Below are 70,964 nucleotides of genomic sequence, written 5' to 3'. Positions count from 1 at the left end.
ATTTACACCCAGTAGTTACAGTGTGTCACCTACACTCTCTGAAAGTAATTTTCTCCAGGTAAGATGAGCATTCTTTGAACAGTAAATGTAACTATGAAGCCCTCAAAAAAGTAAACAGAGAAAGATCAAATTCAATGTAAGAAATCTATAAGTTTATAAGTAATGAACTAGGCTGCGTACATGTGACTTTAAATTCTTCTAGCAGATTGATTTTACTAGCAAGGAAATGTTACAATGATAAAAATTATTTAGGTAATTAATGAGCTTCCTGCATGCAGTGTAGGTAGTGCTGAGCTGCTTGGATTTGTGGAGATCTAGGATGAGGAGAAAGCTTGGAGAGACTTTTTTCTGTATTATCACTGTGATGATGTTTTGATAGAGCAGGACACTGTTGGGGACTGAGACATCTCAATGAAGTCTGCAGACTTGGGGAGTATTTGTTTAAGCATCACCTTTTGAAAATAGTTTTGAATGCTTCCTTATTTTATCCAATTTCTTCAATAATTTTATTTTATCAGTGCTATGTGTCATTGACAGTGAATAAACTTCTGGAATTATATATAATTGATAGCTACAGTTTGTTTTTTTCTTTTGTGTTTCATTTTGTTACTGAATTTGCTACTGAACACTTTCTATGCTTTCTAAATGACTAAGAAAAATAACTGATATGTTCTTAACTCCAATTCTCCAGCATTTGCCTATTTCTTATAGAATGAATGTGGCTGATGAGAAATATCCTGATGTGGTTCAAGACAACTGGGAAAAATTAAGAAGTGTTTTAGACAGGAATTCAGCTATTTTTAACACTGACGTGTTTCCCTGTTCAAGAGTTTTAAGAAAAAATTGTGAGGAATTACCAGCTTTCCTTTAAAACCACAGTCCTACAGAGAACGCATTTGTTGATATGTATTTTCTGAGAAAGGTCAACACTGCAAACGTTGCCATCCTTGGCTTGCATTCTTGAGAAATCTGGAGTGTGGCTTTTAAAGTCAGCAGGAATCCTGGAAATCTGGTGCTCAAATTCCAGGGTCTGGAGCCTTGAATCTGCAGTGGTTGCTCCTCTGGCCTTACTGTGCCTTGGACTGCAGAAACAGGCAGTTCAGAAGGATATTTGTGGAATCAACTTGATGGAGAAGCCAAGATGTTGTCTCAATTATGCCAAACCCCAAAACTCACCCTTCCAATTTTCTGCAACAATATTATTTAAAATATTTCTGGTTTTGGATATACTAAGAGAAGAAAGTTCTTGTTTAAAGGGTTATGCTGAAGTGTCTCTAGTCTCTAGACTTTCACTCTAAGCTGTCTGCTTATGATCAGAATTAGCTGCCCAGCAAGATTCACTATTGGGACTGGGTATCTAGGAGTATCTGCTTGTGGTTATTCTCAAGTTTTCTTTCCTTTTGAAAGAAGGGAGGGAGTTGTTTACATTGAGTTACTCATGTAAGTGGTACTTAGCAAGCAAGGCAGCATTCCTGTTGCAGAGTGTTTAAAACCTATGATTTAACTCATGCTGTTACAGAGTGGGGATGGTGTGGAACTGTAACAGCTTGCAGGATTGTCTCACAGGAAAAGTACAACCCCTCTCCCCTGGGAACTAGGCTGGTGTATGCCTCGTCCTTGCAGGTGAGGAGTGGGCTGCCTGGGGCAGAGGAAAGAAAGTACTGTGACTTATTCTCCCTGTCTCCTTTCTCCACTGAAAATCCCTTCGGGATGTACCTGTGGATTGGCACAGGGGAGGAAGACACAGCCCTCAGCCGGAGTGGCACTGTCCAACCAGTGACAATTGATTGGGAACAGTGCTAAGGAAAGTACAGATATGTAGCATTTAGTTAGTGGTCTAACCAAGCTCTGATTGATCTAATTTGGGGTGCTGGTGCAGCTGTTTTTCACCCCTTAGTCCAAAGGGGTCCCACAATGGGGAGACACGGCAGCACTGCCCCAGGAGTATGGTGCTATGAGTGCAGGAAGAGCAGGGTTAAACTCTTCGTTCCAAATGCAGCCTCTTAAACCTGCCACATTTCTCTTACACTAGCAGGATAGAAGGAGGGATGATCCATGATCGTGGAAACAATGAGCTAATAATGCACAGAGAAGGGAGCAAGACCTACAGCATTACAAAGTTCACCTGAGCCACTCTGTGGAGTAAACCCTTATTAGTATTAAAAGCAACTCAGATGTGCTCTGGATCATTTTGATCTTCAGTATCTGGTTATCTAATATTTGAGGAACAGTTTCATCTTACAATCATAAGTGTCATTCACCTGCTATCTAGATCCGAGCGTCATAGATGAAACAACTGAATGATTAGACAAGACATTAAAAACAAAGCTGAAATAAAGCATGGAACAGATGGCCCTTTATTGCTGAAACAATGAGATAAAAATTGTATTACATGTAGTTCCAGTAAACCCCAAGAGTTTTGCTGAACTTTAGCAAATTCTGTCTTACCTGTTAGGATCTTTGCACCTATAAGCAACACTCACCAATACTGGATAAAGAAGAATCAGCTAACACATAGTCTTTCAAAAGTCTCTGGAAAAGTAGTAGCAGAAAAAGTGCTGCTGTTTGTTATGGTTTGCCCTAAGACAAAAAGCAGCCAACCAACCAACCAACCAACCAAACCCCCAGTGTTAAATATACCTGTCAAAGAGCTGAAAGAAAATATGACAAAGCTTACAGGAACACAGTAGTTTTGGGTCTTCAAGGATGAAGTAATACTGGTATCCTTCAAAGCCTTGAGCAAGCCTGAGACGATGTAAAGAAAGAGAAAACAGTTTTCTTCTAAAAATGGGTGTTATGATGCCAACAGACTCTTCAACACTGATACCAGGCCAGACTCAGCCATCCCTAGTACACCCTTGTTTCAGAAGCTGATGATAGCAGCATCATGCCAGAATCAGATAACAGAGGAGCGATAAACCTGAAATAGTAACGTACTTGAAGTTCTTATGGAATGTGAAGATTCGGGAGGTGTGCGTGTGAGAAGAATGTTGTATATGCCTGAGCAGCACTCTGTTCAGGCAGAAGGATTTGTTAGCTGATGTCCTTTCCTAGAGGATAGGCACTCCTCCAAGGACTGTGGAGGTGCCTTGACCCACAACAGCTGTTTGTCTTTCTTAAAAGAGATATGAAAATAATAAAAATCCACACAACATGGGTTTCCCCTGCCATCATATTCCATTCTCTGACATTTCTGCTTCAGGATGAAAAAACCCAAGGAATTACATCACTGAGTGGATGAAAAGTAAAGGGCACCGACAGCATTGCTTTCAGACATCTTGCACTCATGTTGTTTAAAGTATTGATGTTCTCCAGCTGGTCTGATTACGGTTTTTTCCAGAATTCTGCCACAAGGACAATGGTTTCACTCTGCCCTGGCACAGCACTGAAACCAAGGAGCTGAAACCTCAGTTCCAACTTCTGCTTTCTCACTTTGATATTGACTATAACCTTAAGAATCTCAATAACTCACTGATGAGATTGGACCTCTTTTCCCTGGTAACTGAAATGTACTTCTCAATGGTAAAAAAATAGTAAAAAAAAAATCTTGAAAAGCATGGAAGAAAGTTCCATCTACTATGAGTCAGTGTTTTGCATCACAGAAAATACGATTGTGTTATTTTTGCTCTTGACAGAAAGCAGCAGGAAGGCTCAGCTCACGCCCACTAAGCTCTAATATCTGCTCACGTTCATATTTTCAGTATCTTGGTTCCGAGGCCGTGCCTTTGTTCTCTCACCTCTCACTAGCGTTTTCTGTGCATTTTCTCGAGTTTTCCTGCCTTTGTTTGGTGTCTCCCTGAGCTGTGGTCCTTCCACTAGAGGTCAGCTGCAGCACACCATCGCCCAGGAACTCGCCAGCCTCCAGAGTTTTCGGGATACCAGCAGGAAAACTCTCAGTTTTGTTTTTATTGTCATCCAAAAGGCAAAACCAACCGAAAATCTCTACCACATGCCCAGGGTCCAAAAGAGATGTGTAGCTGTTAAACAGAAATAACAGACTGCTTTTTAATGCATGACTTGCCTTATAAACTGTACCTTGTATGAGCTCAGGTGATCAGCTGAAAAGGACAAAGGTTCGGTTGCATAAACTGATCTGTAAGCCTTTCCTCAAATTAACATTTGACTAGTGCAGCTGATCTCACTGAGTTATCAGAGATAAGCACAGGCAGACATGTTTACCCAGCTAGGCAATGATGTACACTGCCTTCACTGTAGGCTGGCTTAGTTTATGGCTTCTTAGTTTTTGAACAGGACTTTCAAACTACATCTTCTGGGCTAATGCTAGTCTTACCAAAGCCAGTGATAAGAAATTTGCCATTAACTTTGGTTGAAAAACAGTGGTTTTAAAAATCCTGGTCTTCTATTTGGAGGCGCCAGAATTAACAGCAGGGAGTTTCACTGTGTCTGCTGGGAAAAAAAAAAAAGGAAACACAGGACCAGAATGTCTCCTTTGTCCCTTTACCACTCCACCTATTTTCTTATTTTTTTTTCCTGATATCTATATATGCAGTATTGCTTTACTCTAGGATTTCTTATCCATCTTAGGAAATTTATATCAGTACCATCTCCTTTTGTGCTTTAGGTTCTGCAAAACTTTAGAAGCATCTTCTGCAAACAGCAGACAATGAGAACATTTCTAGTTTATGATGCAGAGGTTTCTCAGTCAGAGAGCTGGGGCATGCTAGATGCAGCCAGGACTTTGGAAAAGAGAGACTACAGGATTCCTTATTTAAAGGTAATTATGAGGAACTTTCCTTTTTTAGTTGTGTTAGTCCTAACCAGTCTTCAGGATGTACCAAGATACATTTCAGTGATTAAAGTCTAAAATGTTTCTTTTGACAAATGGAGGGATGATTTTTTTAATAATTCAGGCCTTATCAAACTACAATATTTCCATAGTCAAGAGCCCCTATTCATATCTGCTTAAAATACAAACTGAATGTGTTGCTCTTGCTTTACTATATATTGCATCCTATATAAAAACAGGTAGCAATATTCATAAGTTTTGTGGTTACTTTTATGTCAACCAGATTAATCCTCAAGTAGATCCCTGGCAGCAAAAGCTTTTGATGAAACTGCAACAATAGAAAAAAGGAGATAAGCTGATGGACCTTCATTCAAAATCTGTAGAGGTAATAGAACTCACAGTAATTTAATTTAAAGTTATTTTAGTTTATTTATTGGACACTTCCAGGGAAATTGAAATCTCTAGAGAAAGGTTGCCTCAGGTTTATGTATCATGTACTTATGCTTGAATTCATGAAAGATCCATTACTAAGGCACTACAGAGATATTTTTCCCCTCTTTCTCAGTTCAGCAATTTCAAAAGGCAGCTCAAACACCTGCATAAATATTCAAAAGTTCTGAAGTTCACCTAAGTCAAGTCAAAATCAGCCCTGGAATTCATGTCAAAGGGATTGCTCAGAACAGCTCTTTTTGTAATGTGACCAAGGTTCAGACCTGTGCTCAAAAGACAAGGAGAGATGCTCTAATAATAAGGTAGAAGTCGGTGGGGCACAATGTGCCCCAGGGAGCAGCTACTGAGTGTCTTTATTTTGGTTCTAGCTTCACAGGGTCTCTTGATTCTGGTGATATAATGCCATTTTGGGACATTTGGAGGATGTGCTACCTGCCACCCAGCCTCCTTGGAAAAATGGCAATGTGTCTTCACAGATCAGGCCAGTTTTGCATCCAGAGGGAGCCTGAGGCATCTCTAACACCTCCCATTCATTTGTCCTAATTGCATCTTATTGACTATGTGTATCCTTCAGGGCTGACCTGCACCTGTCCAGCAAGTTCTGTTCATTTAACCCTGCTGCTGATGCTTGAAGGAGCTGTGGGGTGTGACAGGCTGCTCAAGTGTGCTGGGGTCTTGCCACATTTTCCCAGTGAAATTGGAGCAGGTCTGAGATATCCTCATCTGTAAAACTGGAATAACAGGAGTGCTCTGCCTCTGAAACATGAGGAAAACTAATGCAGTTAAGATGGTGAACTGCTACATAGAGATGGATCAATATAAATATCTCATCCAGTAACACTGATCTGGCGTCAGAGGATGAGGTTACTGCCTCTCATCCCCTGGATGAGCCTGAAGCACTATGAAAACAAGAGGACATTGTAACTCATCTCCCAGTTTTACAGAAAATAAATACCTTCTCTGAAGCTGTGGAGGAGTTGTGCCCCTATGTGCCCTCTTCTATCAATAATCACATTCCTGAAAAATGGAAAGTCCTTGGTGCACTGTCTCTTCTTTTATTATTCCAGCTCATGTGAGGCTGTTTCAGCCCGGAAATGTCACTGAGCTCCTGAGGTTTCTGTTGCCAAAGAACCACTGCTGCAGTTCATCCAAATACCTCTGTGCTCAGGCTTGAAGATCCCTGCTGTCTAGAAAGGGGGTAGTGGGCTTGTCAAAGAGCCATAGATGATGCTGTGGATGTGTTTGAGTTGTGGGCAAGCATTCATTTGGGACCCTTGTTGGCTGGTAGCTGTTTAGTAGAGAAGCAGTAATGGGTCAGAAATTGTTGACTCCCAACCAGTAAGAAAGTGAATAAAGTAAATACTTGGGAAATAAATGGAAATGTAATTTCCATAGACTCTGATATTTAATTTATATTTTTATTAACAGCTTCTTTGTCTTCTGCCCCACCTTTCTAATTTTTTTTTTCTCCTGTTTTAAGTATGGTTCCGTTTGTTCAAAACAAATGACAGAGTCCTATGAAACTCCTGTTCTGAATATCATTGAAATTCCTATCAATGCTTTGCTAGAAGTTGTGTCAAGAAAATTTTATGGGTAGTAATAACTGCTAAAACATGACTATGTTCTTCAAATTATACTTCTGATAGAAGTGGCAATTAAAAAATCTCCTGCAAGGTGAGATGTGGTTTTTTTAAAACTCCTTTTGTACTACTATTAATTTTATTTAACCTCGGGTTTGGCAGTACTGTGTGTATTATTATTCTCCCTGGTTCCTATTTAACATTCATTATTACTTTTGTGGGTCTCACAAAGCATTTGAGAGAGGACTTAAATTACAGAATTCAGAAACTGGATATATAGGCTTTACAGCTGAATTTGGCTTTGCGATATTTTAACTAATGTAATGGATTTGATTTTGATGATACTCTTAGAAAGATTCGATGTTTATGGTTTTTTTAAAAAAAATTTGGTACTGAAATAAGTTTTTTTTTCATGATCCCTGTTTTCAGACCTTTTCCCCATGCCAGATACTTCACAAAGAAACCATTCTTTCAAATCTTCCCACAGCAGGTAATTTTTCTGGAAAGCTTGGATGCAAGCCATCATCACCACTAACAGAAGTAAAACTGGCTTTGCTGCTCATTGAGACAATGAAATAAAAACATAATTCTCGTTTTTTCTATAGCGATTTGCTCACCAAATACGATATGTTTGATTTTGATCATCACTCCTTAAGGATGAGAGGTAACAGGAAACAAGGGAGGCAGTCACTCCCCTCCATAAATCTTAGGAAAAAAACCACTTTCGTATTCTTTCCAATCTTGTATATTTCCTCCATATGCTGTAACAGGCAAATCCATTCTACATTTTCACCTTGGAGAGGGGGCAGCAGAGAACTTTCTCAAATACAGAAGAAGCAGTCAGGAGCAGTGCTGCAGAGGCCAGATGCTCTAAACTGATCTTGACTCACTGTGGGATGGGGTCTGGCATGCTGACTCATTGGCCTTGTGAATCTTTTGTCTGTATTTGGTGTGAGAGTGATGGAGGATCTCCAGCACACGTCAGCAGTGTCAGAAACACATCCTGTGTGGTCAAATTCTACCACTTCTTTTCATGCCGCTGGACAGCAGAGCTATGATCATGTCTGGGAGGAGTTCCACCAGATACCTAGAATGGTAGAAATTATGGATAATGGTCAATTAACACATCTAGCAGGCATTTGTCAGCTTTGATAGAGGGCTTCTCCAACAGATTCCTGTTTGGACACCAGCCTTCCCTTTTTTCAAAATTCAGTCTCCTGCTACTGCTGCTAAGCAGGAGCTGCCCAGCTGCAGTGTATGGTGCTGTGCCAAAGTGTCCTCCATTCCTTGTGCTCACGAGCTCCAGTACAGCACAAGCAGCGTGAGACTGCACCTCTGTAAAAATAACATGGGGATGTGCCTGTAGCAGGGCTGGGGCGTGGATTTAGCTACAAGAAGTGTGACCTAGTACTTACTGAAGGGTAGTGGTCTCAAGGAATGGGTTAGCATGTGTGTATGGGGGAGAGGGGAGGAAGGACAAGGGCATGCCCTGCGTGCTGGAAGCCATCCAGCAGCTCAGCACCTGGGGACCTGAGAGCAAATGCCTGCTTTGTGCAGGGGCAGGTGTGATAGCAAGTTCCTCCTCTAAAGGAGGAAGTGGCATCTGTGGACATTGCCTCACAGAGGCTCTGAAAATGCAAGAGATCTCCACATTTTGGAGAGGAGGGGAAAAAGCCCAAATGGCCTCACTGTGATGGTAGTGAATGAAAAGTAGGACCTACTTCTCTAGCATCTGGGGAAGTTACAGTATCTGTGTGGCAAGCTCTATGACTAATCCTCTGAACGTGCAGCTACCCCTTTGATGCAGATGGACTTTGATTCCCTATTTCTTTATTGTCCTTCGGACTCAGAAGCCCTACAGCTGCTGCATTAGGCACAGAAGGGTTACACCCCAGAAGTTTTTGTATCTACAGCCCAATGTTTGATTTGGCTCACTCTACCCATGCCTGCACCAGTGGGCCCTGGTGGCAAGGTAAGAAAAAAGTGAAAAATCTCCTTGCTTTGCTGCTGTTTTTTAAAGAGGAAGGTCTCAGCTATTGGAGCTGGATGCAGCCTTAATGTTAATGAGAAGGTCTTGTGCCCATGCACTTGGCCAGGATCAAGCATGGCAGTAATATAGGAGCTGGTAAAAGGGAACAGAGAGAAACAGAGAGAGAGCATTTAGCCTCACCCGTTCCCTCTTTCCTGCTGATTAATCTGTCCCAAGCTTGGTACCGACTCTGTGTTAAAAAATATAGCCACTTTTTTTTTGACAGGAAAATTTCCCACATGTGAAAAAATACTGAAGGTCTTCCTACCTCAGGCTGACCCAGACCAGGAAATATTTGATTACTAAATGAAAACTTCAGGGAAAAAAGGCTAAACATTGGGTTGACTCATGCAAGCAACATGACATTTAATTAAAAAAAAAAAAAAGAAAGAAACAAAACAGGTTTGCACTGTACATCTTTTGTCAAATGCACTAAATTCACAACTGGGTTGAAAGAGTACCTGTTTGAGGGCAATGCAAGGAATGTGACTCACTTCAATTTTAAAAGAGTGTAGTCATCAAGGTTATTGAAAAACTAGAATTAGATCCTCCACAAAGACAGAAAGAAAAAGGTGCTGTCCAGGTCTCTATGCTTTTAAAATAAAACTTTAGCTGCTATCCAAAAATATGCCATCACTTTTTTCTTCATGTCACTCACATTTTTTTCAGACAGCATTGTTGGTTGTTTTGGAGTGGAAATTTTAAATGAAAATGCTTTATCCCATTCTTAGTCCATATACTTACTGTGATATTTAAAAGAGATGTACAATTAATGCTATTGATTCAGGAAAACATATTTTAATACTATTTGACCTCACGCTATTTTAAGTAATAGAGAAGGAAGGACCAAGAGTTTCCCAAATTTAAGAAATCAGACCTTTAGAGTCAATGAGAACACGAGTGAGGATGATCATACTGAGTAAGACAGAGAAATTGGTTCACAGATAATCTATCATTGCAAGGATTGTGTAAAGAATTCATTGCTTGACAGTTTGTCATCATGATTTTCTTGGCTTGAAGGAATTCTTGGAGAGAATACAGTCATGTCAACTTGCAAATTTACAGAACTGCCAACGTAGTCCTATCTGTGCTACTTCTATTAAAAGCTTTGTTAGAATGTCTCATGTTGAGCAGGATAAATTTGTTAAGCACCAATTTGTAAAGATACATTAAAACAATTTTCTGTAATCAGAAAAACCAAGGCCAAGATCAATGCTATAAAACCTTTAGCACACTGAACAGAATTCCAATTTATGCCATCCAAATAAATTTGATTAGAGAAGACATAAGAATTTTTCTTACCTACTTGATTGTCTGAAGCAATTAAATGGATAATGCCAAGTAAATCACTGTCCATAATGATCCACAGTTAATAATTACTGTGTAACTCCCAGTGATCTTCTCATTTACACTGATACTAATGCCAGTTTAATTCCACTGATACTGGTGGAGCAACTCCTGATATTTGCAAGAAGGCCTTGGAATTGATACCAAGGCAGGTGTAGCTGTTTTCCTGCTTGCTGTTCTTCTGCTATTCTTTTACTACAGTGTTGAATGTGCTAGAAAGAAATGAGAAAAAACCCAAACCAAGTATTTAGTTTAATTTTATAGAATGTTGGATAGAGCATTTAATATATGCTTGTTTTGGGGGTATTGTGTATATGTCACAGTAAAACCTTCCTACAGCGTCTTCTGATGTTACTTCTTTGTTCCACACTATGATTTTACCCCATGCTCATCCTGTGACCTTCTGGAGCCCAGAAATCAGTTTTTCTTTTATGTCTAGAAGAAAGAGGATGAACTAGGAGGTCAGACATGTCACTAGCTGTAGCTGTGCTGAGGTTTTAGTGGAACAGATGTTCTGAATGTCTTTGGAAAATTTCCTTGTTCTGACCCTTGCTGCAATTTTGTCTTTGAAACAGGGACAGCTCCTTCATACAACCCAAGGACAAACCACTAGGGACTGGAAAGGAATCAAATATTGTAGAGTTTATATGCTGTGATAATTTCACTGCTGGCTGGATTATGAATTTCATCCAGTATGGAACTTCCTTCCCTTTTCTTTTTACTATGATAAAGCCACTGCATAAAACTACAAATGTATGTATATATTTAATAAAGCCCAAAAGAAAGAACAATTATACCAACATATTGACAGAAGCAATAGTGCCATCCTTTTCCATTATTCCATACTGCAGGTTTCCATGACTTTCAGTTCTGTAGGCAGCACCAGTCTTCTTTTAGACAACAGACATAGTGAAACTCTCTGCTTTGGAGAGGTTCAGAAATCTCCTTGAATAGTAAAAAAAAAAAATAATTACATTTCTCCTGTCTGGAAAAAGGGATAGTTACACAGGCAGCTTGCAGCTGCTTGGGCTAGAAGAGGGCACAGCCACTGCCCACAGGGAGCACGTAGTGAGGAGAAGAGCCTGCTTGTCCCTTCTTTTCTTATGTCCCCTGAGGAGTCTGTGAGCTAACGGTAAAAGAAATGGACATAAAATCTGCAGAGATCAGAGTTAATTTTTTTAAGAGGGGAGCTCTTATCCAACTGAAAATGCAACTGTCTGCTTGCTCCAGTGAATGTGTCTCAGGATCCTTAAGTATTTCAGGTCCATGGAGAGATGCCTGACCATCAGTGCTGCTGGCCACTCCTTCAAGGCCAGTTGCCTAAATCCCAGCACAGAAGATGCTGCCAAAGGAGGCACTGGGGTTTCTGGTAGCCTGAGTGCTCAGCCACGTGTTCAGTACACACCAGATGACTGCAAGGGGAGGTACCACCTGAGTCTTCCAAAACATGCTCTTCACCAGGAGTACCCTATCCAGTGCTCTGGATCTCTCCATGCCAACTGTGTTGTGATCTATTGCTGAATGATCTGAGGGATTCAAGGTAACCTATTCCTCAGAATCACGTCTTGCCCAACCAACTAAAACTTGTATTTACCAGTGGTCTGTAGCAAACCTGAGAAACTTCGGGCATGTAGAAGTACAATGTGAATAATGACTGCCAGATAAACATTCACTTAGACAGATGCTGCTAGCTATGCTTAAACTACCACCTTTGTAAGTGTGGGACTATCATACAGCATAGATGTTCCTGAAAAATCTGAGGCATCCTGCAATTTATGAAAAAGCTTAAGTAACTCCTAATGAATTCTAAAATGTATTATTGAATTTAGGTAGACCTTAGGACTTACTGGTTTTTAATCCTGGATGAGGGCATGTGGCCAAAGTGAGATAATTTGTACATTTACTTCACAGATTTGAAAAAATAACTACAAATGTAATTCCTAAGGCTTATAAAACTTTGACTTTCCAAATTTTTTTGTGAAATATCCTGAACAGAATCAGTATCTCATGCTGATATTAGTGGTTCGATGTGAGATATATAGTATTTTGTCTTTTGAGCTGTAGAATTTCTGCTACTTAACACTCATCCCGAAGTTCTCATGTAGAAAACCTGAAGAAGCATGATAGTATTCTACAAGGATTCTTTTCAGCATTTTGAACTCACATTTATTTCTTATTTACTGGAAACTTGTTTGTGTGTTTTTCTCCATAGAAACACATAGAAGTAAACACACATACAGAAGAACTGTGGCTATAACCAAAAAGGAAGTAGGCTTCCAGCCCCCATTTTTTGCTTTTGTCAAGACTTCAAACACTCTACCCACTCCCCAGAAAATAAAACAACAATGAAAAAAGCCCCAAAACCAAAAAAATCAAACCAAACAAACAAAAAAAACCCCCATACCACCTTCATCCCGAAACATGAAAAATCCTAAACTTCTTTGAAAATAAAATGCAGGGGACAGACATGGAGTTGATGATATTTTTAAGGTATCTTTACTTTTACTTCTAATATGATCACATTTATCCTTTAAAAATATAATCACTAAAAATTCCAAAATGAAAGATACTTGGAACTAGAAAATTGTATTTTTCCACTAAGGAAATGTTGAACTGAGTGCTCCAGCATCTTCAAATTTTCAAGTCATAAAAAAATAATTGAAAATTTTTTGCTCTTGGGAGGTGTCAGCTTTCCAGGGAGCAGGCATTGGGACAAAATCTGAATTCTAGATTATATACCTTTGTTTTCATTCCTCTTTTTTCAGTGGCAGAAGAAATGATGCAAAGATCAGTTCTGACCTTCCATGTATGCAATTTCTGATCTGGAGATTACCTGTGAAATACTTCAGAGAGCCCTTGCAATGAGAGCAACATTATTGCACAGGGGCCTGTCTTTCCCCTGGACTAATACATGGATATGGAAATATACCCTTGAACTTCAACTAAAGCCTAAATAAATATTTACTAATCTGATTACAGTTTATTTGGCAGTGAATTTAGAAGCAAAGGCAACAGTATTTCCTTAACAACAGTCTCTAATGCCTTTCATTTGTTTTGGGTTTTTTTTAATATACTGCACAGACTGCCTTTCAAGAACTGAAAAAACAGGAAAGCCAATTTACTGGCAAACTACTTGAGACCTACCTGACATGTAGCTAGCATGTGCCATAAACACAAAACATATGGCACTGTTTCTTAAATATGTTATCATTTAATCAATGCTCAGAATTGGAAGGATACCTGTGTTATGAATCCTTCCACACTGTAAGCTGTGAGCCAGTGTGACAGCTCAGCACACAATCTATCTGAAACTGAGACTGAGTTGGCGTTGCACCCTCCCTAGCAGACTGCTTGGGATGATCAGAGGTGTGAGTTACAATGACAGAAGGCCCTACGAACGAATTAATTACATTTCATTAAAACTACTTTCTGTTGCACTTTGAAATTCAGCTTGGAAGAAAGTAGATAAGATACATGTAGGTGCATAAGTGTTGCTTTATAACCCAAAAGAGATTTATTAAGCCCCAGTAAACCTGAGTAGAATGAGAGGAGAAAACCCAAAACCTGGAGGCAAAAAGCATCACACAAACATCCAGTTACTTGATTTGCTGCTAAAATACATAACTGGGTACTAATGTTTTTTATAGGCATAAGTAGTATTTAGAAGGCTTGGGTAGTCTCTTTAAAATATGACTCCCAAAACAAGCACAACAGGGAGAAAGTCTTCATTTCTTTTTTTTTTTTTTACAAGAGCTCTCTAGTTTTGTAGTCACACACCCCTTTTGCAAAGTGCAGTAGTCTTGATTGAGATGTTTAGGACTAAGAGCAAGAACAGCCAAAAAAATAAGTTGAGATCTTGAAAGTAGAAATATTTCAATAAATGTTCTCCATAAAGTTGTTTAAAAATGCAATCAAAAACCTCTTCTATCTGCTATGGTGAAGTCAGCCCAGCATTTGCTCAGTTATTTACCTCAATCAAGTTGAATTTAGTTCTTCTATAAAGGGCTTTGATTTAACCTTTAGCAAATTCTGCACCCCATTATTAAGAGAAGTGAAACAGTCTGTTCAGAAGAATAAGGAAAGAACAGAGTGCAGAGAACTGTATCAAAAAAAGGAGAAGAATCTGACCAGGCTGATCCAACATGATGTTCAAATTAGCTGAACGTTTTTCAGGGGTGTCTCATAAACTTTATGGTAAATAAGGAATTCTGATTCCGCATAGATCTGTGAAGCTGGCAAGCTGTTCTTCCCAGCACATTTAAATTTTACTAAGATTTCAGTGACTTAAGCAAATAGCTTTTCCTTTTCTCCATCCTTTGTTTGAACAGAATTTGAGACACCTGGGTAGCACTGGAGATTCTGTCAAGGCAGATGTTAGGACAGCCAGTGAAAAAAGGAAGTCCCAGTACATCGTGCATCATTATTCGGAACTGAAGGGAGAACAAAGGTGCATTCATTACACACCAGGAAACAGCAAAACCAGCAGAAAACCAGGACCTTGCATTTGCTTGCTAGATTCTTACATGAACCATTAAAAAAATTTCCATGGCTATACCCCTATACCAAGTGTTTATTTATACTGGAATATTAGCTTCAGTAATTATACACCCAGAGATGTATGTATGTAATTCTCTTTGTGGCGCTCCTTGTCAAGAAACAGAATCTCTTGAAAATGAACACCACTTCTGCTGACTTCAGTACTGATTCTTGCCTGGGGTGTTACCAACCTAACCAATGACTCACTGCTAAGGTAGACGATTCTCTCTTAAACATGCTGATGGGTTTTTTTAGAAAAATAAGGTCCTTGTTAAACTATTTTACTGAACAAGTTCTGATGTCACAGCAATTTGGGACACCAGTCAAGGAGTGTTCCTTTTAATTAGTGCTAAAGTCCTTGTGTTGCATGAGCTTATCTCCAAATCTTGCAAGTGGAACTTAGCCAAGAAGGCTTTAAAAATATGTTGACCTTGAATATCAGAATTTAAGACATTTTTTGTGAAACTTGAGCTAAATTAGAAAAAAGAAGAAAAGTTCTACCCTAGTTCAAGAGCTAATCTTTTGTGGTTTAATTCTTTCTTGGTACTTTTTGTGAATTTATATGACTGAAGGAAAAACTAGGCACAATAAAAATTCATACAGTGTGTCTTACTCTGTGGTAGTATAAATGAAGCCACAGTGTAGGTCTTACCTGTAAAAAAGTAGTATTTGATATTTTGATATATTTTATTTAGTTGTTCTCTGCTAGTGACAAAATACCGTGTTCCGGGGCCAGATCCACTCTTAGGTTGATTATACAGAACTGAAATCTTTGCAGAGCCGGCTGCTGTTTCCTGGGTGTCTCTTTCTCATGGCACAGGTCCACAGTACTCAGTTCATAGAGTCTGCAGAGGTGGAAAACCATGGCAACCCTCACACTAGTGAGGATGAATAAATTCACACACAGGACCAGTGAGGGCTATACATAATATATGACGTGAATTTAGAGGACCCAAAGGAGATTGGGAACAGCTGCTGCTTGTGACCAGCCAGTATATTAAGAAAGAAAAACTTAAGATATCCACATGTCCAAAACACCTGCAATAGTTGGGTTTGCTCTTTTCAAGGTAGGCCGAGCCCATGACTTGAATCGTTGCTGTGCTTGTGCAAGACCAACTGCTGACTGCATTTCTGGGAACTTTTTTATCCTTCTAGGTAGTTAGGTGATGAATGTTCTACAAAGACCTAACTGAATATGTGGAATTGGTTGTCATGTATTGTTAATGTCACAGTTTTGCACTTTTTCAGGGTCATAGACATCAAAGTCACCCTGGAGGGAATAATAACAGAGAAGAGACATTTACTGATGGAGTTAAGTAATATAATGAGCAAGCACATCTTCTAGGCACAGGGAGAAATGAAAAATGTTAATTTTTTCTGAATGCCTTTTTATTAATGTATTGGATTGCTTTTTCCACAGAACTTATTTAACTTCCTACAATTTTAAACTTTTCTCAGTTGTAAATAAAAATCCACAAATTATTTGGTGTTCCAGACTTCTTTTTTCTTAAACAGTAAGATCTGAGTTAAGGGAGACTATTACGGATTTCTAAAAAAGACCAGCTGTACTTCTAGAAGAGTGAGGAGGAAGAAACCCCATGGAAACCCCATGGCTGATTTTTAACTCTGCAGCTCTAAACTTTTCAGATTCACTCTACTTGATTTATCATTTATTGTCAAAAATAGCTCTAATTTAGATAGCTACACAACCAGGAAAACGAAAGAATCACTTCTTTAAGGATTTCTCATGGACTGATAGCACTGAAATAGCAAAACCAGCAGAAAACCAGGACCTTGCATTTGCTTGCTGGATTCTTACAAGAACCATTAAAAAAATTTCCATGGCTATCCCCTATACCAAGTGTTTATTTATACTGGAAGATTAACTTCAGTAATTACACACCCAGAGATGTACATCTGTAGCTCTCTTTGTGGCACTCCTAGTCAAGAAACAGAATCTTTTGAAAATGAACACCACTTCTGGTGTATCAATAGCATTGATAGTGGTTTTTTCTCCTTTCAGAGTAATTGTCAAATTATGAAGACTGACTTTTCTGATACTAAGCTATCTGAAAAGAAAGTCTTCCTCCTTGATCCACTCTCTGTCCTGCTTTATCTCTTAGTAAAATTTATCTTTCAGTAGCGTGTGCTGCTTTTCATTGATCTGAGAGTGAAGGTGAAGGGATGAAGATGACTGTCGCTAGCTGGGCGCTGTGGCTTTGCAGTGCCAGAGCATGATGCCACCACCTTCCAAAAGCGTCTCCTAAGCGAAGCCGCTCGGCAGGACCAGCGCACACTCACACACACGTGCACACACACACGCATGCACGGATAGCTCCAGTAATATGAGTCGATGGCAAAGAGACAGGAAAGGTCTCTGTGCAGAGTTCCACAGCCGAAGGTTTATTGCAGTTGCGCCGTGAAGGAGTCCAGGGACAAAGAGAACAATGGAGAGTCCAGGTTTAAGTATGGGAGCGGGCGAGCATCAGAGACCAATGATCCGAAGGGCACGGGGCCGGTACAAAGGCGGGACTGGGGAATGGGAGCCAATAGGAAAACTCTGGGGGAGTGGCGAGGGGCAAGAGCCAATGGGGGGAACAGGGAGTAGAGAACTTTCTAGGGCATGGGACATATTAGGTAACAAGGGGTGGGGAGGCCAACAGCCAACCGGGGAAGCAGAACTGGGGTACATTACCATAACAGAACAAAGCATCCTGAGAGAAGCTTCTTTTCTCACCCTAACCTGAGGTTCTGTGATACTAGGGACTGTCTTACCAGTGGACTTTCTTTGAGGCTTGTACTGCAGGCTAACTGGCCACAACAGATGATACCAACAGGATTTGGTGTTGTGAACAATTAAGCTTCTCTTCACTTTCCTCCCTTAGTTTTCTTGTGTTTTCTCTGGCTTTATGTTTCCTGATGTGGGTTTTTTGAACTTGAACCTCACAAAGAACATTTGTTAAAAGATGATGAAAGAGATATGTTTACACCAAATGGCTGGTGCGCTTGTTCTTTTCCTTGCAGAATACTCTGGGGTGCGCCAAAGCTTATGGAACTTCAAATCTTTTCCTGGTCTGGGGTTCCCTGCAAGCAAAAACCACAACCCCGTGCTAGAAATAAACAGAATTACCACAAGCCCTGGGACTGTAGGCATGTGGAAATCCCTGTGATACTAATGTCTGCTTGTTTTCTCCTTTTTTGGTTCGTCTTAGGCAATGTAACTTGTGAGCAATTCAGTGGCAGCAAGCCCATCCTTGGCTGGGCACACGCCTCTGTGGATCAATGTGCTATGCTGCTTGACCTCTGGACCTCTGAAACTGCTCTCCTGGAAAAAAAAGTCAGGTACGGAATTTTTTTTGTCTGAAAACAGTGATTTGCAATCAGTTCAGTTTGGGTTGCATAAGATTCCCTTTCAACAACATTTCCTGTTGCGTATGCATATGAATGCTAGAACCAGCAACTATATTTATTCTATAAATATCACTCTATATTTACTATATTTTTTTTCATTGTTATTTAACCTGAGAAAAAAGTGCCATGCTTTATTATGTAGTTAAAAAAAAACAACAAGAAAACCAACACTAAAATGTGTATTAAGCAATGTATAGCACTGTTATCCACAAGGGCTGCTGCATATCCTGAGGGCTCTCCCCTTCATCCCTCTCAATCCAGAAATGTGACTGTATTTTTCCATGCCCCATGGAAGCATATAGGGTTTCTGCCCAAAGATTTCAGTGTTGAAAGATGAAGATTAGACAAGTTGAGAGGAATGGACCCAGAGAAGCTTGGAAGTGTATTTCTGTCTAGGGGACTCAGCAGTCCCAAGGACAGTGCTGTGAGTGTCAGGAAGTGGAAAGGAGCAGATAAACCACTTCAGAAGCACGGAGAAATGGCACTAATTGAGGTCGTCTTCACACACTTGAAATGTTTTGTTCTCAGTCCTGGAACACAGGGCACTTCTCAAAATAGGAATAGTAGAGGGTGTTATGGAATCTCCTGTGTACCCTTGAAGAGGCTTTAAATAGAAAACCTTTTAAAACTAAAAGTATGTAGTTTAGGAAATCTCCTAAGGCCACTCTCCCATTTTCGGGGGGGTGGGGGCAGGGGGAGGGTACAGAGCTATGTAAATTCTGTCTAATTGCCTAGTTCACTAAGCTTCTGCCCTCATCCCAACAGACTTCACCTTCCATTGCTATATAACCCTGGTACCTCTGTGCACCTACCTTTCATTTTTATCATGGGTCTTCTGTACAAGGGAATTTGCTTTATTTTATAAAGAAAAAGCTCCAGCTAGAGAATAATGAAGCCTCTACAGCAAAAATACAGTAATTCTCTTCCAAAAGCATCACAGAGTATATTCTGGAATTGTTCTCACAACCCAGCTATCTAAGCAGGATTAAATGTACAGATGTGTTGTTGCTGGAGGTCTCACTTTTAGCTAAAATTTTAGCTAGCTTTCTTTCCATCTGGGACAGAGTTCATGCATATGAATGAGGAAACAAAAGCACTTTGTACGGCAGATTAGCTTAACATAAAGCTTGCTATTAGTCTATTGCTCAAGCACTCTCTTAGCTTCCTCAGAACAGTTCAGGTCAGGAAGGTCAAAATCAGAGAACTTGAGTGTTGAAATCTGTATTCTCAGGAACCAAGTTACCTCCTAAGACTTTCTGCATCTTCCTCTTCCAGAATCTTTTGGTTCAGTATGGAAAGTAACACAGATGCTTTTCTACTTAAGTGTTAATGCAAGAGAGTCAGATCTAGGTCATTGCATAGTGACATTACTGGTATGTCCAGAAGGAAGAGCACTAGATGTTCATATTTTCAATCTCCTAACTACCATTTGACCAAAAAGAACTACAATGCTATCTCAAGAGTTCACACGTGCTGTTGTTCTTGGAACATTCCTTTTTCTGACCTAAGCTGTGGGCATTGGTAATTAAAATTTTTATTTAAAAAGAACTTAAGAGCTAGTCTTGATAAAGGACCCTTAAGAGGGCTTGAGTCTTTGCGCAACTTTAATTACACCTTCAATTAATTTAGAGTTTCTCCAAAAAATATTAAGTAACAGTGACAGTCATTGCCAAATGTGTTAACAGAAGTCTTGGAAGAGTCAACAGGTTTCAGGTTGAGGGAAATGGAGCTTTTCAAATATATGAGAAGAGATTAGTTGTCAAAAGAAGCAGGTGTTTTTAAAGCAGTAAGTACACTGCCTGTTACTTTTTAAAAGAAATAATGTGTATCATAAAGATCTTCATGTTTCAGTAGAAAAAAACCCCAAATGTTAACTTTGCAAAATTTGGATGAAATTTCTCCTGTGAGTAGTTTATTCTGCGTTCTGTTCTTGAGCCTTCTGATGAAGCATACAGTAATATCCTGTACCACAAATGTGATGCTGCAGCAGGTTACTGGTGGTTTGGTACAGGCAGCAACCTTTATGCTCAGAAATCTCTCCCCAAAAAAGAATGAGTATTTGGGCAAACAAACATTTCTAAACATGCCTTGGAGTATCTCTTCAGCTTTTTTGTTTACTTTGAAGCTTATCAGAATGCTTTGGATCCAAAGGAAAGATTCACTTTGGCCCAAGCGATTACTGACATCATGCATAAACATCCAGGGTTTGATTTTGAGCTTCAATGTATGTTAGCACCTACAAAGATGAATGTATGTGTTTGCAACTTCACCCCACTGCTGAGGGACATAGTAAACCAACAAGTAGGTTGAATTTACAGTATAGCCATTTTGGGCAAGTAGGTGAAATCCATCATGGGAAACTTTGATTAAAGCCTGCACGGGTTTACAGTGTTAAGGTGGGTCTGTACTAATTTAAAAATGAAGTCCACGGATGTTTTGTAAATAGAAGACCTGAAGATCAAGAGCAGAAAGCTATCATTTGTTGCTGCCTGCCCCTGAGGTGCAGCCAGGCCGAAGGCTGTGCAGGCATGCCCTGACTTGCTTGAACCACATGCTCTGAATCCCCTTCATTCTAAGCGCGGGTAAAACTGAAAGTAACTGGGATCCCACCGAAACAGAGTCCGATTGGCTGGTTACCCTGGGTGCGCCCCGAGTTCTCCCCTTCCCCTTCCCCCGAATAAAAGACGAGCGGAGCAAGCCTCCCCCCGCTCTTGCTCTGGCTACCCCTCTGCTAACGGCTTGTGTGTGTCTCTGTCTCGGACTGAGCGTGATCTACTAGCAGAATTAAAGCATAGAGCGAGGGCTATATTTCTACCTCTTTGCTCCTGCTTTTGCAGCTACCACTTGCTGCTTTTGGAGCTACTAAAGTGCTAGATCGCCTGTGCAGTCTCTCTAGGCAGCTCGAGGCTTTCTGAGGCACTGAACTGAGAGCCTAGCTGGCTAAGTGTGCTGTGAGTATTTCCACAATCATTTCCTCAACATAAGAAATGAAACATTGGAAAGATTGCAGAGCTTCATACGTCATGTTAAAGCCCCATCTGCTACTGTTTGAGACACCTAGAAATAGTATTTGAGAGGCATGGAAGGTAAATAAAATGATAATCTAATTTTTTTCTGTAATGAAGTACATAAGGAACTAGTCATGTTTAGAGTAAGAGAGAAGAGACTTTAAAGAGAATACAAACAAAACTTGTGCTTCGTAGTGCACTTTGAAAAATTTCAGATAGCTGGGAATTCCTGTGCTAATAATTAAAGTACAGCATTTCAAATCCTCACACTTTTCTTCAGGTCTAAAAATCTGCCTCAGCTTTCCTCTACACCTTGTCACAAGGTGTTTCCTTTCTCTGAGCTTTGATTTCAGAGGCTGCAGGTTGGGAAGCTTAATTAGCTAACTTTTGTAATGTGGCTTTTAGTCCACAGACAGAAGTTGGGGGTTTGGTACAAGAGGCTCAATGTTGTGCTGCTGTTGCCACCAGTGCTTCCACATTGCTAGCAACAAAAATGGAATATTGCCAGCATCACTGGATCTCAAATTTTGTTCTGAAACAATATGAAAGGCTCAAAATAATTTTAGCATAAATGATTCATGTAGAGTGGGTACATAGATAATTGACAAGAAAACTTTTATATATATATATAAATAGAATTTTTTTAAACTTCTGTTTAAATAAAGAATAGTTGATTTTTGCCTTGATTTCTAGCTATATGTGAATTTTGTTGGCTAACGTCACTGCGTTTATTGGTAAGTTTTAGGTAGAGGCCCAAAGGGAATGTATCTACAAGACTGTTTTTAGAACCTTACCCCATGTCTGACAGAGCCAATGCCATGCAGCTCCAAGATGGACCCACTACTGGTCAGTGCTGAGTCCCTCAGTGACAGTGGTAGTGCCTCTGGGATAACAGATTTAGGAAGGGAGAAAAAAAACCTGTGCAACAGCAATTGCAGCTAGAGAGAGGAGTGAGAAAAAACAGCCCTGCAGACACCAAAGTCAGCGGAGAAAGAGATGGAGAAGGTGCTCCAGGTGCCAGAGCAGAGACTCCCCTGCAGCCCCTGGTGCAGACCATGGTGAGGCAGCTGTGCCCCTGCGGCCCATGGAGGTCCATGGTGGTGCACAGATCCACCTGCAGCCCCTGGAGGACCCCACACCAGAGCAGGTGGATGATGCCTGAAAGAGGCTGGGAGCCTGTGGCCTATGGAGAGAGAAGCCCACACTGGAGCAGATTTTCTGGCAGGACTTGTGACCCTGTGGGGGACCCGTGCTGGAGCTGTTTGAGAAGAACTGCAGCCTGTGGAAAGGACTTGGGTTGGAGAAGTTTGTGGAGGACTGTCTCCTGTGGGAGGGACTCCATGTAGGGGAAGAGCATGAGGACTTCTGCCACTGAAGGAGTGGCAAAGATAACATGTCATGAATTCATTGCAACTCCCAGTCCCTGTCCCCTTGCCCCACCGGTAGGGGGAGGTAGAGAAAATCAGGAGTGGAGTAGAGCCTAGGAAGAAGGAAGGGCTGGGAGGAAGCTGTTTTAAGATCTGGTTTTCTTTTTCATTATCCTACTCTGATTTTGAATGTCAATAGATTAATTTTCCCCAAGTCAGGTTTGTTTTGCCTATGACAGTAACTGGTGAGATCTCTCCTGGTCCCTATCTCTCCCTATGATAAGTTTGTTATATCCTCTCTCTCCTACCCTGCTAAGGAGTGGAGTGATAGAGCAGCTTCATGGGCACCTGGCATCCAGTCACCACATCGACTGTAAAAAATTTAGTATCCAACACCTGAAAGTAAGACTGTTGGAAAGAATTGCAGTCTTATGGTGAATCAAGCAATAGATAAAAAGTCTCACGCTATTTAGATACCCAGAAAAAAAAAAAAGGAGAAAAAGTGATTCCTCCCCCACCAGCTTTACACAGCCCTTTCATTACAATGGATTTGGTACTTGTATCTTGCAATGCACTGGGGCATTAGTTTTCCTATGGGTACAGAATATTAAACAGTAATGATGGAAGTAATTACTGAGGTTAGCCTGGCCTCAGGATTGCTGCATCAGTATCCTGACCTGGTGGTACAACTTTCCCTGCCCTTTGGCCACAGTCTATTACTCTTTTGAGTACAGGTGCCCAGCTGGATGTGTGTGCACTGTGACTTCACATACAGAATCCACACATTACCTGCAGGTACAAAACTGCCCCTCGTTCCCAATCCCTCGGCTGTGCAACATTGTGGGTTATGCAGAGCAGCCACAGAGCAGCTGATATACACCCAGAAGCCAAGAGCTCCTTGCCTCAGGTCCCTTCTGGATTCCTGCCTCTGTCTTGAGCCCCTTGCTCATATTCCTCTTCCCACAGACCTTGTGATTTTTTGTTGGTTATCTGAGGGTTTATTTTTAAGTGCAGGCAGTTTTAATGGGCAGGCATAACCATAGTAGATGTGACAATGTGGTTAATAAACCATGTCAGCTAATGAAAGAGAATTTTAAACATTTTCTGTTTTCATGAGCAAATGAGACTACTTAGATGTGTTCCAATATAATTACATTTATTACGACTACAGTTCTATTTTCATATTGGATGTTTGATATCTGATGTGCAATAAAGCATTGCTGTTTATTCTTGCAAATGAAGCTATTGTAAGGTTTTTTATGTAGACAATTAATAAAAGCCTTATTTGAGACCTATTTGTTCTTTCTTTGTTTTTGTTGGTTTTAAGTTCTACTTTGAGGAACATTTATTTAGCTAGAGTTTCACCCTTCTCTTGGTTTGGTGTGATTCATCCCCAAAGCTCTTGAGTGTGTCTACCAGGAACTCCACAGCATATACAGACCAAAAACAGACACTAAAGGAGGTAATCTAGAAAAATAAGTACTGCAGCTAATAGTTGGTAAGTGGCTAACTATGAAAACCCCAGAAACTTTCTAGAATTCTTTGATTCAAAAGGACATAAGTTCCATTTTGCTTATGTTAGTAGTAACTCTTTCAAGTAGAATGTCCCAGTGTGATCTTGCTAGTTCAATTATACTTCCTGGTTAAATTCTAGCTATGTGATTCTTAATTTATTTACTTATTGCTTAAGATTGGTGAAGATACATTCTATCCACCTTTAAAACAAGATTTTTTTTCCTGCAAATGACCACAGAAACATAGAACTCTTGACCTCATGATGGCAGCAAGTAGAAACAACCAGCTTAATTAGAAGGAAAATATACATGGTTAATACTGATGTGAGGTCATGATAAGTCTCCAGATTTTGTGTTTGTGTGTGTGTACAGTCTACAAAGAAAAGAAAGAGCTGACATTAAAGCAAATATTGTTATAGCTGAAGTAAATTATTACTATAATGTCTACTATTTCCTGGTGTAGGACTCCAAATTTGGTTGGGTATAATTTTGATAAATGCTAATTATTGTGAATGAAATTACCGATGTTGGATGTCTCAGCAGGTTGAGGTTTTTTTAATTAGTCAGCTTAGTTGTTGCTTGCTACTTCTCCTGTCCTCATTGGAAACAGAAAATATGCTGTTCTCCTTGTAGCAGCTCTGTGAAGAAGCTCAAAAAGATGACTTGTCCTGTCCCACCCATCCAGAGCCAGAGAATTACAAGTGCACAAAGTACAGGATAAGAAGGACAGAATAAAGTTACACAGCTTCTGACACTGAACTTTGGGGTGCTGTCTTTCCAAACTCTGTTTTTTCAGTGTAGCTGTGAATATGTGGGGAATGGCTGGTGTTGAAATCTAAGCATTTATTACTAATAACTGCATGGCTGTGTTCACATGTTCTTATGATCTGTGATTCATTGGTCATAAGCAGCAAAGTGTGAAGCCACTCGGCTATAGCAGTGGCCACACCTGCCATCTGCTATGAGCAGGGTGGCCCAGTTGTACAGGCTGGGACAGACATAGAGAAGGAGCATCTCCATGCACAGAGCCAGGAGCTGTTCCTGCCACCACTTCCACAATACAACAGATGATGGAGTGTTGTCTTGCCAGCTTCCACATGACCAATCTGCAGCTTTTGATCATTTTTATTTCCTGGGGTTTCTCTTCTTTTGGAGGCTTCCATCTTCAGTAGAAAAGGGGTCCAGCTCTGCAGACCATAGGTGTTTGCTCTTCCCATTTCGGGACCATCATAGGTACACTGGTGCATGTGCTGGGATCTGCACAGTCTTTGGAGGAGGAATGGCCCCAGCTAGTAATAAGAGAACCAGGTTACAGGGGTATATATACTTTCGAGAGGTATATACAGCTGAAAGCCTGCTGAATAGTGAATCAAAAGATAAATATCTTGCATTAGATATAAAAAATAGATAAAATAACATTTTTTATGGATAAAATAAGCTTTGAGTAAAGCCAGGTTTATAGGTTCAGTGTCTTTTGCCTTCAAAGCAAAAGACAAAATGCCAGCATATTTTTAGGGGCCAGGATAGGTCAGGGTGGGCACAATTCTGGCCTTGCATGGGTAGTTAATCAGGAACAAGTCCAGTCATGATTTGAATGGTCCCCTAAAGTATTTAAAGGCCTTTGTTATCTGTATGTAAGTGATTTCTCTCTTTCCTTTTCATTTTATCCCTTTGTTAGAAGTTATTTGCTGAGGTGCTGATAGAAGACCCTGTGTTGGTGCAAGAGATTGCTTTGTCATTATTAGAGATGGAAGCAGATGAAGAGAAAAGGCAGGCAGAGGTAAACAGCTCTTTATCCTGGATTCCTTCTCTGTTCTCCTGGACCTTGTCACACTCTGCCATTGGCTGATGGAATTGGCAACAGAGAAGACATGGTTAGCTAGGTTAGTGCTGTTTTAGCTGTGGGGATTTCAGGGAGGTGTGGTCTGCAGGGAAAAAAGTGAGTTCTTTTAAATAGACTACCTACTATAGTTGGAAAAAAAATACAGAGAGAAGTGTGCCTGCATTTCTGTTGTAGGAGCTGTTTGCCTGCATGTCGAGATGGGGAAATGGGTTTAGTTTCAAAAGTTAAGGCCATGCTGCTTATCAAAGCTTGACAGGAAAAACCTTTTCCCAGTGAAAATATCAAAATTTTGTCCAAAGGAGCAGGCAGAATTCACTGATCAAATGAACACAGTTAAATATCTTAACAGCCTTCTTATGAAAAGCAGTGCAATATAAGAACAGGCACACAAGAAGTACAAGTTTTGTTCACCACCAGAGGTAGGAAAATATCAAAATTGCTCCAGCTCTGCTGATCTTTACAATGATAATGAAATAAGAGAGGCAAGAGAAGTCAGTGTCATTTATGGAGTTATCAGCTGGAGGAGATGACAATTTGTACAGGAAGACAAAGAAGATAAGGACTGAGGTAATGGGGAGACTACAAAGGGTAGTCTTGGAAGCAGGTTATTGGTGAAATTCTTCTTGTTCAGCTCCATATGACTTGACAGTTTTATTAATGATCTCAGTAGAAAACATAAGGAGGTGTTATTAAATTCAGGACATTGCAGTGCTGGCAGATAAAACTGATATGGAAAATAAATTGAATACCTTGCAGGAAGAACTTAGAGTTCTAAGGATTAGAGCAGTAGAGAGGAGATAAGCATCAATAACACAAATCTTAAGGTTATGCATAATAATAGAAAATTCTCCTGTGGGCTTTGAGCTTATTACTTGGAGGCAACAGAGGAGGAGAAAGAACTGGGTGTAGAGCTGGCCATGGGATGATTGTAAACTGCCAACAAATCACAACCGTGATGGGCAGGAAAGCCATTATTTCTAACTGTGAGTCAGACAATGAGTATTTAGATAGAGGGGAAATTGATGCCTGTATGTGGTTCTGGTAAGGCCTTACCTGGATGATTAAGTATAATTTGGAGACTTGTGTTCAGGTAAGACAAATTCAGCCTGGAATGGGGGCAAAGATGATAAACTGGCATGCTGGGGCAAAATAGAGGACACATTTTACAAAAGCAAAGGAAATAGATTGGCTTGTTTATCCTAGCAAAAATGAAGGCTGAGAGAAGATAACATTATTCTCCACAAATACACCAGAAAGATAAGCACTGAGAATGGAGGGAAGCTATTAAACTAAAGGCCAAATTTGGCAGCAGAACAAATGGATCTAATCACTGTGAATAAATTTAGTCTTGAAATTAATAGGGGATTTCTAAGAATCCGACAACAAAGTTCTAGAAGGGAAAGAGAAAAGGGTAGAAAACTAACAGTTTTAAAGTGGGGCTTGATTCATTTATGGAAAGGATTTGCGGGATGTGATTGCTTGCAACAGCAAAGTTGGGTGTGTAGGATAGACGACATTTCAGTCATGGTTTGTCTTTGTCTTAACCCTTTTTCTAACTTTCCTCTTGAAAATTCAGAGTCTGTATTAAAAAGCCAGCAGCATTTATTTTCAGCAGCTGAAACCTAGACATCTTTAAGATACGTGAGCCATGACCACTCAACTTAGTTTGGTGGAAAATCTAATTTTCTGTCACAACTCTTTTTCATTGAAACAAGAACTTCTTGAACTATAATCTGACATGTGGAACTTTCTTGACCAAACTAACAAACAGGTTAATCTACATTAACCCGAAAGATTCCATAAAGCAAGGAGGTCTCTTTTCTTGGCAATTTGTGTTTCTTGTTTAGATACTCAGCTTTCTAACAAAATAGAAATTCTAGTTAAGCTACTGCTGGTTGGACTTTTCCTTCAATTATATACATGCATACATACAAACACAAATATTTTCTAGTAATTAATAAGGGGTAAGGTTACACTGAATTTTTCATTTACTGTTTTTTCATGAAACCTGTAGGAACTTAGTATCTTGAAAGTTCTGTCTCTGTGTCAGATTTCATTAACATTCATCAACTGCTTTAAAAGTCGTGTAGAGCAGACAGATGAGTAGTCTGGATCATTGCCTGGCTGCATTTCTTTTGGGAACGGGACTAAGAGGACATATTCATCTGAGGTGGCATACTTAGAAATCCCTGGAAAATAGCAGTAAATTGTCATTTTCTGCTATGAGAACTGAGTGGAAAGTTATGACAGAAAGTAAGACCTCAGACACATATGTAAGGCCAGTAAGCATAACATTATCTTCATTTTAGAGAAGATGGTTAAGTCAGTCTAAATATCAATATAAACCTATATAGTTTATTTAATGCAGTACTCTGAGGTGATGTTTTTACATCTTCTTTTGATGTGATGAAGTTCACAGTTCATTAGAGTATGAACTGGTAGAGGCTCAGATTCAGATTGAAACATCAGAAAAGATCTCTTTTTCTGTTATGCAGTGCTAATGTAGTGAGTGCACCTGCATTTGTGGATTCCTCTACCTCATAAAATAGCTTTTGTCAGATGTGTCGGAATTACTCCCATTACTTGACTGTCTCTCTATTCCTGGAGTGGAAGGTCATTTACATTTAAAAATACACATTTATGTTGTGTGTACTGTTCCTTACAGCCCCCTTGCTTCTTTATGTTCCTCAGTGTTTCCCCAGTTCTCAGTTTCTCAGTATTCCTCTTCTACCATTCGATGACAAGGGACGTCCTTTGGTAGAAAACTAGAGGTAGACAGTGCAGCTTTAGTTTGAATTTTGCTTCTTTTTGGTTTTGTTTGACACAGTCACCTTTTTAATATCTTTTATTGTTCTCTATATTTCCCCTTTGCATGATAACAAGCTGATGTGTGTGCTGATGGCTGTTCTGTACAGGCTCTTTACATGTCTATACTGGTTAACTGAGACTGCCATTTATAATAATAACACAGCGCTCTTTATTTTAAGACTCTAGAGTTGATTTTGGCTGTGCCCCATATGATTCTTTATTGATGCACGTGGTGTCTTTCATGTATTATTTTGTCTCCTCACCTTTTCTTTCCTTTACTTTGCAGGCAGGGAATGACACCTGATTTTAAAAGATTAAGAGCTATGTCTTCTAGGTTCTCTTTGCGTTTTTATCACATTCTCACATTCTCTGTGACCTGATTGCTTGACTGATAAAACACCCAATTTGATGTTAGGAGAAAGAAAGGGAGTATCTTACTCCTTTGCACTCTGTACCGAAAAGTCAAAGCCTTTCTTTCTGACATCTTCTTACACTATATGAGATGGAGCATCACAGACCAGATCAGTATTTCTGTGGTCTTGCATCTGAAGGAGTGCAGTGATGGATCTGTAGGGAGGGAATGCTAAAAGCAGAACAGTGCCCAGCTTCTGATGCTTGGTGCTTTAGAAGTTTCCTGAGTTAGTGGTTGCATCTAGACCATGTGTTTACTGTGGCTGATGGACTGCACTCATAATTCATTAGATGGGGGAAGTTGTGTTAGGGTTGCTTCATACTGGGGCCATCTAGAGTAAATGTTTCTTAAGTTATGAAATCACTGTTTTAATAGTAATAATGTGTATGTGCTCTACTTGTCTGTTTAAACTTCCTCTCTGGCAGTCAGTCCTCTGCCCAATTTCTAGTCTGAAATAGGGTTATTCATCTCTCTGCAAAAGGCTGTCCTTTCTAAATAGGAACAGTTAGCCTATTTCCCTTTGTTTTTCCTTATGACATTACAGGCTTGCAACTGACTGCCCTTTGTGAGTGCTGTCCGTGTCAATTGAATGGGCAATCCTGAGCAACCATCAGGTATCTCAGAAAACACTCGTTTGCTTTGTATCCATCACACCATTTCAGATGCCAAGAAATGTTTTAAGTTGAATGCAGGTGTCTCACTGAAATGAACATGATGGATGTAGGTTTCTAGATGTGGATTGTTTACAACAGAAGGAAAGTTAAGTTTTTGAATGTATCCATGTGGTTTTGGTTTTAGGTTATATAAGGCTTTTGCAGTGGAAGCAGGTTTTAGGAAGTTCCATTTGTACCTGAGACCTGTGCTCTTCGAATCTACATCTCAGATGGAAAATATTCCATCCCACCGATATTCGTTACATCTCTCTTGGAAAATGACAGCTCTCTGAAAGGTAGACTGATAATTTTTTAGGTTTCATGGGATGTAATCTCTTTAGATCAGATAGGATCAAGCCTTTAGTCTGCTTAGGCTCACACATAAGCCACTAAAACTTCAGTGTATAAAATACATAAAATTATTCAGGCAGAAATGTAAAATGCTGCATGAGTTGTTTCTTATTTGCATAGTTGGGGATTGAATAATACTAATTTGAAGCTGTTGAGGAGTGAAAGTGAAGAAAACACTGCATCTGTGTAGAACACTGGCAATTTTGCAACGAAAGTGTATTTTCATTCAAAGTGAGGAGTTCCTAAGGGACCTGACCTGAAAGCGATGGCCCCAAACCCCATAGGTAGCGAAACAGGACCTCGGAAACTGTTGTGACAGTTTTCTAATTCTGAGCACAAAGCAAGCTTATTCTCCTAGAGTTAAGCTGCACTTCATGAAGTGACCTCTTTGGTCTTTGTTTTTCAACTCAGTGACTACTGGACCCAATCTCCGCACAAGGAAAAGGCTATTTATTATCTTCCCTTTTCCTCTGGGGAAAGTGACTGGAACAAGTAGATTTTACAGTTGCTTTGATTTACTCTTTAAAGAGTCGATCAGTATGTGTGTATACGCACACAAAATACACCAGTTTGTGTGTGCGTGTGTGTATTTTATATCAGGGTTTAGGAGGAAGGAAAGAAACAGCTTGTGAATCCTCTTCCTGATTTCAGGGAGAGCATTCTGTCAGTTGCTCACTGTGGCTAAGCCTGGGCAGCAGGACTCCCTTCTGACTACCTGCAGACCTATGCTGTTGTTTGAATCCAATCCCCTTGCATATAGTCCAGCCTGCTGTGAAAACTGGGCTGTTCCTAACAAGTTTAGCACTTGCAAGCGACTTGGGGAGAAACTTTAGCTGCTAATTGCATTAGAGCAGTAGTGTATATCAGAGCCCAGAAGACAGTACAGCAGCACAAACCCCCACATTAGTAACCAATACTTGAAACAAGGCATGATTAAACTAAACAAGCAGATTTTTCACTGGCATAGACCAAGCTCATCTTGGAGGAGTTAATGAATCATTGTAAAGTCAACCACAAAACATAATGAGAACATATTCTTTTTCTTACAAAACTCCTTTGAAAACTAAAGCATCATCCTAATATCACTAAATTAAGGATTAGAGTCACCAATTCCACTATTGTTCTAAATTTAAAAGGGGAAAGAAGTAAAAAGTATTTCTGAATTTATCATAATCTTCCTTTTATCTTCAGTTTGGCTTCTTTCTGTCATGCTCCATGTTGATAGATAATTTTGCTTTTATTTCAGATATATTCCATGTAGCTTACCATTAAGCATTCAAGAAATTGACAATCATATTGGAAAGTTTAGTATGTGTACAAGAGATCGTATAGTGCAGGTGAATGGTTTAATCTGCGGAATAAGCAAAAAGATGTGTATTAAATTATGGAAGAAAATTAGTTTAGTCTTCAATGGTTTTTTGCATACTTAATCCTTTCCTCTTTGTACAGGTGTATAAAAACAGTATCACAGACTGCCAGGCCATGGACATTTCTTCTTTAAAGCTCTCCACAAGGTCTTTTTTGCCATCAACTCAGTCACGACCTGAACTTTGCAGCATGGTGGCATGTATTTAAAAATTTACCAAGGAAAACCAAATATGTCTTATTTGGTATCTATTCTCTTCCCAGCCTGTTTGCACATGGCTGCACTCTCTAGCACTCTGTTCTACTGAGTAGAATTGAGCATACAACTCACTAAACATAAATGAATGAAATATTTCCTCGGTCCCTACATTGAGTCATGTTTCAATGATAACAATGCATACAAATATAATGCCCTGCCTTACTCCTCCTTTCTTTAATTAAGCTGCTGAAGTACTACAAAACAGAGAGCAGTTTATGTAAAGTGAACAGCAGAGGAAATGCCTAACACGTTTTTTTCCCTTTCCTTAGCTCTTGTATCTATCAGGAATAAGGAAGATGGAACTTATCCTGGCCTGTCAGGTCATTCAGAAAAATGCTCTTTTGGCAGACATTCAGCAAGCCTCCTTTTGTTATTGGATCCAGCCTCCCCATACCCTGGACAGAAAGGTTAGAAGCATCTTCCTCACACTGCTCTAGCAGTAATGGAGTTAGTCAGCCCCAAGAGGGTATCTGTTAGTTCTGCTTATAATCAATTGGGTGGCAGTCCTGAACAATACTTGGAACAGCATCACGGATGACTGCAGGAACTGCAGTGGGTGTGTATTAGCATACAACATAAAAATAAATGGTGTCACATCAGTGATTTATTCAAAGTCTAAGACTTGGGTAAGCGATGAAGCATAGCCAAAAATACACAAGAGAGGACTGATGGAGGTTGGAGATTAATTGAATTCAAAAGGCACAGGTGAAGTCTTAAAGCCTGTGGTATGCAGAAAGGCTAGCAATCACAATCTGACCTTGAAATATGCATTTTTCTGGGGTGGTGAAACCATGAATTCCCACTACCAAAAACAGTATGGTCAACACTATTTGCAATGGGAAACATCCATGCCATCCCGATGCCATAATGTTGGTTCAAAAGCTACCTTCCAGGGTTACCAAAATTATTCTTCCTTGCCTAATATTTGGCTTTCCCTTTTTTTTTAACATCCTGTATTTAATATATGGTGTTCAGGAGTTGACCTTGCTTTATATATGCTAAGTTTTTGTAGGGCTCTGTGCAGCATTTCTTATGCAGCTGTCGTCTCTCTTCCAGAGAAAGCTGCCTTACAGTGGTGAGATAAGTGATCTCGTGTGCAATATTGAATATGTAAACAAAGAGAGATTCTTTGGGGCTTGTTGTGCCTTCTCTGTGTTTATATTGACATCTCTTTCCATGTTCCTTAGTACACTTCTTCCATCTCCCCTCAGCCTCCTCTTGCATCCCTGATGCACCCCGTGCTCAATCCCTCACTACCAGGGAGTATCCTCAGGTCATTCCTGAGTATGGGAAGTGCCTGTGATTTGCTGTCTAGCCAGGCAAGAAATACTGTGTTTTGCAGCAGGTTTGTAGCTGTGCATGTGCTGACTGCCTGGCTGTGATGCTGGGAACCCAGCTGGCTGCTGCCTCCTGGGAGCTGAGCAAGCCAAACAAAACAGCCAGGGATCAAACCCTCCTTTCCTTTTCCCTGAGCAGGGAGTTCTCCTCACTAGCTGAATGCTGATTTTGCAAAACTGGAAGGAACTTTTTACCCTTGAGACCTCTGTTCTTATGTCAAATGTATTTAAAATTAGTCAGAGGGTTCAGAAGTTGTTGGAGATGAACCAGCTGAGGGAATGAGAGTAAAACATTTCCTGTGTGACACACCACTAGTTTTTTTCTGAGTTCAGATATGAAAAATAGATGTTATCATGACAGTCAGTTGTCTCATTTTGGGTCACTCATAGCTGTAGCATAAGGAGGGGAGGGAAAGACACATGCAGCTGCAGCTGTGACTTGCAAACTTCTGAGCATGAACTGCTGTTTCTAGAGCAGTGTCCTACACGCCGTCTTTCCTTACATTGGGGATGATTGTAAAAGAAGTCCTAGGGTCAGCAGTAACCCCAGAGACTGTCAACTGCACCAGAACAGACTTGCTCCACCACTACATGGTTTGCATGCTGTCCTGGCACAAGCAGGACAGTGATTCTGCATTGTATGGCTGAGATCCACTGGCCCAAACAAATTGATACCCTGATGATCCCCCAGAAAAAAACTTAGGGCTGTATGGTCAGAGCTGCCTGCTTGCTGCTGAGCAGGAACCTTTGCAGCACTGAAATGCAACTTTTGGCAGCACACAGCCATTGTCCCAGGGGGCTGCTGCACTCTGAAGCCACTTGGTGGGCACCCAGGCAGTGAGACCAGCTGTTCTGCCTCTTTGGGCTGGCCGGGGTCTGCTTCAACCCCCAAACTGGTTTCCATTCCCTCTCACAGACAAGTCTTCATTTCTAATCAGATCCTGCAGCACTGAAGTCTTCAAAGGAACCTGAGCAACCTGTTGAAAAGAATTGATCTTCCAAGCATTTGGAGCTCTCTTACTGGCTAAATGCAGAATGGTTTCTTTCCCACAGAATGGCAGCAACTCTATTTTTCATTTTCAGATGCCTCCTCTCCTCTACAAATCATTTAGTGGCTGCTGCATGCATTCTGAAACAGTTTTTGCTCATTTACCGTCAGTGGGTATTAGCTAACTTATCAAACTCACACACAAGAGGCAATCAATACAACCAACAGAGGCAGTGATAAGGTGCTCATGCATCTGTTATTCCAGAATAATATGCAAAAATGGAACAAATCTTGTAAAGCCTCCCTACATACGAAAAGGAGATGGATTCAGGATGTCACAGGCTGTGTCTGCACTGAGGGACCTACCAGTGCTATGAGCGGTGTGGTTGCCCACCCAAAACAGGGCAAGGTCTGTGGTATTTCCCTTCAGCCTGTGTGAAGGAAAGCTGTTTGTGTGATGCCAAGGGAGCTGTGTGCTCTGCAGCACCTGCCACTGCCTGGCTGGTTGACAGCCAAGACCCATGGGCTGTGCCATGAAGGGCACAGGCTTAACCAGGTCAGACTCGCTGTGCAGTAAGTCCTCGTGCAGACCAGTCTGTTTGATAGTGGTCCAGGACTTTCAGAATGATGAAATCCCATGTGTTTGAAACCTCAGTGCCCAGCTTTACTGCCTTTGTTTATAGGCTGAAATATTTCTCAGGAAGACACTGCTCATGTCTGCCCATTTACTTCTAAGGCAATTGCTCACCACTGATTTTTTAATACATGTTTTATATTCCTTGTGCTCAGAAGAGTTGTTCTCTGGGCAATAAGTCAATTTTCTACAACTGAGCCAAGGTGTTCTTTGGTAGACCTATCTGCAAGCTGCCACTAACCCAAGTCAAGTTAGTACTTAGTTAAGAGAAGGAAGTCAACCCTCAAAACATGGCTTTTTTCCCCCCTCTTTGATCTTTCTCTTTCCTGCCATACATGCAACAATAATTCTTCTTGATCTGCAGTGGAATTAGTGTGCTTTTTTAGCACCCCTGGACTTCAAAGTACCTGTGACACTTTTGAAATATGACTTAAACCATTTGGAAAAGTACCACTTGTTCCTATTTGAAAATTAGGATTATTTTTATATAAATAAGCAAAAATTTCTGAGGCTCCTACATAATAAGAGCCAATGGGACTTACATAGGAGTTGTGAGGGAATGAGTGTAGTTTTTTGTGTTTGTGGGGAGGAAAACCGATTTTCCAGACAAGTAATCTAGAGAAACAATTATTTGTATGTATTTGAAAATGTGACTATCTGTAAATATTCATATTTTATTTGCAGCTGATTGAATTTTGAGAATGTTGTCTGATTTATAAATAGGGTACTGCCTCTAAGTCTGCTGCTGCTACGGTTTCATTATGCCCATGCTCAATGAGAAATGTTTTTCTTCTGTGACTTTCAATGAACCCAGTGAATTATTATACCATAAAACTAGAGTAAATGAAAACACACAGAATTGCAAATCTGCATTGATTTAGTAGGAAGAGCTGCCAGTCTTTATGACAGCAAGCACAGAATTGATGTTCATGATATTTTAGGAAAGAAATGTTAAGTCTAACAAGTCAGAGCAGTTCAGCAGGTGAAAGACATTTGGAAATTCTGGGAGTGAAACAGAGGATTGGCTGCTTTGATGACATTCAAGACCAGGTTTATGGGGCCTTGGGCAACCTTGTTTAGTGGAAGGTGTCCCTGTCCATGGCAGGGCTGTTGGAACTGTGTGGTCTCTAAGGGCCTTTTCGACCCAAGCTGTGCTGTGGTTCTATATGACTCTGGTTTCACATTAAAACCCATGGAGAAAACCTTTAGTTAACTAAAGGAGAGAATCCAGATACCTCTCATGAGTTCCTAAGCATCATCAAGTTTACAGCTGAAAACACTGCAAAATTTTGACAAGTAGTAAGTGGGCCAGAATAAGGCCATTAAATAGGATTTTTCTCCTCGTGTAGAACAGAGCTTGGTCTCAATACTTTTATGCCCACTTACTACTTCCTGTCTTTTACATGGGGTACTGTGTACTAACAAGGTACTGGCAAGACACATATATTTTTTATATTATTCAGTGCTGATTGGCTGGAAGTTGAGCACAGAATATTATGTGCTAACTGAACAACCTGGTTTGAAGGTACAAATAAAAGTGCATTCAATATGTCCAGTTTGGCCCAGGCAGACTTGTGGTTTTTATTACTACCTTAATGCCAGTATGAGGAGGTTTTTTTGGGTTTTTTTGTTTTGTCACTATTTCTTTCACCATATATTTCACTTCCCCTGAAATTAAAAATATATAAACTCTGACTTTTTCCAGAACTTATCTCCAATAGCTGATCTACAAGGCCCTGTGTATTTATACCGGTTATACATAAGGAATGAGTAAAATGAATGTTGTTGGAGAAGTTGTCTAAAGAAGTTATTTGAGTGGTTCAGAAGAAGATTATCAGCTCATCTTTCAAAAGGTGACTCTTCAACTCCGATGTTTTTTTTCCCTCTTTAGGCTTCCAGAAGCTTTCATTTCCACTCAGCTGGACAAACGGGGACTCCGATAGGATGCTGAACCCCATCACTCGAAAGAGAGAAGCACTGTGCAGCAGGCTGCAAAGCCCTGTAAGGACATCAGGATGCTCCCAAGTGATTTTGAGAAGGACTGTTGGGTTTTGGCACATAGGTGAAGTGGCAGCTTTGAGTTAGTGTTTGCGCTTACCCAGTGGTTACTTTAAGGAGAGGGTGAGCCAGTGGCAGGTGTGGAAACTCCAGAAGAGGGCAGGAGGCTGGGATGTGGTCAGGGTGTCTAGACAGTGGCCTGGCTCCTTCTGCTGCACCCTCTCCCCGTGGTCTCCCATGGGCACAGCTGTAAGGCTCGTGATGGAGAGGGGCATGGAAAACAGCAGCAGTCCACAGGCACAGAGCTCATTAAGGCTGTGGATGCTAATGGACATTGCTCCTAAACTATTTCCAGCCTAGGTGTGGACATAAATTCTGGCTGTAGTTATGCTGATGGGTGCAGAACTGCTCTGGGCTTCTGCGTATGAAGTGTCCAACAGTGGTCCTAGCTAGAGATAGAAACTTTGTGAGAAAGTTTCCTCTAATAATTATTTCTATACATATTTTAATTTTAGAAGATGTGATAGTTATTTTTAAAAGTAATAAATGTAAACATACAATTATGTTTATGTATTATAGAATTTGTCTTCTGCAAATTCTTATTTATCCAGTGTCTAAAGATGAGAACATAGATCCTGTATTAAACTGCTTGTGATTGTCAGTCTTGTGCTGACTGCATCACAGGTTAGGCACAGCCTTGAGGAATTTACCATGTAGTAAAATCAAACTCCTTCTATACAAACCCTTAATGCCTATTCCACTTTTAAAATAGCGAGCATAAATTATTTAGTTTAATGTACTCCTCACATTTTTGCCAGCTCAGTAAGGTATGCAAGTGTACAAGGAAATATCTGCAAGCTGCAGGCTCTTCTGGGGAAATACTACAGAATTTGTGAACAAAACTGTATGAACCAGACTTTAATAAAATAATTCTGAATTTATTTACAAGACTGACTTAGCTGTCTCCAGGGCCTGGCACACTGGTTGAAATGTTTTTTAATGTTTAACCTCCTTAAGGTTTTGGAGTTTCATAGTTCAGATGTTTGTAATACTGAACAAAATCTAGAGAGGTTTTTAAAATTATATGAATAGAAAATGTTACAAGTGTTTCGGCTTTGCTAGATTCAGAGTACATGTAAGTCCTACATGATACTAAGAAGAAAATATTATCTCTTCATAGGGTGAAGTTCTGAGACTCAAAAGAAAAATTATTGTTGAATATTGCCATTAGTAAGTATATCTGATATAGACATTTACTGTATGTCTAAATATGTTTAATATAGATCTAGTATAGACATTTTCATACAAATGTATCACGTTTTAAACCTAACTCTTCTGAGGTCATGTTTTTCATGTAGATGTATGAATTTACAGACTTTTTATTCAGAATATTATGAATATGCCTGTAAGCTATTTTGCAAGCTGAGGAAAAGAACATTTTCAGTGGTTTAGTGGGATAACATTACAGGTAGTACAAGCCATGTTGATGAGTAGGAAATATGCTACTTGGTTTCTTTATGAGAAGAAAGGATTGATGGTAGGATGCTAAGCAGAGGCATACAACACCAACACTTTTTTGGTACTTCAGCAGAAATACCAGATAAACATCATTGATATGAGTGACAAATTGTAGTGGAAATAATGTGCAATAGAACAGAGAATGAATGAGTGGGATGTGCTATCCTATGAATTCAGTATAACTTGTAAAACAATTTGTGAGAAAACATAAGTTCAAACAGGGTGGGACTTGATTTTATTTTTTTAACTCTGTGTTCATATGTAAATGTTCAGTATTTTATTGGTTTTATGCCCAGGTAAGTTTATGTTTCTGAGACCTTTCTCTTGCACACAGTATCTTGAGATTGAGCACAAATACCAACAAAAAAGAAACGAAAAAAGGAAATGGGCTTTTTCTAGTCTGTTTTCACTAAGAAACAGACCACACTTGGCATAACCCTGTAGCCTAGTTTATGTGTTTCCTTTCTACTGAGTGTGTAGCCTGTTGTGAAGCCACCTAGAACTGTATGTTCCACTCTGTCAAAAGGCTGGGCAAGAACAGAGCATGTGGGCAACATCCAAGTCTGCCATTTCATATGCCCAGGTATGGAAAGGTGCATTCAAGCAGCCTTGGGAAACAACAGGGCAAGGAGAGAGCTGTGAGCAGGAAGGCATGTTTTGCAAATGGTGTGGGTTTGTGTCACACTGCAGATGCAGACTGCCTGTAACCCAGGTAATGTGGGTGGGTAAGGCCAGACTAAGGGGTCTAGAGGCAGTTTGCAGCCCGGGGTTGGAGTAGAGTTTCAGCGCAGCTCAGTGATAATGAAATCTGACTGAGGGTCACACTGTCGAATCCCCAATTGTGCAATTAACTCATCATCTCACTTAGCTCCTTCCTGCTTCTGCTGCCTTATTGTAACTTAAGTATCAGCAGCTACCACAAAATGGCTGCTGTATTAACTTGTGGATTTTTCTAAAGCATTGTAAAGATGAAAAGCATTAAATCTAAAATTTACCATAGTTCTTAAATGCCACCCTCACAATTTTTATCATGCTGGTCATCACAGTACAGAGGAAGTACAGCTTGTAAATTTGGCTGTAGAAGGTGCCAAGAATATCCACACAGAAAGAGGTTCAAAGGTAGAGCTTATCTGGGCTGCTGATGCCCCATGCAATATTACATATTTAAATTATACCTTTTTTAGGCTGAGTCACTGTATGTCCCAGCATGCCGTGAGAGGTCAGCTCACTGGGCACTACTATAGCCTAAGAAGCCTCTTAGATGACATCCCTGTCATCAGAGACAGTACTTCATAATTGGTCTATCTCAAGCAAAAAAAAGAGGAGCAAGAATTAAAGAAAAACCCTGCAGCTAATGCCAGGTTTGCATTAAGTTTGCAAGAGTGTTCCTGGGGGCCAGAGTCCTCAGTCAGTGCATATTGCTAAGTAAAGGTAAATACATGTCTGTAAAGGGAATGATAATCTGAAAGTGCCTTGAGCTGTGTGTTCTGCCAGTCTTCAGGCAATTTTTGATGGGTGGAAAATGTGCAGAGTCTCCTGCAACAGCTGGCATACAGAGAAAGAAAACTTTGAAAATATTCTTGCTTCTAATCCCAGCACTACATGTAAAGGATAAACAAACAGATAATCTCATTTTCAGGATGTAAATCCTCTTCTTTAATGATTAATCTTAGGTAGTGAGGGTTTTTCTGCCCTTTAACTTTTATTTGTTTAAGATTTAAATGAAACCTACTAATAAATTGCAGACATGTGACTTGTTGGAAGTTAGGAAAGGAGAGAAAGAGCACACAACATCTAAGGAGATGACCCTGTATCAAGATGACCCTGACCAATTGTGCTCCTTTCAGAAAGCACAGTTTTTTGACCATGTCACAAGGATCTCCTTCCTCAAAACTTGTGTCTAGCAAGGCATGCCCTTCTGCTGACTCCCTGTGTGACTCTGTTAGCACCAGCAGACAGATGGGTTTAGAAGTAGTCTCCCAGCACACTGTTTTGGCTTCTGATCATCAGCAAAAGAGAGGCTCAGCAGGAAACACAGGAAAACACATGTTAAGGTTTGGGCAGAAGCTTGTGTCAATGACAAAACCTGGAAGTTGTAGTTACAAGCCCAGTGAACTATAAAAGTTGAGAAGATGCTCATCAGCCCTCCCCTGCTCTTATCTGGCTGGTAGTTACTGGAAAGTAACTCTGTCACAGGCTTATTGTTCAGGCTATTTTCCCTCCTTTATCTGCCTAGTTTTGTCTAAGCCACTGTATTTTGTACTCCTGTCTCAGACTGCCCTGAGAAGCTTTTAAGCTTTATAATATTTTACATATTACCATAAAAAGTTGTACACAGGCCACTCGTAGCACATTTACTCTTAGATTTAGAAGGAGTTTTCTCTGGACACAGTAAGAAAAGAGATAATAGTAATTCTAGAGCAGAGTATTTTAGTAGACTTGTGTTTCAAGCTCATGCTGTCCCCACCCCAGATTGTTTCAGTCTGTGGGTTCATGAGTCTCAGTGTCCTTCCGCCCTGAACTCATTTGGGAGTTAGGACCAAGAATGGTGGCTTATCATAGTTACTCTTTATTGCCATCCTAGTTTATCAGCAAGGACTGAATCAAATATGATTTATTTGCACCAAGGAGCTGAGTTCAGCTGCAGAACCTATATATCTGCAGTTCATGCCATGCACTTCCTGCTACTCTTGGAGTCACAAGGATGTTGAGTAAAGAATAAAGCCATGGTGCATTTCAGGAGCATCCATCTTGTGACAGAGAAGGCATTCCAGACCATTAATTCTTCTCGGATAATCAGCAGAGGTCTGTGAGTCCTGATGCTGTGCACCCTGATCAGGTACTCTTGAACCTGTAACTTGGCAACAGCAAGAAAATAATTCAGTATCCTATAATACTTTGTAGAGTTATACTATTACACTTCTTCAAAGAAGTTAATTTAAATGTATTAACTTATAAGCAGTTACACATTGTCCTTTTACACTTTAAACATCCAAGACACTGTCACACCCTAGAAAATGTGTGTGTACATATGTATGCCCTTTTATTTCTTTAACAGCACTGAATTTTCTTAAGTTGCCTGTTCTCCTCCTGTGCTTTGACACTTGCCTGTGTCTCTCCATCAGCTTGTGGCCCAGCCACACTCACTTTCCTATCATTTGCTGCTTTTCTGTGTTTCAGATACAAAGGAAGCCGAGAGCAAAACCTCACCTACTGGAGAGAGGTAGATGTGAGGGTGCCCAGAGAGCAGTGAATGTGGGGACAGCTGCAGTATGGGAAGTGGGGGTGGCTTCAGCATGGGGATCAGGGACCCCTACAGCATAGGAACTGGGGACCACTGCAGCATGGTGACCACTGCAGCACGCCCTTCGCATCTGCGTCAACCTGTCCTGCACAGGCTGTCACAGAAACAGGCATTCGTGCCAGAAAGAGAGCTGCAAGTTGCTGGAGAAAAGGCTTTGATTAAGAATTGCTCCTGCCCTTTCCACTCCTCTGGTCTTTTTTTGTCCCTGCTTTATCAGTTATTACCAATTAATGTTTCATTTTCTAGTTTTGTTTAACTCAAGCCAAGAAGCACGTTGTAGATAGCAACTGCCAATTAGTTATGATGAAAGCAGTAATTTAGCTTCCAGCTTGCCTGCATTTGGAGGGCTATAGCAGAAGTTAATTAAATTGCGTTCTTATCTTCTGAACTATTCTTGCTACCTGCATCTGTGGTTGCCAGGTGCTTCTGGGGTGAGCAGGCCCTGCCTTTCCTGTCCCTCTCTCCCTTCCTCCCTCTGATAAGGACCTGCAGCTAGGGGAAGGAAGGAGGGAAGGAGGGAAGGAGGGAAGGAGGGAAGGAAGGAAGGAAGGAGGGAGGGAGGGAGGGAGGGAAGGAGGGAGGGAGGGAAGGAGGGAAGGAGGGAGGGAGGGAGGGAAGGAGGGAAGAAGGAGGGAAGGAGGGAAGAGGGAAGAGGAGGGAAGAGGAGGGAAGGAGGAGGGAAGGAGGGAAGGAAGGAAGGAAGGAAGGAAGGAAGGAAGGAAGGAAGGAAGGAAGGAAGGAAGGAAGGAAGGAAGGAAGGAAGGAAGGAAGGAAGGAAGGAAGGAAGGAAGGAAGGAAGGACTGACTACTGACTCTGAGGGAGAAACAGAAGATAGTTATAATGTAAATCTTTCTGGAAATATATATATATGTATTTCCATAAGACTAAAATTAATTAATATTAATGTGAACTGTTTGAGAATAGCCCATCTCACTGTAGTCATCTGTACCTGAGACGATTCCCCTGATTAACAAGAGGTGCTTCAAAGGGATGACTTGTTTCAGACCCCTGGGTTTGGATGAGATGTTTTGTGTCCTAGAATTCCCTCTTTCTCTCCCCGGGGACTCAGGGGAGGTGCTGACATTGTCAAAATCTGCATTTGGTCAAATGAATCCTCTTACTTTCCTCATTTTGCTGTCTTCATGTTACACAAAGTTGAGCTGCAGCAGGATGAAGAGAAGGCTGTGGATAGTAGTCTGCATCCACCCTTACTAGCTTACCTAAGCCCTAGCAGTGTCCCTTAGAAAGAGGCAGAAGCACTGAGTACAGCAGAAATGTTACCTTACAGAAGACAGTAAAGGACTCCCACAGCAACTGCTGTCTTAAAAGCAGATGTTGGAAGCAGGATGAAAGAAGACAATGTATGACTGTGGGTTTTGTGCAGTGGTGCCATCCTGTTCTTCCCTGCCCCCAGCCTTTTTCTTTGTTCCCAGATTTGGCATATGAAACTAGGTCAAGGCTCTTAGCCATACATGTTTTAAAAGTACTAATCACTCTGTGAGCATGACAAAGCATGTTTTGGGGGGGTTAGGATTTGGGGGGTTTTTTCACATAATGTAGAAAATCGATTCTATTTGGGATTAAACTCTGTTTTAGCTGTTTCTTAGGAAATGGCACTGAAAATCTTTCATCTCTTTCTGGGCTGATCTAGATGCAGTGGGCTGTTCTTCTTTTCTCTCTGAAGAAGCCAGATGCCACATCACAGAAGAGTGGCAAAGTGTTGGGACTCCTCTGCAAGCATGGCTACAGAGAAGTCACCCTTCATGTCCTGCAGTGAGGTGGGGAAGAACAGCATCTGTGACAGGCAGATCACAGTCCTTGACCACCAAAATCAGTGAAGATGACGCACATCTGGACAGCGTATGTGCTTCTGCCCTGGGAGGAAACCCTGCTCACCCTGCTTGCTCTCACCCTGCTGGTATCGTTTACAGGTTGTGATGTAAAACAGAGGAAATGGGGAGTGTGAATACCAGTCTCACCCTGAAAAGGATCTGGTTTCCTTAGGTACAATTTGTGCTTATCATTCTTGTGTGAAAGTTAGTAGGTCGCAGCTGGTTAAACAAACCCTGCCCAATTATAATTTCCATGCTTACAACACAGAGTATTTAACCTTTCATTACTCCTTTCTACCCAAATCAAGGGCTTAAATTTTTGCATTCAATTTTACTTTGTTCTTTTTTCAGTGTAAACAAAAAAGGAAAACATTAAAAACCTATAAAAATAACTTCAAAAAGACCTGAACTTAATCTCCAAGATTAATTGATGTCTCTTATTTCAGAATGTACTAACTGCATATTGTACTTCTTCTTCATGTATATGAAGAAATGGCACATTGTATATAAAAACAAGAAAATGCATTATTCATGTAATAAATGCTGGTTTTTTCATGTCTTCTGGCAAAAAAAGTAGGCTGCCTACTAGTAACTGCACATCATATTTTAAAATAATGATGCAGATTTTTAATGTGCGTCAGTTGCATTGCCCTGCCTGTCTCCTGTTCTTAGCCAGCAAAAGCACATTCCCGGAGGAAGAGACCTTGAATGCCCTCAGTGCATCAGCTCACATCCTTGCTTTATAAAGTAGGTGCTTTAAGAAAGTTTCTTCCAAATGTCTCTCAAATTCAGCAGATTTTGAAGGTCAAACCTTTACCTTGTACTCTACACATCATAGCTGAATCATGTTATGTCTAAAATACACTTGCTCCAAATCTGAGAGACAAATCTTATGTTCAAGTAAGAGTTTAACTTAAAAAAAAAAAACAAACCAAAAAAGGATTTCTGGGAAATGACAGGAACAAAGAAGCCTCAAAATACTATACACTTCTCATTTCTTGCAATAACTCCTTCCAACCTCAAACATGCTCTCTGCTGTCTAAAGATGGGCTCACGTTCCTTAATTTGTGGATCATCACTCACACTAACAAAGTGCTGGTCATGTTCAAAATGCTTGAAGAGAAGGTCAGTATTTTTTAATGCTAAAAGAGATTTTGTTCTAGGCACTAAGCCATCCACAGCTTTTCACATGCATTACAATAAGTCTTGCAACAGGACATGAGGAAAAAACCATCACAGTGACAATCTGAGTGCAGTCAGTGTGTTCCACTGATGAAGGCTTTTGATGCAGCTATGAAAGGCATGCCAAAGAAAGCATGGCATTCCTCTAACGGTGCTCCCTCCACACCTTTATCCTTGGCACCACCCATGTGCTGGCCACGTCAGCCACAGGAAAAGGCTGCTTTTACTGCTCTGCTTAGGGTTAAGGTTACACTTATGGTTAGGGTTAAGAAACCCACAAAGTCTAGAGCTCCAGGGACACGGCAACTGCAAAAGGCATGCCAGGAGCAGCACGGCCCTGCCCCACCATTGCTCCTTCCGCACCTTTCTCCTTCGCACCAGCCATATGCTGGCCACCTCAGCCTCTGCACATTCTCCTTTTACTGCTGTGCTTAGGCTTAGGGTTTGATTTATGCTCAAAGAAAAACACAAAGCCCAGGGCTCCAAGGATACTGGAATTTTAAAAGCAGAAGTTGCTTCTACAGATACTCATCATACTCAGTGGTCAGTGTAAGGTAAGGCAGGGGCACAGAGCTCACTTCTCCTCTCAGGAGGCAACAACTGCTATGCTGAATCTCAGGCATCACCACAAGAAAACTCTTGTGTGTAGGACTGGGCGATGCTGAGGCCAGGGCTCTCCCACAGCTGTCCAGTTCCAGGATGATGCACAAGCTGTTGTTCATTCCACACAAAGAAACTGCACCCCTGACCTTCCAGCCCTCCTGCAACCCTGTCCTCCTCTGTCCTAGAGCTGGTCCCTCAACAGAGTTCATGAATTAGTTAGAGGCAAAGACAGTGGGCCCCCCAGGATTGGACTGGGCGCCTTCTGCTGTGGTAGTAATGCACGGGAGATAGCCCTGGGATACAGATACCTAGAGACCAGAATGGAGCAAATCTGATACAAGCTCTTCATGCAAACATACAAATTTTCTGTGACAGATTCAGACTTGTCAATATAAAACGCCTTGGCCTTATAGGGACATACCCACTGAGCATTGCTTCTTCCCTGACCCACTGCATGACAGCAGTGTTTTCCAGTGCCTACATGCACAGATTTCACCCTCACTGTGTCATCTTGCTCTTTCACTTCCTTTCTCGTGGTTTCTGGGGACATGGTTTTTTAAAAGGCAATGTTCCATTTTCTGCTTTCAGAAGGACCTCTCTGATGGCAATCTTCCAATTTTCTATTCTTGACTGCTCAAAGTTGAGCCAAGTAGGAGGGTTAAGAAGACTTCTGCTACAATTCATCTAACAGGCTTCCCAAATTTCCATTTATTCAAGTACTGTATTTAACATTGTTTATGGAACCTGAAATACAGGGGTGGGTTACATGACTGAGAAGAATCCACTTGGAACACAGCATCAGCAAACAGGCTGAACAGATATTGAAAGAGGGGAGAAAACAACTGTATTGAAACACAGAAACAGAAGGTAACCCTTGAGCCTTTAGAGAAAAGCAAAAATACTTAGCTAATAATAAGCAAAAATAAAGAAAGGTAGAAACTAAAAAAAATTTTTAAAAAGGCAAGTAAAAGTGGAGGACAGGAGGAGAATGCATGAATGCATGGAGAAGGCAGAGACTTTACTTATTTTTTATCTTTTCAGTCACTCTGGCATATTCTTGCATCCAAGGTAACTTCTTATGGCTCACAAAATTCTTTGTAGAGAAGAATTGTGTTGATACTCTCAGTCTTCAGCTTCAGTCGGCCCCGTTCTGCCTTTAATGTTGCTTCCACAATATCAGAAAAGATCTCAGCAAGTTAAGTGATACCACCAGATCATGAACCCTCAGCAAAAGTCTGCATGCCTTTTTGCCATCCCGCCACCAGTTAGTACTTGAGTCAAGCATTTCTGCCAAATTCTACTGGAAGTCACAGGGAAATGTTTTCCTTGCTTAATATCATCTCATGAGATGCACAATGAGACAAGACATGCAACAGGCTATTGTGCAATTGCAGCCTGACACCAGTCTCATTCAGTGCACAGCACAGGGAAAAAGGGCCTATTTTTTGACTGCAGTGGGTACTCACACACAGCAGAGATGGAGATAAACTTGCACAGAAGTTAAGTCCTTTGTTTTATTGCGGCTTTTCTCAAGTGGATCACTTCAACAGCATCTCTGCTTGGTTGCCATGAAAAGTGCTGTTACAGAAATCTGCCTTTCCACTCATTTTACGTTACAAATTGATCAGTGCATTTGTTTTCCATCACAAACAGTTTGAATCTCTCCCCATTCCTTGAACCAAATCTTTATATAGTTTCTGGTAGAATTAGGTGCCCCCAGCAGCCATTCCCCACAAACACATCCAGCATGGAAGTACTTGGGGAAGCAGAACCTGGAAGTACCTTTTCTCTCCTTCACTTGGTTTTAGACAGTGACCAGCCTGTTCCTTTTCCCTTTGCATGGCGTAGCTCTTGATAAGAACGAGCTGGTCCTTCGGTGAGGTGTGTGGTCTCTGCTTTCTCCAGAAGTCTGGAGATACCAACAGGTCCTCAAAGGGCATCTACCACTAGGGCTTCTCTTGAGACCACTCATGATTTATAAGACAACACTGTTCCCTTTGCTTCTTACCAGCTGGCCAGGAATAGGTGAGGGCACAACTCAGATCCAGGTCACTTATGTTCACAGAGATTTGGTTGCAAATAATAAGAGGAGTCCTACACAGAAGCTGTACAGCCCCAAACAAACTGAGCTGTCAGAGATACCAGCTTGCTCTGAGCTAACAAGGCCTGACAGTCAGTGTGCTCCTCCACAGCATGGCCTTGGCTGTTCTTCAGGACATCTCCAGGAGAAACTGCATCACCACCAGCTCTGCATGAGCAACTCTTCGGGCTGCAGCCCTCAGGCTGCACAGGCACAGCTGGGGAGGAAGGGAAGGTCTCTGAAGGCCTGCTGTCAGAGCTTCACCAGTAATAGCAAACCTCAGATAACTGTCAGAACAGGGGCTTTTGTGTTACAAATACAAATGGGTTTCAAGTTTTTAGCACCATGGTTCTAAAACACATATGCTTGTGCATGAAAATTTTCTAGCTCTAGCACACTAGAAAAATGCTAGGTATAAGTTCATTATCAATAAAAATGCTCTGTTCTGCCTGAAGAAAAATCAGATGTGATGCAAATGGTAAAAAGGGCTTTTGGACAGAAAAAGGGGAGATTTTTTTTTTCACTTCCCTTCTTTAAAAAACAAAGACAGGCAAAAATGTACTCCTAGCTTGCTTTCCTCCTGCATCATAGAATCATCTTTATTTCTTTGGACATAAGTACAAGGCTACTGTCTCACTGTACTTGTGTGTTGTAATTTAAATTAATTGCAGTGTTAATAGTGACTGGAAAAAAATCCTCCATCCATTAGGAATATCCTCCAAGGAAAATGCATGTGTGCCTGAAAAAATAGAGATGACTCTTTGTAAATAAGAACAACATTCAATTAGTTACGAGAGTCCCATCTAATATGATGTGGAAAAGGCAACTCAGAGGCCACACTGGTATCTGATATGTGGTACACTCTGCTCTGACTTTGAAAGTAGGCCACGTATGAGAAAAGAGAGAAGCATCTGTTATCAATCCTTGGGAAAAAAACAATAAGGTTAATTCCAGAATACATTTCCTACCAAGATGCTGGATGACTACTGCTTCCACAGAATAGTTCCCATGTCTTTACCTAGCTACTGAAAATCACTTATTGTTGGTTGTACCTCAGAGGGATCAGGACATCTTATTCATCAAAGCTGTCCAGATTTTGCACACCAGTACAAATCCTGTTTCTCAGTTATGCGAAGTAGGTACTATGTGTCATTGTCACCTAAATCAAGGCAGAAAATTGTATTCCTATAAATCATTGTTCGGGGAGTACATTATTAGAGGTGAAATCATAGTATCTAAAACTGAATAACTAGCAGAATGGCATTAAAATGAAGAAACATGAAGTGAGAATGACTACTTAAAGCTGCCTATTACCTTGGAACATGCTAATATTGTCAGACTCATCTTTACTTTCCCTAACAAGACACCAGCTTTTTTTGCCAGTGTCATTCAAGGTGCCTCTTGAGCACGTAGGTATGTAATTTGGCATTATGTAATTCTGTGTGATGCTATATCTGAGAAAACCACTCCACCTAAATATCTTGCACACAACCATGACAGACATGTTGATCAATCAAAACTGCTGCCAGGTGACCAGAGAGCTCAGAAGGGTAATTACACAAAACTGAAAGTTAGTAGAATTGCCAACATCTGTCATGCAGAATAATTCCATTTTGGTGACATCAGTGTGATTGCATTCTGTCTCAGATTTTTATTATTCTGTATATACACTTCTGTAGAGAGTGCTTTCTAGAACTCCTGATGGAGAATCAAGTTAGCAAGCTGTGATCACGGGAATTTTTTTAATTAGCTGTTAGTGGTTAGTTTCTTTGTCCCATGGTAGGGAAGGAGTAAGAAGCGCAGAGGACATTGTTCTCCAAGGAGCTCAAGGCAAATGGAGGAAGGAAGAGTGCATCTGAGGGTATGCTTTACTCACCCTGCAGCTTTGAGGATCCAGGAGCTGTGGGAGTCATAGCTGAGAAGCAAATGCACTCTGAATCACAGAGTTACTCAATACAGGCAGCGCACAGTGCATCCTGTCTGTAACACTCTGTTAGGCTGAAACATACCCTGAGGACTAAAATCTCTCTTGGTAAAGGAATCAAAATGTTTGTATTAAAAAAGAAGCAAGGTGACTTCAAAATTCGCCCTATAACAAAATTACCTGCACTTCATTGCAACCCAACATGGTGGCAGCTAAGAGGGATAGTGGCAGACTTGATTAAAACAAATAGACACAAATATTTGTGATCTAGATACATGTGAAAGTGCCTCTGACTGGGGACATTTACAGCAAAACATATGTCTGAGAGGAATGTTCACAGAGAGGAATGTTCCTGTAGCTAATAGACTGGATAATAATTCAGAAGCTCTACTGCCTACTATTCCTGATATTAAGATAATTTCCTATATTAAAGCTTTCCAAAGTTTTCAAAAGTGCTTGTGAAACTTTGGAAACTAAATGACAGGATTCTTGGAGTCCAGAGCCAGGTTTTGCAGGAGCACTCCCCACTGGTTTTCATGAGACCTGGACTCACACAGCAGTGCAGGGGACATCAGTACCCAGCTAAACCATCAAAGTGCTCTTCCAATACAGTTGCACAAGCTCTTCCAGGACCCATCTGACTCCTCATGCTTGGATTGCACTGTGCTGTGCAATGCCACACATAAAGCTTTTACTGCACTCTATGCATCTTGTAAATATATTACTCAACCAAGCTTAGACATGACTTTGTCATTTTATTGCAGCCTCTTTGTCACTCTCAATCCTCCTGTACTTCATTCTCGTGCTTTTTAAAAAAGAGTCCCTGTTCAACCAGTTCTTGCAATATAAAAAGCAATATAAACTGCAACTTTTTTTGGTAGCTGCACATCCTCCTTTGAAAGGAAAGTCTAAGGCAAGGATCTAGTTCTTTGTTTTTGTCAAACACACACAAGTGCTTTTAAAGGTGACATAGAGTTTGTATCAGTTGCAGAACTAGCAAGAAAATTACAGGAGCAAATAACAACTTCTAGGTTTGAACTTGGCAGAGAAGTTCAAATGAGGTCAAATGTGATTTAATGTAACACTAAGCCCTGGTGTGAAGAAAATGGAAACTGATTGCACTGGCAATAAGGAACAAGAAAGATGAAGCATCTAATATTTACATTTTGTCTTACCTCCTATTAACACACAATTCCTTATCTGAGGAAAACATTTCCCTCACAAATTGCCTTTACAGTATTTTAAGCAGGGAAAAATAGAAATAAAAGCACTACATAGTTTTATCTCCTTGCAAATCTCCAGAAAAATCCTGTCTACAATTACATACAGCTCCACTGGACAGCACAAGCATGGTCATACTGGGTCAGAGCAAAGGTCCATCAGCTCAGAGTCCTGCCTCCCACAGCGATCAAAAGCAGATTCGTGAGAAGATTACAAAAATATCCAGAACAAGCAGATGATGGTATTTCCCACTGATGTTCTCACAGCCTTCTCAGGCATTTCCTCAGCCAGAGGTGATTGCTAAATGTTTAATAACCCTTGGTAGATTTGTCTTGCACGAGCCTGTGCAGGCTCCCTCTGAGTCCTATAACTATTTACCACCCGCCGCACAATGCAGCAAGAAATCCCACAGCCTAATTACAGGCGATGTGCAAGAAACACCATGTTGTTGTTGTTGTTGTTGTTGTTGAGAGCTGGTTACCTGCTGTTCACCTCTGCACCTTACACTGGAAAAAACTGTGAGCAAACACTGTGAGCAAAAACTCCTTGTTTATTCCTTGCCCTTGACTGACAATTTTACAGGGCTCCCAGTTGTACCTCTTGTTCCATCCAGCAGCCTTTCACCATCCATGTGGCTCCTTTGGGAACCTTTCTGAGTTCTCTTTCCTTCCTCAGGTGGGGACCAGAACTGTTTAGGCTCATCAACACAGATTTATCCAGTGGTCAAGTGGTGTTATTTTTTTTTTTCCCTAAAGGGAATCAATTTGCTTTTCTTTTTATCACCACTGAGCTGAAATTTTGACAGAATTATCTGTTGTAATTCTGCGATTTAATTACTGCATGGTCAATGCATTGAACATGTAATGGTCAAGTCAGAGGCTGTAATTTTATACACTGGGATTCGTTTCTTTCCCCCAGATGCATCATTTTACCAACACACTGAACTCTTTTTTCTTCATTTGAAAGAAAGTTCAGCTTTTTGAGGGATGTCGTCTTAATTTAATAATTTGTTTAATTCTGCTGTTTAGCAATGCCAGCATCCTCTCACCCTTTCTTAAGGCTTTCTTCACATGTGGTATGCATTTCTTGAATGCTTCCAGTATGTCCCCAAAGGGTCTCCATGCCATCTGCAAGGATTGAACTCCCCCACCTAAGCCTTCTGATTTTCTTTGGAGCAAGTATTCTCCTTTTTCTGTAGTCGCTTATTTTGAAGTTGGTATAAGCAAGTTCTCTACTGCTTGTTAAGCATACTTTGACAGAGGAGAATATAAAATTGGACACAGATCCCACAGAAGAACAAAAAGATTAACTCATAAGTCAACCGCTGTGGCAGCCACCAACTTCCCTGATGTAGTAAACTATGAATCAGAACATAAAGGTGATATAATGCCCTGGTAATAGGACAGCTGTACTCAGACATGATGTGTTGAGATCCCTCAGTGTGGCATGTAAGATCTTCAGCACTTTTAGTTAAATAAAATTAATGCTTTTAAGTAAAAGGAAAATGTCTACACTCACAATGCATATATAATGATCTCAGAACAGAGGCCATGGAAAAAATTTAAATTCATCTTTCCTACATTTCTTTCTTTCTTTGTGAACAACTGAAAAAAGCCCCTCTTTATCAAAAAAGGTGTCTGTCCCATCCCCAGCAAGTTGTAACTCCTACCATAATTGATACCTGATTGCTGCATCAAACTGTAGAAAGACCACTTCTCTGTGAATGGCTAACAGCTGGGATACTCTGCTGAGATCCAGTGGATTCTGGAAGCTGTAATAATTGTCTGTATGTCTTGAAGTTCAGTCCCTGCAATCTCAAAATGAGTAAGCTTCTCAGGTAAGGTGTCAGAAGCTGCATATAAAAATACGTCAGTTTTGTAAACTCGTTTTCCCTCCAGAGGTTTTGTACTTCAGGACTTTCTCAATTTTTCCTCCTCCCCTGTGATGCAAAAGAAGAATGTGTTTACAAGCTGCTCAACATTACAAAACCAGACTTTAAGAACAGATTGTGGCAGGTGGAGAATTATGAGGATGTAGTAAAGTCAGGGAAGAAAAAGCATAGTAATGAAAAGTTGCAAGCAACTCGAAAGAGTGATTCTTTCGTCAGCCTTTCCCATTAAAAAGTTAATCATTATGAAATCCCAGCAAGGATGGTGGTAAATCCTACTGACTATCATATTAGGATTAGGTTTGTCAGACACAAGCAGAATCATGTCCAGAGATGGCATTTTACTTACTCCAAAGACCTAAACTAGACACTACCTGATTAGGGATAAGAGGGACAATGTTTCCAACAGTGTTTTAATAAAATACTATTGTAGCTTAATCCTGCAAGATAGCAAATATTTTCCTACTGAGGCTCTGAAGTTTCTGATTCCCTCTAAGCTTAGCAAAAACTTCTCAAAGCAATGGGTCTCTGCGAGTCATTACTCTTACAAGAGCACCTGCTCTTACTTGGTGCTTGTAGGAAGTGTGTGCACAGGGCTTGACAGCCTCCCAAGACAGCCCTGGCAGAAGTGATTTAACTCAGAAGTACCTGTTATAGAAACCCAATGTTCTCTCTGTCAGACTGAAGGGCCTGCCAAATCAAATGGTCTGATTTGGAGGAGGGGGGAAATTACTCCTCAGCAGCAGCAACCAAAAAGATCTCTTGGTCATGAGCAACAGAGTAAAATTCTGTACAAAATATGTCACAGAGACAGCAGAGCACTGAGGATTCTATCACTGTCCATATTTTCTGTTTTAAAGGTGTAGTAACTAGGCACACATTAGATGTGTCTGAAATTGAAAGACATTACACATAATATTCCTCCTACATCTGGTTATGTGGTTTCTCACTGATCATTGAGCTCAGCCTTTCTGATTGTTTCAAAGCTCATTATGCATGCTAATTTACGTGAGCTTTCTCAGTCATATACAAATGAAGTTACTGATATGCACTTGATGGCACAATGAGCACACACCACAGAACAGGAAGGGCTTTTTGTCAAAGAAAATAAACCCACTTCAAAAATCAAACATTCATAAGCACAGTAGTAAAATAAAAGCTGTAACAAGTATTTATGATTCACTGACTCCTTTCTTCCTTCCAAAATGAAAATTCAAGAAGATAAATTCAGAACTGATAATAAAAATCTTACAGAAGAAGAAAAATACATGAAGGATAAAATCTGGATACATTAAAAGAGCAAGCTGGTCTTTTATATATTTTCATGAGTTATTGAAGAATTTATTATTTTTATCAAATTGTTGTAATAAATTTTTCATTTTTTAACAGATGCAGGACAAAAGGAAAGCTGTTGCAGGGAAACTTTTTACTCCTGAGTTGTATATGAGCAGCACCGAATGTACAGATATATGAACAGGGGCATTTCCTGGTGACAGGAAAACAGTCCAGACATGCAGCACTCACACCCACAGAGGAGGTGGTATGCATAACATGCTGTGTTTTGAAATTCCAGCTCATTATACTGTGAGAATACTCCAGGGGCTAAAAAGCAAAATGCCAAGAGCATTGCTCAAAATGCCAAGAGCACTGCATTCAGTACTCGGGACAGTATTCAGGTACTCGGGGCATTCAGTACTCAGGACAGGATTATCTCCTGCAACTTTGGTTGCCTAATTCTCCGTTTAATTGGGCTCCTGCAATCTTAGGCACCTCCAAAGGGACTTTCATCCCACTCAAAATGAAAACATTTTAGCTGAAGGTGTCTTTGTAAGAGTGTCCAGCAAAAGTGTCCAGTGACAGCAGAGGTACCAAACCAGTGGTGAGATGCCAGTAGTTACACACCATCTCCATGTTAGCTGCTAAAGGAAAGGCAGGCAAATCTCAGTTCTGCAGTAGTTTGACCTGAATGACAAGCAAAAGCTCTTAGGGAAACCAGTACTATCTGTCTCTGTGCAGGATGGCACACATCTCAGCTGTTTCACCCTTTGGAAAGGAAAGGAAATGACAGATTCACTAGAGTAACCCCAGCCTGCCATTTTAAATCTTCTGGTAAAGAGAAAGTCATCACAGGCTGACCAGATGGTTTAACAGGCACTTGCTAAAGGTGCAAGAGCAATTTTTGGACTGTGTTTTCTATTCCCTGCAGGAGCAGACCTCCCAAGCCTGGTGAGTGCATTGCTTTTCTGTGAGATCATGACAGATCTGTGAGGCTGTGGACATGCTCTGGAAACAGAGCAGCCTTCCACAAGTAAAGTACAGAAGGAAAAAGAAAAGAAAAAGGATGAAATTTCATCTTGACTTTATTCTTCACTTGACATCAATCTCCTTTTTTCCCTTTCTCACTATCAGCTTTTACACTCTTTTGCACCTGGAACCATCTGCCTTAAGCAGTCAGTATAGGTTACTTATCAATCCTCCTGGTCACTCCCCCATCTGGGGTCAGAGGCCCTGGATTTAAGACACAAAAGCATTTCGGGGAATTTCCTAGTTGAGCAAAAGCCAGGATATATGAAACCACATGGTAAAATGCATCAACCATTTCTAGGCTTAGATGGGGAACTCTGAGAGCAGCCTGCAGACAAGACAAAGGCACAAATAAAACCTTTCAGATGACTGTCCCTAAGTAAACCCACCAAAGTAGCAAATATTTTTGCTTCTTGGCCCACAGCTGCTTCCAGAGACCATGTAAGACCTTGCTGGAATGGCACTGGGGATCCCAGAGCAAGTTCAGCCACTGGGTTTTGTTGAGGCTCAGGGTATCACTCCCAGCTGTCACTGTTCCATCTAGTGTCACAGCTTCTGGTTAAGAAACTGCTTGCCCAGTGTCTCTTACAACTTCTTTCTTCAGTGTTTACATTTACTCAAACAGACAGACAGAGCCAGACAGCCTTCCCCCCACAGTCCTTTCCCCCAGCTCCCACAATGCCAGGGCCCACCAGGTACCTCATCCCTCCTGTCCCCTACATCACATAATTCTGCAGAAACAAGTCAAGAGGTCAAAAAGGGCCTAGCCTAAAATTTCAGTGTGCACAGGGACAGGGACAATACTATACAAACTGATGGGCTGGAAAAAATTAGGAAAATAGGAAATATTTGGGGGGCTAGGTTTTGGTATACTCACATGTGACATTTAACCTAAAGGACCCTTCATTTCCATTTACTTTCATTTCTGCCTAAAAATCAAAAGGACCAAAGCTTTGCCCTTTGTGGCAGTGTCCCTGGAGCTCTAGGCTTTGTGGTTTTTTCAACCCTAAGCATAACCCTAACCCTAAACAGAGTAGTAAAAGCAGCCTTTTCCTGAGGCTGAGGTCGCCAGCACATGGCTGGTGCCAAGGAATAAGGTGTAGAGGTGTCTTGGGGATGGCTTGTATCCCACAACAATTTTAGTTTTGTTTTTGTGTCCAGAATGGTCACTGCTTCCCCTTCCTCAGCTCCAGGAATGTTGCAATGGATGAGGGGCAGCCCGGGATCCTGCAGGGGTTGGGGACCAGGGGCCGTTCTTCCTTCCCGTGGGGGGGTGATCAACACAGCTGCCATGCAGCACAGTGCGTCTGACTGGAGATCCTGTTGCCCTGTGGTTTTTGCCTTTTTTCTTTTGTGCTCCTGGTTGTTTTCTGCCTTTGACACTGTGACTAGACCTTGCTGGCTTGCTTCTCTGCTCCTCTGCCACATGGGAGCCTAGAGCTGGTGTGTGCTGTGCCAGGACCCGGGAGCCAGGAGCACCCCCTCACCCACTGGGCCACTCCCTTTGCGCAGCAGCCTGACCCCAGGACCAGCCATCATCAGTGAGCTGTGCCAAGGAGCAACCCATCGTCCAGCCCCACTGTTCTCTGCCGCTGCTTTGGGGTTTTTGCTACACTTTAGCCTGATGGCCCATGTCCGCCAGGACCCTCCACTGCTTCTGCTTCTGCCACCCATCTGGGGTTAGTGCTACAATTCTGTTCGCAGCCCCCAGGGCTCTGCTCACCTCTGCTGTTCCAGCCACCGCTCCAAGGTTCCTGCTACAGTCTATTTAACCACCTGGCACTAAGACCTGCTGCTCCCCATGAGTTTGCAAAGAGAGCCACCCTCTCTTTCTCCCGTATCAGCTGAGTCACCATTACCACGTGGCGTGAGGCAGCTGAGCTCATGTCACTGCGCCCCCTGCTGGAGTCATGGCACCGGCCCTGCCCGGCCGGGAGCCACCAGCGCCCCTGCCGGCTGCGACTGTAACTGCGCCGAACGGGAAGGCGCCTGCGGCCGAGAAGGGTTCCTGGTTCTGTTTGTTGTTGCTGCTGCTGTTGTTGTTTGTTTGGCTTGTTATACATATATATACTAGTAAAGAACTGTTACTCCTTTTCCTATAGTTTCACCCGAAAGCCCCGTAAATTCATCACTATTAATTTGGAGGGAAGGGGGTCCTATTTTCCATTTCAGGAAGGTTCCCACCTTCCTTGGCAGACACCTCTCTTTTAAACCAAGACAGAAGAGAGCAATGGTGGGGCAGTGCCGTGCTCCCCTCAGTGTGCTTTTTGTAGGTCCAGTCTCCCTGGAGCTCTAGGCTATATGGATTTTAAAACCCTAACCCTAATTGGAGCCTTTTGCTAGGGCTGAGGTGCCCACCACCTGGGTGGTTCCATGGAGAAAGGTGTGGAGGGAGCAATGCTGGGGCAATGCCATGCTGACCTTGGCATGCCTTTTGTACTTGCAGTGTCCCTGGAGCTCTAGTCTTTGTGGTTTTCTTGAACCCTAACCCTAAGCATAACCCTAACCCCAAGCGGAGCAGTAAAACCAGCCTTTTACTGAGGCTGAGGTGGCCATTACATGGCTGGTGCCGAGGAGCAATCTGTGGAGGGAGCAATGTTTGGGCAGCGCTATGCTCTTTCATAGCAGGCAATCTGCTAAACGTACTGGATCCAAAAATCCTGCTGTTTTCCTCCTCCAAATCCCCACCCATCTCCTTTCACAGATAAGAGCTCTCTAATTCCCTCTCTGTGCTCTGTGCTGACCTTTGTGTCATGCCACCAAGTGTTTAAAATGCTGCATGATTAAAGCAATAAACTGCAACGAGGGATATGGCTTACTAATGGCTCGTCTGCTTCCAAGAGCACAATGATTTTCTGCCTTGGCACTCAGAAGCACTTAGCAAAGCCATGATCAGATACCAAGGAAAGCAGGGATAGGAGTTGGATGGAGCTTCTTGATCTATTTGATCAACAGTGGTAGACATTTTCTTACCAGTGACCTAATCTCCCTGTTTTATGTGCTTGACCCCTTGGTTTCTTTGCCTTAGTTTTAGTTTTGTATTATTACAAACTTGGAGAAACTGAACTACGTGGTAAGGCAGGACCAGCAAAGAAGAGACAGCCCTGTCCTGCTTGTAGGTTGAGCGCGGCTGATGCAGTGAGCTGAGACTTAACCACACTCTGTGTGAATTGGGAAGAGGGGCAGGGGAAGACAAAGGAAAGCTCAGGTCCAAGCTCAGTAAATGAAAACATGGTAATTTTGAGAGAGAATTTGTGAAATATCCACGTTTCAATGATTCTAGTGCAGATAGGCTGTGCCTCGCCATGAAAGCCACAGTCAGACAGGCACAGAAGAGGAGTTTTTAAGTTTAGCAGGGGCCCTGGGGGTTGGGGGGGGGGGGGAGGTCTGGCAGATGTGGGTGACCCTGGAGGCTCTGCAATGTCACCTCTGTTGCATGGAGCCAGGTGTGGGTCTTGGGAGAGCCCAAAGCAATGGTGGAACCTGCCCCTGTCCAGAGTGTTTGTGGCACAGCACTAGGCATACAGTCACCCACAAATAATATTAACCTTGATTTTCTATTGGAAAATTCTGTATTTTAGAGAAGAATGGCAAGAGAATTGCTTTGGTTTAGTTTGCTACTTTTTGCTAGCAAGTTGCTTTATAAACAGCATAGAGATACAGTAAAAGCTAAGCATTAATCTTGATTCTAGCTTCAAAAGCTTCTGGAAAGCCCAAAAATCCACATGATCCATGACATGCAGAAGAAAATTAATCAGGAGATTACTCTAGTGACATCTGAAAGACCCGGACAAGAGTAGTTCTCCCCACTGGTAAGGACATTTAAGATACCCTCTCTGGGGAATATGGGAGCTCAATTCTTGTGTTGGGAAAGTACCCTTGACGCATAAAGGCAGCAAAACCTTGTCCTGTGTGTGAAAACATGTGCTCTCAGCTCCCCACTAGAGTTTGCAGGCAGGCTTAATTGGACTGTTAGGAAATTGCTTCTCTACTCCTCTGTGTTGGAGTGTTAATATTTTAGGCCTAGCAGAGCAATTTAAACGTCAAAATTTTTAGTACTTTAGGTATGTTATGTTGGTACAATTGCTGCATGGATGTGGGCAGTTTGAGTATTCACAGACACAAATAGTTAAACAAAGGAAAAGAGGAAATAAAAGGCAAGAAAAATGTGCCCTACTGCCACTAGTTGTGGTAGCAGGAAGCAATAATTAGTGTACATAAACGCTCAGTTCCAAACAAAAGCCATATTCTTTTCTCAATACTTACAGAGAGCTCCAATATACAACTGTGGGCCAGGTCATTATTGACAGAATTGGTCTGTAACGAAATTGCATTTTGGCTTTGATACCAGAATGAATTTGATATTGCAGGCTTTGCAATCCGTTTGCAATGACATTTACTTTTTGCTGTAAACATTTTAGGAAAGCTGAGAAGCACTAAGCTATAAAGCATACCCAGTGTCAAATCCCAGGGATTACTAAAGGATCAATATTTTATGACAGTGATACCCACTGATGTGTGGTTTTATTCTGGTTTTTTTATTATTGTTTTGTTTTCTACCTCTGTCCCCGCAGAGTTCTGGAAACATAGGGTAAAGCAAGAAAATTTCTCAGTTGTACACCCACAGATAGTCGAAACAGTTGTTCAAAGGTTGATGGATAACCACCAAGAATCAGATACAGAGGTACATACTCTGCATTTCTAGCTAAGCAATGGCTTAATCATGTTTACAGCTTTATTTCTTAAAGCTCTTGTCAATCAGTGACCTAAAAGAGAAACCCATTTCTTAAGCTTATGAGCTTAGATGTAGATTATGTTGGTTTGAAATAGCAGCATTGGCAGCAAACTTGGGCAGTGCCCAGCTGCCTTCTGACAGGTTTATTTCAGCTCTCAGGACTGTAATAATGTGAAGATGAGTTAGGGCTGGAGGCTTATATGCAACCGCAATGCAGGATTCCAGGACTTTATTCACAGAATCAGTAGCGGGAACTCTTCTTCCTGAGTCATTGCTAAATCAGGGGTCAGTGATGATGTTAGGAAGCCGAACTAGTTTCTTTCAGGGAAATCTGAAAAAAATATTTGTGAAAATATGACCACTTCTGGTAAAAAACACAAACCACATTTTTCAGTGAGAGAAGGGATGTTGGGGCCCAGCTGCAGTCCAGGAAGTTTCTGTGCTGGTGATTTAATTTCTCTACTGAAAATTCTCTTTTACCTTCAAATGGAAAAAACAACATTATACAGTTGCAGCTAGAAGCAGTCAAAAAAAAAAACAACAAATCTGTTTTCCATTAGTTCAGTGAAATTGTAGGTTGTGCACAAACTTTTACATTGAATGATTTGATTTTGCTTCATTTTGGTATTGCAGAAGCACTTTATTTACAATAAAGTGACCATATTTCATTTTGATGTATGCTGTATATAGCAACCCTTGTGACTCAGGCCACCCACAGGGTTTCTTATTTTGTTTTCCTGGGTTATTTTTAAAAAAGTCACTTACAGCAGTGTCTCACTGTACTGGACTGTGACATCATGGCCAGAGAGTGCAGCAACTTTGAGCCCCACTCCACGATTTATGAAAATATTCGTCCGCAGGAGCATCATTTACCAAAAAGAACATGTATGCTCAGAGCATTGATCCTACTCTCTGAGAAGAGGAGAAGGTGATTTCTCTGGGTAGGAGGCAGTTGCTAAGTAAAAACTAAAGCCAAGCTGTCTGGCTGGGAAGTTGAAGGGGAGCTGGGCTGCACAAGCACAGTCACAGTGCATCTTTGTGCTTTGCTTCCGGAGCTGCATGCAGTGGAAGAAGGTGGCAGCCCAAGTGACACAGCTCTGACACAGGCTGGTGAAGGTGTTCCATCGAGTGGGAGCACTGAGTGGTCTCAGCTGGGACAGAGTCCCGCTGTACAGACACAAGGTGACAGCCTTTGAGAAGGAAGGCACGGAGGCTCTGGGGCTGTTGCATAGTCATGACAGAAGGACTGGTGAAACAGATATCTTGAAGGCAGAGGTGTTGGCCTGCTGCTCTGTGGTTCATGTTCACAATGGATGATACACTGGTAACCTTCTAACTTGAACTTCTACTGCCAGGTCTCTTCCTTCACAAGGCATTTTCCCAGAGCAACTCAATCCTGTGCATTGACTGAGACAGAAAATAGAAGTGGGTCAGGCACTGCAGGGTCAGTACAAGGTATTCTGCATTATGTCTGTAGAACCAACTCCTTGAGTTCTGAGCCCCTGACTTTGCAGCTTCAGTTGTGTGTTTCAGGATAGCTCCTATGTGTGGGTGGAGTTTTGAAAAGAAGTAAACTCAGCCAATAAATCAGAAATGCTATTTTGTGGAATCGTGACATTCATGTAATCTGTTAGCTCACTTGGAGGCAGGGGTCCATTAACACAAACTCCACTGCTACAGGCATGTCAGCTTCTACAGAAACCTGCACTAGGGACAGGACTGCTTGGGTTTAAAGGATGTTTGCACAGCAGTGTTAGAATACCTGCACTTTTGATTTCATTCCTGGGGTCCTATACTTTTTTTTTTTTTGCCCCTATATCCTTTTCTGTACAGTGCCCTTCTTGCCTGATTTCACTGTCCTGTTCCATATGTTTGAGAAGGCTCAAGTGAGAGAGAAAATGAGAAATGCATGTGAGTTTTCAGCTGGATAGAAAGATACAGGAGGAGTCATTTGGACTTTCCTGTAGCCTGTGGGCAGTGGAGTCTCCCCCCACTCCCTCCACTTTGCTAGCCCACCACCACCAAATCCCTGTGTCACCTGTGTTGTACTCAAAGGAAGTGGCCCATGGTCACCAGCTGCCTAATGTCACTGGGCTCTGCTTCAACCTCAGAAGAGACGTCCCCCTCCCAGTTCCACTTCTCACTATCCTAAAGCAATTAACAGAGGCCACTACAGGTCTGAGACCAAGCTCAGATGCTTCATGGAAGTGTTAGAAGCCACAATAAAGATTCAGGCATGATCATCTGAAATAGGATGGCAGATAGCTGAAGAACTAAAAACTGTCTAAAGAACATATAGGAACCCTGTGGGTTATTCTGTTTTCTCCAGTAGAGTCTTAGGATTCAACAAACTTTTTGCTGATTTTGGAAAAAAGAAACCCAAATCAGAGGAAAGTTAGTGCTGCTCTGAATAAAGATCACCAGAATTTTTAAGCAGAGCCAAAATACATATATTTTCCCCCAAACATTCATTTTTCAGAAATTGCTTAGTAATGTTTGTTATAAGACACTCCCCCCTAAAAAAAAAACAACCCTGAAAATTTCAGCAAGAACCCAGTGAAGTTATTAGCATTTACTGCTTAGATCTGGCATGCAGAGGTGCCAGGCAACCTTGAAAGCAGACTGTGCTGTTGGCTGAGCCCACAGTCTGTGGTTGTGCCTCTTTCTTATCTGAGTAACGTAATAGGCTAAGAATGACTTCTAGCTTCCCTGCACTGTGTTCATCTGCTTGAGAGTGCTGTTCAGTGGTATGAGAATGACCAAACATTTATACCTAGCAATGACCTATCTATGTGAAATTTCAATACTTTCATTTAAATCTGTTTAAGTTCTATCACATACCTTCCTATTTGTGCTAATCTGTGTGCCCTTTCTGAGGGTAGGCTGATTGTCAAATATCAACAAATGGAACACACAATTGTTTTTATCATATATTAAATGGTCTGTATGTACAAGCTTATCAGAAAGAGCATATTTGTTCTGGTAAATGCATTACCTCATAACCTGCTGAAAGAAGCCTGGTCACAGTTATTCCAGCTTTCTCTCTGGAGGCAGGGGACATTATGCTATGGGAGGCCAGGCTCACTGATGTAGCAGAACCAGGCACAGAATCTTCTCCTAAAATTGGATTTCCTAATCCTGCTCTCCAATCTTTCTGCTTCTCTGTCTTTGGCACACATATCATTCTGTCAATTCTCATACCTACTAGTGAGGAAATCTTTCTTTCCTGATGACCAGAAACAGACATTTTAAGATTATGTATGAAACGTACACATTTCACAGAATTATGGAATCACAGAATGGGTAAGGTTGGAAAAGACCACAGTGAGTCATCTAGTCCAACCTCCCTGCTCAAGCAGTTGCCACCTTCAAGTATTGGTCATGAACTTCCTACTGCTTCCAGGGAATAAGTGTTTCTATCCAACAAACAGAGATTAACAAAACGGATTATTCCATATCATCAATGGATTATTTTCACCAAGCCACTCAGTTAGGAAAATATTCTCGCTCTAATTAAATAGGTATCATGCAGCATATTCAGAGCTCTGGATCATTTACTCTTAGGCTGTGGTATTTGCTCATCTCTAGCTTTGCTCATTCAATTTCTCTGCTGCAATAGATTGTGGGGCTGTGCCATGGGATGATTATGGAAATAACTGCTCTCAGAGCCCAGCTCAGTGACTTAGAGGAAGAAAATCTTGGTCTCAGAGAGCAGGTTAGAAAAGCACGGGATGAATATGAATCACTAGTGCAGAATGTTTTTGTGACTTGTGTCCATCTAAAAGTAAAAATAAGAGGGGGTACTCCATCAGTGTTTCTGTGCTGCTGTATAACTCACCAAAAGTGTAGCACTCAAAGGAATAAATTGCTGCAGTGTGCCAGGTGGATGAATATGTGAATCATTTGTCTCCTGCTGCTAGAAGCATCTTGTAAAAACGTCTGGTGGAAAAATAATGTACCTTCTCCGAGAGAGATGTATTCTCGATGGAACAGGTACCACATTAGAGAGTGATGGAAGCTCTTTTTAGTTACAGCAGAGGGAATATTTTGGATATACCTCAGCTTGTAATATCCTGCATTATTTTTCTTGGAAACGTTATGTCTGCTGCAAAATTGTATTGCTCACTCTAACAATGCCTTTGTTTTCAAGTAGCCCACTGATATCTTTGATCTAATGATATCTCATTACTTTAGAAAAATAAGATATTCCAATGTAGTCTATAAAAACTGACCTGATTGGGACCAGAGAGCAAGTACATGCCTCAGACCGTCAGAGTTTTGATTTGACGGTACATGAGCCCATTAATGTCAATAGTGACTTGAGGAATATTGTGATTACTTTTGCAGTCCTAAGAGTGAATCCAGTTTTCACCAGAGAACCTGATTTTTCACCATGGTGCTGCTACTTCCATCAAATACATACATCCCAGGACTGCCAATAGATCACCTGCAAATGACACAATTGAAATTCCACTTTTTTTAGTGCCTGGAGGCAAGAAGAATATTGCTCTGTCTTCCTGATACATTGATTCTAGGAAAATAGTAAAGAAGAAAGACCATTTGGTTGTAGTTGAGAGACTTTTGAAATCTTCTGAACGCCGCTTTCCCTTATGTGTACACTCTGTCTCTTACAGGTTCTGTTTGTAATTGCAGAGAAAGTTGGATATCTATTGCCTTAGCACTGAGCAATGAGTGTATGAAATCAACGAGTGAAGTGAGAAGGGACGAGCCAACAGTATGATTGATCTGAAGGAAAAGGTTGGCTTCACTGAAAATAATGGTGACTTGAAAGAACATTTTTCCAAAGCAAGGAAATACATGTGTGTCAGTAAACAAAGACAAGGATAATATGCTGGTTGAACTCACTGAAGATAGCTTCTGTTACTGCATTCTGCCTGGGACATGGGTTGGGTGAAGAGCTGGTGGTGATCCATCACTAGACTCTTAATTTGTGACTTCCTGTCACGAATCTTTGTGTGCTTATGCTCCAAGTGCAAAAATGTTGTGCCCCTAGAACCTGAATAACTACATGTGTTTGAACTGAATTTGGTTCTAAACCTTAAAACTCTGCTTTCAGACTCTTCTGAATGAAACCAACACCATGCTTGAGAGCATCAGAGAGGTTGAACTTGAATCTGAGGAAGTATAAATGGGAACACACGTTCAGTCATAATGTCAACATTTTCAGGTACGGCCATTGTCCCTTTTCTGGGCAGGAGAAAGAGACTGTGGTGTTTCAGTGGCCCCAATAAATCAATCTGTTGATGGGAATTTTTTCTTCTTGTTGTGCAGGCTGGTCACATAAAAGAATGGGAGCAGAATCCTTTTTCACACTAGTGGTTATTTAGAATAAAAATATATTCAGCTTAATGTTTTGAAAAAGAGCTCCAAAACTGATCTTCCGGGAATTATAAACTAATGCCTGAAAAGTTATTTCCAAGCTGCAACTTCCAAATCAATTCCTTTTATAGTCAAACATATTCTGCCTCAGCAAAGTTCAATTTGTGCTGAAATTATGTAGTCAGCCAGTGAATACAGATGAGATCAAATTGATAATGGCTATGTACTTCTGTCTAAAGGAAATATGTCTGCAGCTCTATCAGGCAGAGAAGCTTGTGAAGCAGGGTGAAACGCAATGCCATCATAGTGAGAAGGGCTTTCAACACCCCAAATGTACCTGGGAGGTGGGGACAACCCAGAAGTAAGCGAGGAACCGGTGGAAATGGAAGAGGTCAATGTGTGAGAAGGCTGCAGGGAGACCTCTGTGTCCCTTCTTGGAAGGGACGGTGTGTAGATGCAGTGAACACAAAGAGTGTGGAGCTCACGTGCAGTCAGAGGGCTGTGGTTGAGCAGAGCCATGGGAACTTCGTGGGCTGCTGCACACCATGGTCAGGGGTGCTTGGAGGGTACTTAAGAAGGACCAGCAGGGAGCAAGGATTGCATTCTGTGTAAGGAGTTCATTCCCTGCACAAAGCTTGTGAGTGTGGAGATGCACTACTGACAGCCTGTGAGTCAACCTCAGAGGAGGCAGGAATGTTAGTGAAGATTAATGACTGTGGTGGGGAATCTGTGACAGTCTGCCTGGTCAAGAGAACAAATTGGATGGATCTGTCTATAGAGGGATAGGAAAAGTGGTTTTGATTTGAGGTCTTGGTGTTCATCTGGAAATCTACTGGAAGGGGAAAAAAGCACTGTAAAAGCTGAGGCAGTTCCTAGGTAGCATTAGTGATAATATCTTAAAAGCAAGTGCTAGAGGAGCCAACTGTGGTAAATCCCTACTTCTGCTGCTCACAAACAGGGAAAACCATCTGAGGCTGTATTGACTCCTGAAATAAAATTATTTCAGGATCAGGAGAAAGGTTGCAAAATTATGCTGCAGAGTTAGGACTTGGGACTTCAGGAGAGTGGACTGTGATTTATTTAGGGAATTGATAGGCAGAATCCCTGAAAAACTGCCAAGAGAGGAAAAGTGCAGAGGAAAACTCTGGGTTCCTACAAAAACTGGTTGATTTTTAAATAAAACTGAGGAGATTTCATAACCAGCTACCCTGTTATGCAAGAAGACCAGGGAGTTTAGCAGAAACTTGGCCTTGATTGCCTTAGCAAGGAGCTTCTTGAGGAACTGAAATACAAAAAGGAAGATTGCAAATAGTAGAAACATGGGCAGGCCACAGAGGTGGAGTATTGGAGTTCAGACCCATAGTGGTGAAATTAGGAAGGCCAAAGCCCAGCTACAGATAAAATTAATATGGGGCACAAAAGCTAAGAAGGGAAGTGGACACTGAATGGTAGAGCTTCTCTGCAGAGACACTTCTGCCAGAAGGGCCAGGACCTCCAGTAGTCCTTTGGAACCTCTGTTAACAGTTTTCAGCAGGAAGTCATAGAATCATAGAATGTTAAGGGGTTAGAAGGGACCTTAAACACCATCTAGTCCCAATGCCCCCTGCCATGGGATGGGACACCCTCCACTAGACCAGGTTGCTCAATCCAACCTGGCCTTGTGTTACACTGCTGCAGTGTTGCAGTATCCGCACTGTAACAGCCTTGAGCACTGAGAGGGATGGGGCATCCCCAGCTTCTCTGGGAAAATCTGCTATTTGGAGCAATGAAGAAGAAAACCTGATGACTATACTTTTCATGAATCCACTAATTTTGTTTCTATTAAGGACACTGTAATTAGGGTGAACCAAGTATATGTATATAGTGCGAAACAGAATCCCCATTTGGCATAATAATGTGTTCATTACCATTAAGAGGGCTTCATTTTGGAGGGGTTCACTGCTTGCTTTTTTGGATTAAATTTCTCCGATTTTTTCCCATTCACATTTCCTGTTTCCCCAGAGACACAGTAATAGAAATTTATTGCCAAAGGCTGCACTGCTTTATACTGCAAAGTTTGAGCATTTGAAAGTTAAAATGAGACATAAATAGTTGCATGCTTTTACAATTGTATTTGCTTCCAAACCACATTGCTTCCTGGGGAAATTATCCTTGTGGGTCTACTCTTACCAATGTCTTCTTTAACAGGAACAGCTGCAGCTCATGCAGGATGACAATATCAGGCTTAGCAAGCTGATGTGTAAGCTAAAGGCTCTGAACTGTTGGAAGCAAAACACTCAGAAGGCACAGCTCTCTGCTAAGCTCAGAGATGCTGAGAAGATGGTATTTCCTTACCACTTCATCTCTTGTTTTGTCTAATTTTTTGTAAAACTCATGATCAGATTGGAGAGGCTTATGGAATAATGGTGAGCCTATAGGAGTTCCTGGTAACTTCAGATTTTAGGCAAAAATTCCATATTTTTTCCCCACTGTACTGTGTGTATAATGGCGGTCTTCAGATGGGAAGAATGTGAAACAAATCTCTGATGCTTGCTTGAAGCAAGAGTTTAGGAAGTATGCGTAGCCTATAGTATTCCTAATTCTGTCATTGACCCAGAAGATGAATTACGACATTGCATCAAAATTTACTATTTCATAACTGATCAGAAGGTATGAAAGAGAAGACAGGCAGACATGAAGTGAAAATGAAATAGATTGTTGTTTGGGAAGTGGTGGCGTTTGTTTTCTTTTTTTCAATTGGTGTCTGCTTAAACGAAGCAGAACACAGAATGAGGTTTATAAATTTAATTAAAGAAATAAAAGGTTAAGGACAAAAATTACTAAATTAAAGTGAAGATGGATGGAAAGAAAAGTGCCTCACTGCTTTAAATGAAGCTGATTAGGATTGAACAAACAGGCTATTGATTGTTATAGAGGCTAATTAGCTGCACATGTCAAACAAAGGAAAGCAGAATGGATCATATTTGTTAATTTAAAAAGGGTGAAAACAAAATGGGCTTCATGTGCTTGTTAATTTTAAACCCTAATAAAATGGATGTGCATACAATTAGTTCAACTGTACCAGGGAGATGCTAAATCATCAGAATATTTTACTGAATAGCTCAGTCAAAAATTGATTGAATTATTGCAAATTTGTGGATTTAAATAAGAAATGGGAGCTTTCTTCACAGGATTTAAAAGAAAAGTCTGAAACTGAGAAAAAATATTGGGAGAATTTGGTTTTTTTAAAATTAGAAACTAGCTCATCTCACTCTGGCAGAACTTTCTTGTGTTTGACTTTGGAATGATCCCAAAGATCTAAGAATTTATATTTCACTGTCCCCCACTCCAAGTGCAGAGGATCCTGGGCCCTGCTTTTTCCAGTTCAAATGGCTGGGAAAGGAGAGAGGGCTGCTGGATCTGTATCTAACATAGTAAGATGTATATATACAGACACATTTATGTTTGTGTTTAAAAGAAACAAAAAGACCCTGCCTGGAAGGAAAACAAGCTTCATCACACACGTTTTTGCTTTAGAGACAATGAAGGGATAAACAGATTAGTAGATGGACAAGAATTTCTACGGCATAAGAAAGATCAAGTTTTTGCATTGCTCTGAGCACCCAAGAACTTGAATTGCTGACATGTAAATATAATTACAGACGTGCAGTTGTACCCATAGGAAAGATCATTTTACGTTTTCCCCTTTAGAGGACCCCTCTTGTCCATCCTCTTCCCCACTCTGCTTTAAAAAAGGTCCAACTTTTCTAAGAAGATAGGAACAATTCAATCCCAATTTACTCAAAACTCTCTGAGAGACTTACCCTTCCAGAAACCCACTTCTCTATAAAAGAGAGAAAGTGACTGCTCTCATATTGTTTCTGTTATGTGCTTTCTATTTACAGGAAGGTCTTCAAAACAAAAAAGACTGTTTGAATGCTGCTTTGTTTCAGAGGCAGCTCATGTCCGTAAGGAAAGCTCCTGCAAAACCTCAAGCAGACACTGTCAAGCTAAAGAAATGGCTACATAAACTGATATCTGAATTCAACAGTTCCTGAATTCTCCTCTCCACCTCACTTGCTTTAACGAGGAATTTGCCTGCCGCTACTCAAGGAGAGAAATGGATTAAAAGCTAGCTACATGATAGTTACTGAAGCTGGATGTGCATTTTATGGCATTGAAACAATGTGTTTGTCTGAGTGTTCTCACCATCCCAGGCAGAGAGAACTAGGGAAAAAAAACTGTAGCATCTTGGAAGAAGTTCGAGGCACATACCAAAATGACACGTACAGGCACTACATTTACATATGTCATCAACAGTGCTGGATGTATTGTTTCGTAGTGCAAAAGACACTACTAATATTCTATTCCATAGATTTTAAGAAAAATTAAATTACAGATCTTGAGGTCATTAGTCTTCTACCCAATCATTAAATTTCAAGGAAACATTCAGAGGTGTTGTCATTAAAACCAGAAGAAATTCATTACATGTTTTTTTGGTTGTTTTTTTGTTCCAGTCTGTGTGAACACCTTCATAGATATATCACCAAGCCAGCAAGCTGCCTTTCACTTCTACACATGGCTGCACATGCTGAAATGCCCCATTCTGCAAAGCAGACTGAAAAGCACACCCTTCACTTGCAATATACTTAATGCCAGGCAACATTAATGTATGGAAAATAAGTCTTGTCAAGCCAACCTCATTTCATTCCGCTGATAAAATTACAAGTTAGAGAGATAAACATTACTCTAGAGATGTAATATATATTTGGAAGGGCCGTGTGGGTTAGCAGCGCATAAATTTTGTATTTTAAATTTCAGTATTACACCATATCAATAAAAATGCTAAATGGATTGAGAGCTAGATTTTTTCTGACATAAAAAAATGCATCATTTTCATTAAATTTAGTTGGTTTCTGATGGGTTTCTACACGGGTTGGTAGCAGAGCTATCAGTATACATTTTTGTCAGTGGCTTGGACATAAATATAAAATTATAGATTATAAAAATAACCAATGACATATTTGGGGAGGAATGTTAGTGAATTTGATAAGGCACATACAGTGAATAACAATGTGGGCAGAGCAGGAGTACAGAATCACACAGGTAACTCAGTAACTGGGTTATCCCTCTGAGAAGTATTTCAGTGCCTGCTTAGACGAAGAACGAGAAGAAAGCAGGGCTTGTGCAGAACTGGGTGGCTGCATCCCTGGACAGGACAGCGAATTTAACACACAGATGACCAGCTGTGTAGTGTGGTACTGGAAAAGATCGATGCGGCAATCTTTTAGTTTATATAAAGGATAGCAGTGCAGATACAGTAAAAAAGAGTTTGTAGCTCTATGTAAAACACAGAAGTACTGCTGCTGGTTCCAGAGTGCACTACATAAAACACATGAGAAAAAAATCAGGGAGTACAGAGAAGAGTTCCAAAAATTATTTGAGGGCTACAAGAAATGCTTTCTAGCAGAGGGCTCAATCTGTTTAGCCTATCTGAAAGAAGAGTGACATGCCTACAGTCTATGGATAATTATGTTGGGAGGGAAGATCAGACATTAAAAGGTACTTAGGGAAAGGTCAAGCTTCAAAGTTGAGGCCAGAAAAATTGAAAAAGTGGAAATGAGAAACAGTGTCTTCAAAATGTGATTAAGCAATGACAATATGGCTAATGGAGTATCAACAAAAACAAATGCCTTTTTGGGAAACACGGATTAGGCCAAACCAACTTACTCATTCCAGTGCAAGGGTAATGAAGGTAAAGGTGATATCAAAAAATCACATCTGGTAGATCGATTGCACCATTCTGAGCTTATCAGGCTATGAAACTCCAACCTTAGTAAGGCTTAGAGAGCTCCCCAGTGAAAAATGTTTGGGCCGTGACTGCTTTAAATTCTGTGTGCTCAGATTTTTCAGCAGAGTGGAGTTGCCTTTGGGTAATAAATTGGTTTTCTTCATTGACAAGCTGTCAGTTTACTTCCAGAAGACCCACTGCATCTATCATCTTTCTAGCAGCAGCTTCTGTTGGTTTTGTTTTCTTTTGGTTTCTGACATCAGCTTCCAGTTCTTTATTTTCTTCCTAATTCCTTTCTTACCATTATGATGATGGTATTTATCAACAGCAAGCTTCATTTCACAACGCTTGGCTGTACAGGAGGTTTTGTCCTGATATGGGTGGCTTGCAATACCATTGCATTTGATTGACAAAGAGATTCTAACACGTAGCTGTACTGTCTCTACAAACCGCATAAACAGCAATGTTTCAAAAAGCTGTGCTGATTTTCCCCCTTTCCTTTTTTATATGTTGTTTTAAAAACAAGTTTCATATGCAGAACAGAGGCTGGTTGCAGAAAGTAAGTTACAACAGAATGAGGAAATTGGAAGCAACTGAACTTTTTATTTGCAATTGAATGAGTTCT

General features: G+C 41.0%; 1 non-coding gene across 4 annotated transcripts; it reads left to right on the top strand.

Moving 5' to 3' along the window:
* The first annotated feature begins 17,388 nt into the window (after positions 1-17,388).
* CCDC162P lies at positions 17,389-43,849 on the top strand. 4 transcript variants are annotated; one of them, XR_005604345.1, is made up of 5 exons: positions 17,389-17,437; positions 17,902-18,031; positions 36,531-36,640; positions 37,818-37,867; positions 43,112-43,849. It is a non-coding gene; the product is annotated as a coiled-coil domain containing 162, pseudogene (transcript). The 4 variants fall into 4 exon arrangements; XR_005604346.1 differs by lacking the exon at positions 17,389-17,437 and adding an exon at positions 17,450-17,532; XR_005604344.1 differs by lacking the exon at positions 17,389-17,437 and having other exon boundaries at positions 17,444-18,031.
* Positions 43,850-70,964: the final 27,115 nt, after the last annotated feature.

This window comes from Corvus cornix, chromosome 3 (genome assembly GCF_000738735.6).
Source record: "Corvus cornix cornix isolate S_Up_H32 chromosome 3, ASM73873v5, whole genome shotgun sequence".
NCBI lineage: Eukaryota > Metazoa > Chordata > Aves > Passeriformes > Corvidae > Corvus > Corvus cornix.
The sequence above is the reverse complement of the archived record's forward strand: the minus strand, read 5'-3'. Positions and strand labels throughout refer to the sequence as shown.